The sequence below is a fragment of the Manacus vitellinus genome, unplaced genomic scaffold (assembly GCF_001715985.3).
Source record: "Manacus vitellinus isolate BGI_N305 unplaced genomic scaffold, ASM171598v3 scaffold_42_pilon, whole genome shotgun sequence".
Taxonomy (NCBI): domain Eukaryota; kingdom Metazoa; phylum Chordata; class Aves; order Passeriformes; family Pipridae; genus Manacus; species Manacus vitellinus.
The window spans coordinates 2,138,455-2,210,543 of record NW_021940553.1 but is presented as its reverse complement, the minus strand read 5'-3'; the positions used below and the strand labels follow the sequence as shown (position 1 = coordinate 2,210,543).

Below are 72,089 nucleotides of genomic sequence, written 5' to 3'. Positions count from 1 at the left end.
TAAACCTACCCCTTAACAGTAGAGATCATGAGACCATGAATGGCATAGGACCGTCCTTAAGGCTAGCTGGGTTTTAGAAAAAGATGGTTCAGAAGCATGTAGGGCTGGCAGGGTTTTTCAGCGTTGGCTGAAACAACAGAAAAAGTGATAAAAGAAAACAAAACAAAAAATTACATTAGCCTAGCTTTAATGAGGATCCAATTCTAGGCTGGAAAGTCTGTTAGGAATCTCACCTCTACATAACAAACCTCTGTCTCAAGGCAGACATTGAATTGTTACTGGTAGCAACAAGCAATATGACATTCATATTGCTTGGCAGCCTTGAGAGGTGGGCTTGTGTGAACCTCAGGAAGTTCAACAAGGCCAAGTGCAAGGTCCTACATCTGGGTTGGGGCAATCCAAAACACACAGGCAGCACAGGGAACAGACTGAGACATATCCTGAGGAGAAGGACTTGGGGGCATTGGTGGATAAGCAGCTCAGTATGACCCAGCCGTGTGCACTGGTAGAACCCGGGAGACAAACTGGAGAGGGAGTTTGGACAAGTGCATGGAGTGATGGGACAATAGAGTGATAGACTTCACTCCGACAGAGGACAGGATTATATTGGATACTAGGAAGATATTCTTGACTGTGAGCATAATGAGACCCTGGCACAGGCTGTCCAGAGAAGCTGTGACTGCCCCGTCCCTGGAAGTGTCCAAGGCCAGGTTGGACAGGGATTGGAGCAACCTGGGCTAGTGGAAGGTGTCCCTGCCCATGGCAGGGATGTTTGGATGATCTTTAAAGATCCCTTCCAACCCAAACCATTCTGTGATTCTGTGATTTTTATCATTCAGTTTTCTTTTACAGATTACCAATATTTTCTCAAGACAAAATTAATTATTTATTCTTGACAAGTAATGATGAGTTTAGAAAATAGTCAGCTCAAGGATCTATTCCACTGTCTCAGATGCCTTCAATCATATTCTCAGTGCTTGCCCCATTGCCACACAAGGAATACTTTTTCTCTCTTGATTGCTGCAAGTAGGTCCTTGTTCCACTCGGATGTACTACCTGTTCTCAAACTGATGCATGAACTCAATTTCAACTCCTACAAGAATAATTTCAAACTCAGAAATGTCAATGTCTAGCACAGGGCTTTGCTTTATAAACATTCCTTTGTTAATGAAATTGGAAAAGTTCAGAGCAGGAATTTTCCATGAGTAATTCCTCATGTAAGCACTACTTAAAAGTCCCTTCTCTCAAATTTGCTTTGACAGCTGCTTGGGAAATAATAATAATAATAATAATAATAACAATAAATCTTAGCCTTATTTTTATATCTACATAGTGGACATCTGCAGGTTCAAGCACTGGAATTGAAATTTCTGGGTCTTCATCCAACATGGTGCTCTCTGCTACTTTGTGGCTGGAGTTCATCTACCCAGATAGGGGACAAGTCTCATGCTGGTGGTTGACTTCTGATGGCCACGACTTTCAGAGGACACCAAGGGAACTCTGATGCCATTAGCCAAAGGGAAACACCCCTTTGTGGCATCTGTGTATTTCCCAGACCTTAAAAGTCTTTTCTTTCCCCACTCCTGTCCATAAGGTCTTTCCACCTACTTAGAGACAGATTTCGGGGGAAGGGGGCTGGATCTTCACGGTATGTTTCTACAGCACCCTGTGAAACAGTGATGGGTTCTCCAGAGACTTCTGAAGTACAGATAATTAATCTGACAGACTAGTCTACGGAGGGGCTGTCAATCAACAGCGAGCTATTCACATCCCCTCTGTCAGGCTCCCATCACTCCATCAAGCTGTTGCCAGGGTTTCAGCAGCAAGAGCAGAGGGGAGAGGAAACAGCCAAGGCCAGGTGGTGCAGCCTGGGCCAGCTCACAGCACAGGCAAAAGAGGCAGTCCCCTGGGGCAGATTGTTGCTGCAAGGGGGCTGGAGCAGAATGAGATTCAGGAACAAAAAATAGATATGACCCTGCAGACTTTGCACCTTGGAACATTTCAGTATAAGGTGACAACTCCAGGCTGTCTGTACCTCCCATACTTCCCAGAGCTTTTCCACCCCCAACTGTTTCCAAACTCTCCTGCCCTGCCTTTTTCACTCTCCTGATATTCTGACACTTACCCAGATTTAGAGGAGATTAAGGACTGATGGAGACAGTCCTCTAATTTTAGGCTCATAGCCTGAAGACAACTGAGGACATACAGTGAGGCACCAGAGCTGTGAGCACCTACAGATCTCCCTGCTGCCATGAACTGTCCCACTGGATTGTGTGTAAAATCCTCCATGAACTAAAAAACACAGGATGTGTGGGGAAAAAAAGTAAAAAGAAAAATAAATTAATGGAAGATTGTTGTACAGACAACATGAGAAACAGTGGGTGAAGAAGGCTGAGGAATAGCACTGTGCACCGCTGTCTCCATCAGAAAACCAGTGTGCTGATTGAAAACCAACAAAGTTCACTGGTATCAAAGTATCTCTTTGGATAGTGAAAAATGAGTCATGCAAAAAAAGCAATGGTTGTTTCACTACACTGCAGTGGTAGCACAAAGGCTTTCCAAGAGATAAATATTCCTATCGTGACGAGTGATCTTTAAGGCAGCAGCTACATCCTCCCTTGAAAAAAGAAAATGATGGAGTGCTGTTAGCACTGCCCTGCCCTGGCTCCTTTGATTTCAACACTATAAATATTTCCCTTGTCACTGGTACTGGTCACAACAAGAACTGGCTAAATAAAGGCCCTGTGAAAATCAAAAGAGTGGAAATAATAGGGAGTAGAGTTGGGTTTTGCAATGCACTTGGGACACATGGAGCTTTGAGGTCCAGCTCCTGTTTAAAATCACACACTGATGTTACCCATCACTCCCTAGTCTTGAACTAGCAAAGACAAGACAAGAAGGGAATAATAAATCTCACTAGGCTTTGACTGGACATTGTCTTGGGATGATCTATTCAAAGCTTTATTTAGAATCATTGAATGGTTTGTGTTGGAAGGGACCTTAAAGCTCAACTTTTTCCAATCCCACTGCCATGGGTAGGGACATCTTCCACTAGACCAGGTTGCTCCAAACTCCATCCAATCTGACCTTGAACGCTTCCAGGGATGGAGCATCCAAAGTCTTCCACCATTCCTCCAAGTAAGACAGAGGACATGTGAGTGGGAAAAAGAGCTTGCATCATTGATGTTTCTTTCTTGTATAAAGAAAGCTGGTGTGGTTTTTTTAAAGAACTTATTTTCTACTTTTATTATGTCTGGTCTAAAGAACTGTCTGATGACAGACAGTCTACTAAAATGTAGGAGAGCAAGATAAGAAAAAGTAGAGTAACTGAGAGAGGAACTTTTGTTAACTGTTTATATAACATCAGTGCTTAAACTTCAGTCTTCAGAAAATCTGTCTTAAAATTTAAATGCTGGCACTTGAATTGATTCACATGCTCTCTGTGAAACAGCTCAAAGATTGTTCACTAAAGTCTCAGCAAGAACAAACAGTGAAATACTAGAATTGAAAATGTAAAAGCCTTTTGCTGAGGTTTTGTTCATCAAAAGAATACACAATAAGAATCTAGAAAACTTTTAAAAGGAAGACAATTGCTGAAAAAAACTGGTAGGTTACCTTTAAGCACTTGTTCTTCTATAGGTCACAAATCATACAGAAGAGAGAAGCCAAGTTGCATCCCTTTCTATCACGTCCCTTCATAAGATAGAAAAGAGTGTAAAGATTTCCATAAATAGCCATTTTCTGCATTAAAAGCTGCCTGTGGAGAATGTTTCTATCCTGGATTCCAAAGAAAACAAGGACTTACATGATCCAAGCTATGTGTGTATCATCTCATCTCTTTGTGTCCCCCTGAGAACTTTTGAACCTGTTTCAACAAAATTTGTTAGAATTGTACATGTTTCATGAAAATTTACAGCCTGGGGGAAGACAGGGACTTGATTAGTTGCACTAGACAGAGTAAGGGAGGTTCCAGTTACCCTTTATCAGAGAGGGGAGAATGTGTCCTGGGCAGAGACATTATTCATATTACAACTATGGGAAAATCTTAAGCTGGCACCCTTGTTTAACTAGAAAGTTCAAGACTAAGATACACATCTACAATAAACATGGTTTCATTATTTGGCTGCTCATGGAACAGCTTGTTCTCACTAACATGTTTGGTTGAAGATATTAGCAAAGATGACACTTCTCCCATTAACACTGTAGTTTCCAGTAATCATTAGCTGTTGGCAGCAAAAAAACATTTTTGGGCTGATGGCTCTTCTAGACCACGTGTGCAGGCAAATTACTTACACAAGCATGTCTCTGTTTGATTGTGTTGAAATATGAGTGGTGAGCATGTGGGTCAGCAACAATTCAGAGCTCCTCTGAGTGCAGTCTGGGTGCCTTGTACACAAGGAGAGCCATCGAGGTCTCTGTCTTTGTGTTCACACTGGCAGATCTTTTAAAATCCCAGCAGAAAGGACCTACTTTCTGTTCACCACCTGGGGATGGACCTGCGGTACAATCACAGTGGTTCCAGCAACTGGGTCCTTGACACCATGGGCCCTTGGGGCTACTCCAAACTCTTTTACACACAGGCAAATTGTTGGTATGTCGCCCTGGATATACATTCACCTTTTATTTACTGATTTTCTGTAAAGCCTTTGACACTGTCCCCCATAACATCCTTCTCTCTAAATTGAGATGGATTCAATGGGTGAACTGTTAGATGGATAAGAAAGTGGCTGGATGGTCACATCCAGAGGGTTGTGGTCAGTGGCTCAGCCCTGATGGACATCAGCGACCAGTGGTGTCCCTCAGGGGTCCCTACTGGGACCAGTGTGATTTAATATCTTCATTAATGACATAGAAGTCAGTTTAAAGAAGACAGAGGTCCTCCATCAACCTGCACCTCAGGAAGTCCCCCATCATCCCCACATCACCATTGGCCAATCAGAGCTCAAATCAGTCCAGCAGTTTAATTACCTTGGTAGCCTCATCTCCTCGGATGGTGAGACTGACGGAGAGATAGACAACAGGTTAGAGAAGGCATATAGTGCTTTTGGAAAACTCCACAGGAGAGTGTGGTGTAATAAACACTTGAAGAAAAGCACAAAGATCAGTGTTTACAGAACCATAGTGTTGTTGACTCTCTTATATGGTTCCGAATCATGGGTCATCTACCGCCACCACCTGCGTCTCCTCGAACACTTCCATCAACGCTGCCTCTGTACAATCCTAAACATCCACTGGTCAGATTATGTGACCAACACATCTGTTCTAGAACAAGCAGCAGTCACAAGTATAGAGGCCATGCTGATGAGAACACAGCTGCAATGGGCAGGGCACATCTCCAGGATGAAGGACCAACCACCACCTCCCTAAGATCCTGCTCTATGGTGAACTTGCCACCGGCTGCTGCATGAGAGGAGCCCCAAAGAGAAGATACAAGGACTCCCTGGAACAACATCTCAGCCTTGGCCATATTGATCATCATAACTGGTCTACTCTGACCTCCAATTGAGAGGCCTGGAGACACACCATCTATAACGCAGCTGTCTCCTTCGAGAACACACGCAGGATCACTCTCGAGGAAAAAAGGCAACGCAGAAAGAACCGTGTCTTGCAGAATACACCACCTAAGGAGTCTTTCTGCTGTGCCTTTTGCAATCGGATATGTCTGTCTCGTATTGGCCTCATAAGCCACCAGTGTGCCTGTAACAAATGTGGATAGAGCCCTTCCCAAATCTTCGTTCGCGAAGCCCAGCCATGAGTGACATAGACAGTGGAATTGAGGGCACCTTCAGCAAATTTGCAGGTGACATCAAGCTGAGGGTGCAGGTGACACACCTGAAGGACAAGGCCATCCAGAGGGGTCTGGACAAGCTCAAGAAGTGGGCCATGGGAATCTCACACAGTTTAACAAGACCAAGTGCTGGTGCTGCACCTGGATCAGGGCAACCCCCTGGATCAATCCAGGTTGGGGATGAACAGATGGAGCAGCCCTGGGAAAAAGGACTTGAGGTGCTGAACATGACCCAGCCCAGAAACCCCCCCGTGTCCTGATCTGATCCCACATCATGGGCAGCAGGGGAGGGGGGGATTCTGTCCCTCTGCCCCCTCAGGTGAGACCCCCCTGCAGAGCTGCCTCCAGCCCGGGGGAACAACAGCACAGGAAGGACATGGAGCTGCTGGAGTGAACCCAGAGGAGGGACACCAGGTTAGTTATGGGGATGGAGCACCTCTCCTACAAGGAAAGACTGAGAAAAGTGAGGGTGTTCAGATCGGAAAAGAAAACACTTCAGGGTGACCTAATTGTGGCCTGCCAGTACCTGAAGGGAGCCTACAAGGAAGATGGAGAGAGACTATTTACAGGGGCCTGGAGAGAATGGCTTCCCAGTGATAGAGGGCAGGGTTAGATGGGATATTGGGAAGAAATTCTTTACTGTGTGGATGGTGAGGCCCTGGCACAGGTTGCCAGGAGAAGTTGTGGCTGCTCGATCTCTGGAAGTGTCCAAGGCCAGTTTGGAAAGGGCCTAGAGCAACCTGGTCTAGTGGAAGGGGTTCCTGCCCAAAACCAACAGAGGAGTTGGAACTGAATGATCTTTAAAGATCCCTTCCAATCCAAACCCTCCATGACTCTACGGTCACTCTTGCTTTATGTCTCTCCAGTCTGAAACAAGTTCTTGCATCTATCTCCTTGTATTAGGAAGACATCACCAGAAGCCATCCCCACTTCCCAACACACTGCAGGCTGGAGTAGACAGGCTCAACTCTGCAAGAGGAGAAAATCACTCAACATTCCCCTGGTGAGTTCAGGCTCCCTGACTGTGTGCGGGTGCTCCTTCCTACCAATTAAACTCTCTCATCTGAGTATGCTGTTCACCTCTTTACGAGGCCAGGCACTTTCAGTCAGGCCAGAAACTCCCCTAATATGCAGAGAAGGCAGTTTCTTCCCAGCTGCCTTTCAGAGTAGTTGCTCATCTGCACAGGGGAAGCACAACCAACCATGCAGTTGTATTGGAGGGCAGACAATATGCCAGGCAGAAGATCTTTGCAGCGCTGTGAACACATCCAGGAGATAGTAAGGCACTCAGTACACCCTGTAGTTCAGACACCCTCAAGAGTCGCTTTCAGGAGAAACTACTTCTCCAAATGAAAAACTATTTAGTTCACTGCAGGTTATATGTGAAGATGGGGTGGCACAAGAGCTATAATATGAGTAAAAAGGCACCACATCCTCATAAGATTGCTACTTGGAGAAGGGAGGGTTGTGTATGTCCAATGCCTGTGGTAACAGAGCTTCTGGTTAGGACTCTCTCTCCTCACAGAATATTTTGGATTGGAAGAGGACTTAAAGACCACCCAGTTCCACCCCCCTGCCATGGGCAGGGACACTTTCCACAATCCCAGGTTGCTCCAAGCCTTGTCCAGCATGGCCTTGAACACTTCCAGGGATGAGGCAGCCACAGCTTCCCTGGGCAACCTGTGCTAGGGCCTAACCACACTCACAGCCAAGAATTCCTTCCCAATATCTGATCCAATCCTGCCCTCTTGTCCTGTCTAAGCCATTCCCCCTTGTCCTGTCCTTCCAGGTCCACACCCAAAGTCCCTCTCCAGCTCTCTTGGAGCCCCTTGGAAGGGGCTCAAGTGCACATTAGTGGGTCATGCTGAGCTTCTCTACACGTGGTTTAATCTCTAAAAGGTTAAACAGGGCATGGGGATTGAGTCTATTCCCTTCAGGCAGATTCCATGAATGGTCTAATCCACAGCCTTTCAGAAGAAATGGTTTCACCTTGTACAGTCAGTCCCTAAGGGACTCCAAATGACCCCACTTAGTGAGCCCAGGCAGTGAGAGATCCCAGATGGATAGTAATGGTCACACCTGACTTGTGAGTTTTTTCAGGAAAAGCAATGCCTAATGAAGATACTCCAAGTGTTAATGTGAATACAAATAGCATAACACTGTAACCCATCCCCCTCCATTTCTGTCAAATAACAAATTATCAAGTCAATAAAAGTCAAGAATGTTCTACCTTAATTACGAACTGCAAATACTGGATTATTTTGAGCTAGTTGATATTAACTAAAAATCACATTAAAAAATTCTCATATTTTGGAAATACACATCATCTGCCTTTGCATGATGGTAGCCAAGGAAATTTTGTTCAGATTTTCCAAGGTGATTCACTCTCTGGCTTCTAACAAACATGGTTAATGCCAGGTGCAAAAAATTTCTTCAATAAGATTTTTGAGCTAGAATAAAAGTTCCAGTCCCAAGAGTAACTTTAATAATTGTTCATGCTACTGCATTTCTATTTTGGTTCTTCATAAGAACACCTCACAAGAAATAGATACTTTAGTTGATATCTTCAGCACATTTTCAAACTCTTAGGGGAAATGCCAGTCATGCGGTTTTGATTTTGAAGGTCATCTAGGGACATGAACTTTATAGTTGTCGAAGATGTGCTGCTTTTTCCTATTCACTCCTTCCAACACTGCAACACAGAGGCAACACTTCCAATGTTTTTAACATTCTTTTAACCATTCTTAAGTGCCCTTTCTGAAGGTAATTTGACCAAAGGTCCCAGTTTTTGGAATATGCTAGCTATCTTCCTCCTGAAACTGATTTGCAGATTGGAAGTCCAAACAGTGAGGTGCATAAAAACAACCAACGCCTTTCGTATCACTGATGGGCCTGAAAGGTAAAATCCTCTAACTGTGGTAGCAAAGTACAAACAACCAAAGCAGGTGAACTATGGTCAGCAGGTGAACACTGGTTACCTCACTCTAGAGAGAGGAGCAGCTTTGCCATTACACTTCCCAGTAAATACAGGAGCACTGCAGAGCTCTGTGGGCTTTCTTTACAGATTCCATGCCATGTGCAGTTGGCTTATTAATTAAAACATATTCTTTACTGTTTTCAATACATTACATTGAATGTGTCTAATGAATATCCAGCTGCACTCTTCTTTCTTTACACATAATAATTTAGAATCATAAATTGCACTCGTTCCAACCCAGGAACATTTTGCCCATTATATGGCTGCTGGTGATAATGTATCAGACAGCAATAATGATGCTTGATTTTCATAAGCTGCACTAAATGGGAAGTGCTCAGAGCTACATGTTTTGATTAGCAGACTAAGCAAACCATGACATGAGAATCCTTATTTACATAGAATACTAAGGATTCTTTCACAAAGTGATTTATTTAGCCAGAGGGAAAATTTAAGTGTACCTGACCTGCCTTAACTGAACTCTAGATCATCTCAAGGTGGACATCTCTGACGCACAAAGGACTAGATTGATTGTCCAATCTAAGATAGATATGCAAAATCATATGCTAGAATTCATTCTGTGGGATATTTACCAAGAAAAGCAAAGGCTTTTCTAGTGCTGTATGTGTGGAAGTTGAAGCAAATGCAGAATATACTCTGGAGAGGCAGATATATAGAGAGAAGGTATTTTGTTCCAGATGTACATTTCTATGCTCTTCATTCCTTTTCCATCACTCTTGCATCATTCTCCACAGCAGTCTGGTCTCCCTCATGCCTTCCCTTCACTGCACAGCTACATTTCTGTCATTTCACAAGTGCAATCCCTTCCTAGCACACCAAAAAAAAAGCAAACAAACCCATATATACGTTCACTCATGTGCTCTGCCTTGTTCCTTCAGCTCCACCTATTGACATCCCGAAAAATGAGTGGTTGGGGCAGCAAGTTCTTTCCATCTGTCCTAAAGACACTGCACAGCCTTGTACATGCACACAGGGGACCCCATGCCCCTCACAGGACTGTGGTTTAGCAGGCTGAGGGACATGACTGACCTCTGTGGGTTCAGGACAGCTGATCTGACAAGCTGCACTCTACGATGTTTAACTGGAAACTGTTCTTTGGGCTGTGACAGGAAACTGTTCCTTAGTTAAGAAAAGCTGAATACAAGCCAAGCAAAAGGAAGAACAATTATCATTACCATCATTAGCAGACCATTTGGTTTCAAGGCTGTCCCAAAGCCTATTAAGTAACTGGAGGCAATCAGGATAAACTACAGCAAAGTGAAGAAATGAAGATGAAAGAGCAAGTAGCCACATGAAATCTGAGCTATTATTTGGCTCAAACTCACTACTAGTGTTTGACCTTGATTACAAAGTAGTTTTTCACTTTACGTCTCTCCTGGCATCTTTCACCGGTAGCTTTACTATGCTCCTATTTAAAGGGGTGTGTCAGGTAATCCCCAATTTACCTGGAATGGCATGCCCACAAATAATTGATGGCAAATAAGGTCACAGCAGAGGGAGGTTGAACTTCCAGCAAAGTTACACCACTCCAGTTCCTGCTGGGGAAATCACCTACAGCTCTGTGGTCAGATGGAGGTACTGGTGGCAGTGTGGGTGTTCAGGGAGTTGCTTTGAAACCCTGAAATGGTTCATACTTCTAAATAACTTCTTGATTCCCCAACTGGAAGGAAATTGTCAAGTTTTAAATATCATTTTGAACCAAAGACCGGGAAACTTTTCTCCAGCAATATATTTGGTTTAAGGTTGGCTTGGTAAATGGCCAAAACTACTGGATGTGCCTCTAAAAGCATTACTGGACATGACTCTGAGTGCTGATTGTAATCAGAGACACACTCATAGCTCTGTAGGTCTCCATGTATTATCTGAACCTTCCCAGCCTAAAAATTGATGCTGGTAGTCACAGAAAAATGACCTTTTACATCATCTCTGGTAGAAATATCTTGACAACGTACTCTTCATATCTTGGCACTTCTAGTTCCAGCAACTAGAGATGGAAGGGGAGGGGGAGGTTAGAAGTATTTTATTTCCACGGCTGTGATGAAAGGTTTGGTCGGAGATATCCAGCATAGTCAGAGATTGAGCAACAAATCCATCATGTGGAATGAAGGGCAACATTACAGCTTTTATTTTCTCTCCTACATATCTGAAGTTTACAAAGTAACTTGGCAAACCTTTCTGGAGATAATCTGTCACCCTGAATGTTTACAACACTGCTTCTGCTCTGCTCTACCTAAAGGAGGAAAGGAGGTGGACAAATCCATCCCCACATAACCCAGCTGGGCTGAGAGGAGGTAGTGCAGTGAATGAACCTGGCTTGCAGCTTGCTGTTCTCTGATATGAGTTATGAGAACTGATAGGATGTGATCCAGCTCAAGGTTTTGCAACAGCACAGGCAAAAACTGCATATAGGCATCTCAGGAACAAGAGATAGAGCCGAGAAAGTCTTGTAGGGGAAACCCTGGAGAACTGTATTTGCAGCTCCTCCTGCTGCCACAAAAATTGTCTGCTGTTTCTATGAGGACCTGACATCTCCTGGGAGGAGATATAACCCCAAGCACCCCAGTCTCTCCCAGGCAGCAGTGCCAGTAGCCAGGGAGTCTGGCCAAAACCAAACAGACAGGTACCAATATCACACAGCAACCTGACCACTTGTTATCATACCCACAGAGCATGCTGTTTCCAGCTGTCTATTTTCTTTACATCTGGCCCTGTGGTGCCTGCAGCTTGGAACTGTTGTGTCTCTGATCACCACTTCCCTGCTTTGAATTGCTCCGTAGGCATGTAGCTGCAGGAGCCAGGCTTTATGTTGAGCTGCTGTAGTCAGCAGAGACAGGTCCCCACCCCGGGCCCTTGGACAAAGACTTTTTCCTCACTCTTGCACTATGTGTTTTTTTTGAACTAGCATAAAAGCAGTTCCAACCAAAAGGCTGGTGTGGGTGGGAGAAGAGGCAGGAGATGCCCATTCTAATGGATAGAGCATAGGTTGAGGTCACACAACGAATCCTGCCTAGGAGATATCTCAGGATAAAGCAGCACCCCTGTGCCTTGCACTCGGGCTAAAAGAACTATGGAATCATGGAAAGGTTAGGGATGAAAGTGACACCACCCATTTCCACCCTGCTGCCATGGGAAGGGGCACCTCCCACTGGACCAGGTTTCCCCAAGCCCCGTACAACATGGCTTTGAATCCTTCCAGGGATGAGGCATCTACAACTTCTCTGGACAATCTGTGCCAGGCCCTCACCACCCTCACAATAAAGAATTTCTTCTTTATCCTGCCCTTTGTCAGTATGAAGCCATTCCCCATTGTCCTGTCCCTCCAGGTCCTTGTCCAAAGTCCTTCCCAGGCCCTTCTTTAGCCCCTTTAAGCACTTGAAGGTCTCAATAAACTCACCCTGGAGCTGTCTCTTCTCCAGGTTGAACAAACAGATATGGCTGTGGCTGCATGGACAGCCTGCCAAGGCAATGTGCAGGTACCTGAAGTCAAAAACACCAGATAAAGCTTGTCATTTTAGATGGGTACAGGGACCCTGGGCACTCTGCAAGGCAAAAAGCACACAGCCCATGTGGCTGGTCGAAGTCCAAAACAAACTGCCTCTTTATACATCAGCCATGAGGCTCCTGACTTGTTCCACAGCACCATGTTATTTTTGCCTTATTTCACACACATTTAGGCAACCTGTGCATAATCCTTACAGCTGCATATTTGCACTGTAAATTTACTGGCTGGTTCATTACCCGCTCCTTACACACACGCACACGTACATATAATCAATCATGCACAGTCCATGCCAAGGCTGCAAAACCAATTCACAAGCTGCCTAAAATTAACATAGAAAATGTTGTCCTCAACCATCACGTTTCTGCAGTATGACAGACTTGGGTCAGGTATAACACAGGGTCAGAAATGGTTTAGATTCTCATGTAGAAATGAGCCATGAGGATCTGGGGGGTTTTGGAGGAGCAGGGAACACAGGCCTTATTCCAGGAAGCCACTTTGAGAAAGCTGTGCAAAACAACCCATCGTACTCCAATCCTTATTAGTCCCCTTCCCCTATCACCTCCAAGTTATTATCTGTTTACCACATTTTTAAACTATAACAAAGAAAACAGAATAAAATCAATAGCCGTCTTTACAGCTAGGAGGACAGAAATATTCAGCTCCCCAGTGGGAAAACTGGTTCTTTCTTTCTTCCTTTCTTTCTAATTTTAAACTTCACTTAAGGTTCAGTGATTGAACAAAAGCAGACACAAAATATTGCAGTTATCTGACGTACAGAAGTGTAACATGAAGTCTGCTCATTATGGATAATATTTATGGCAGATCATAACGTTAAATTACAACTCAGCCGCCTCAGCCAGAAATTTGTAACACCACACATGTGCTTCTAATTAAGGGCTTTTGAAGTTGCCCTGGATATTTATTTTCAAGGGATTTAGTGCACTGAACGATTAAAGTTTGCTCTTGTTAGGAGTTCAGCAATCAAAAAAAAAAAATTAAGAGAGATTGAAAATGGACCTCAAACTAATATATACATTCATTTTTGCATGAGTGTGTACGTGTACATCTGTTTATCTATATCCATAAAAAAATAAAAATGTGTGTGTTAACATAGACAAAATAATATATTAAAAAGAGGGAGACAAAGGGTCCTTTGTTTCAAATGTGGTCCGGGTCCAAAATTTGTGACCGTAATTTTGTTTATAGGAAATCCTTTATAATGCTAGTTTAGTGTTTCCATATGGAATTCTCATAGGACTCTTTTCTCCCTCCCCCTCTCCATCTCCCTTTTTTATTTGGATAAGGCAAGAGAAAAGTGAATGTACATTCCAAAGATGCATAGTCATTCCGGATCAAATTCAATGGATTCTGGCAAGAGTTGAAAAACACAGATGCAGTGTTTTAGGTCTCCTGCTGTGCAGCCTCCAGCCATGAGTGTCTGGTTGAGGCACTTTGTAAAATCATGAAAACCCTATTAAATTCATGAAATATGATATACTGCATTTTCTTGCTAACTTTCCATTGAACTGTCCATGAAGATGGAATTTGGCTGGCTTGCTCACAGTGTTCACACACACACACACACTCTCTCAGGGGTCCCTGTGTGCACACCAACAGACACAACCAGGAGCTGCCGCAGTCATTCAGCAGGCTCTTTTTCCTCTTCTCCTGCAACTGAATATTCCTCTCCAAACCAGCAGAGCCTGGATTAAAGCTCAGGAGTTCCCATCAAGCCTGCTCTACCTCTTGCACCACCTAGCTCACCCAGCGACCTCCAGCAATTAAAGAGGTCCTGATGTTTAGGAGGAGGAAAGTGAGCGTCCAACACAGCTGCCCCTCTTCCAACTTAAAACAAAATCCCTCACTAGGAAACTGCCCAACTGAAAGCAGCCTGATATTCTTACTTCATTTCCTATTGGGTTTCACATAATAAAATCATCATATGTTTAGGATTGGGTTTCTGTTCTCCTCTTTTAAATGAAAAAGTGAGAGCAGTCCCCTGAGGAGAAAGGTCTTGCTGTTAAAATTGTCCTGGAGACACAGGCGGTTGCGGCCCCTTGCATGCCTGTCAGAGTGAGAAAAATATGTATTTTGGTAAAGCTGGCCTGCCCTTGCTTATTTATGTCTAGGCACCCACTTGGCTGAAAGTTGTAATAAGTTTAATAAAATGTGCATGTACCTGAGCTCGCTGTGCAACTGTGTGAGGTTTTCTTTACCTCCACACAAGGCAGATGGAGCTCTCCCATAAAATATGTTGTACTTCCAATTGTGTCTTTTATTCAAGGATCTGTAGGTACTTTAGAAACACTGAAATTCATAAATGCTCAGGCCAGACGGGACATTTCAGCAATTCAGCCCATGTAGTACTGACTGTAAATTCCAATCTGTAGCTGCTGTATTGAGAGCAGCAATATTGGCTTCCAGTTTGGAGGTGAAGACTTCAAGAGGAAAGGGATCCACTGCCTTCCCTGGTAGTTTGCTCCAACAGCTAATCAGTCCTTCTGTTAAAAACATTACCAACAATAAATAACCCACTGCTAGATAATACTGCTAATAGGAGGATTTAAGTTGTATGTCTGTGGTTAAGACTGTCTACGGGAGTCTTAACTCCAACGGTTTTGAGCAAAAATTATGATAATGATCCTCCTTTTCTGTCCATGGTCTCTATCAAGTTCTGCTCCACCACATCAACAGATAATTTTTAAGATTTTGTGCAGAAATGCATGGTGGTAATATTTGAATATCTCTTCATACTTTTTGCGCAGTATTTCCCACTTCTGTTGTGTACATTTTCAATCAGTGGAGGTTTGATGCCTATTAATTACGTTCATACCTTTTGATGAACAGTGCTATTGCAAGTAATAAATCAATTCAAGACTAGAAGTTTCTTTGCAAGACAAATATCCAGAAATTTTTCCATTCACTTTAAAATTCCAGATACCTTTGGAATGGAAATAAAGGCTTGAATTTCAGGACCACAGTGCGTGTTTGACACATTCACTGGCCTCATAAATGCCAAAAGACAGACAATAGGCTGTCTGCGATTTCCCATTCAAAATAAGAAGTCCAAAGAAATACCTGAAGTCCCTTAAGTACACACTTTTTTGATATAAATAGTTTTGAACTTGAGCTTGTTTCAAAGTTGCTGTTTCCATAATGGTTAGACGTGAATTCTCTTTGGTTATGACTAGATGATTTACCTTCTGGAGCTGCCTGTGTATCTCCACGAGCTAAAAAGGAGGTCTACAGTCTCTTATTTGGACCTCCTTGTCTTTTTAGGCATTTATTTTGGGTAAGAATCCCTTTTCTATTCCTTAGGAAAACACATTGAAATAAAGACATTTGCCAAAGTCTTGCCACAGCCGTAATTGTCTAAGAATATAAACAAAAATGGATGTAGCAGAGATAAGACTTTTTTGCTGATGTGGTTACAGAGTAGTATAATTCCGTATCATGTACCAGCTAAATTATGTTACATGTCTTTAAATGTCATTGATATTATGATTCATAATACAATACTCCTTGGTCTTCCAATTTCCTTTAAAAATCTGAATCATACATCTGCAGATGCTAAAGGAACATTAATTAGCAAGGTTTATGTTAACAGACATCTTGAGAGGATTAATGTGCAAAAATTAGATAACGAAGTGCATGCCATTTAGGCTTAAAGTGCTACTCCTGCTGTGTCATGTGAACATTTTATGTGGAAAAGCACCTGTATTCTCTGCTGTGCAACAAAATAATGGGGGACTTAACAAGCTTTATTAATTCGATATATATAAAGTGGCACCTACAGGAAGCATGTATTTACTGCTCTCTGCATCATAGCAAGAAAGACTGTTCAAAAGGAACAAGTAAAAATGACCTGGGAATATTTTACTGGATATCCAATGAGCAAGCTGAGGGACAAGAAAATTTGGAATACCCATGGCATTGTCCTTTCCTCCCCGCTCCAACCACAGCCCTTGTTGTTTATAGCACAGGGCGCACAACCCTTTTGACAGGGACTCACCTAACCCTATTGCTCTTTATTTAAACAGTAAAACATACAAAAGGAAATGGAGCTGCTGGATCGAGTCCACAGGAGGCCATAAAGGTGTTCCAAGGGCTGGAGCCCCTCTGCTCTGGAGACTGGGAGAGCTGGAGGTGTTCAGCCTGGACAAGAGAGGGCTCCAGGGAGACCTGAGAGATTCTTAGAGTGCCTAAAGGGGCTCCAGGAGAGCTGGAGAGGGACTTTGGAGAAGGGCCTGGAGGCACAGAACAGAGAGTTTGCAAACTCTCTGTTCCCTGGAGATGTTCAAGGCCAGGCTGGGTTGGGTTCTGAGTACCCTGGGATAGTTACCCTGGCAGTTTCCCTGTCCATGGCAGGGAGGTGGAACAAGAAGATCTTTAAGATCCTTTCTGACCCAAACCATTCTATGATTCTATGGCAAGGGAGAACAATTCCAGATTGAAACACGACATATTTACATTAGAGATTAGGAAGAAATTGTTAACTGTGAGGGTGGTGAGGCTCTGGCACAGGTTGCCCAGAGAAGCTGTGGCTGCCTCATCCCTGGAAGTGCTCAAGGCCAGGTTGGACAGGGCTAGGAGCAACCTGGGATAATGGAAGGTGTCCCTGCTCATGGCAGGGGGTTGGACTGGATGGCCTTTAAAGTCCCTTCCACACAAACCATTCTAAAATAAACAGAAAGCCCAGAAAAAGAATGACATCACACACTTCTCTAACTAAACTCTCTCCTCATTTCTGTATGGTTTGAACTTGGATCAAAGTCTCTTTTTGAATCCACAGTCCTACTTACCTCTGAAAAGAGGATCTCTTGATTCTGCATTCATGCAGTGTATTACAGTGCATCCAGCTCCATGGTCAACACAGAAGTTTCTACCACTCTGTAAATAACACTACCTGGTGGAACACTTATCATTAGGATTGGCAGCAATAGCCAAGGGCTCCATAAATTCTCACTTCCGATAACCACAGCTATCTGTCACTTCAAATCTCATTTGGGGGGGGTTGGATCACAATCTCTCTTCTCCCTACACAACAGCAATAGGACTGTTAAAAAGAAGCATCGTGCTCCTTGCTTAAATGTAATGAAACTATGTTGTCCAGCACACAAGGCATCAGATCCCAAAGCCTTCCCTTCTGCCCCAGGCAAAATTCCAACACGACAATTCAAAACGACCACATCATTACTGGTATCCTGCTTAACATGCATGGGGGTTTGTTATGAAGTAGCAGAGATGGGCACAGATCAACAGTTATTTCCTAAAAATCCTGTTTAGAAAATTTATAAGGGAAAATGCTAATTTGTTCAAATACAGCTCCCTATCCACTTGCAAATCCCAGTGACAAAAAAAAAAAAAAATCACTTCAAATTAATTTGAACTTCTCTCTTGCTTGTGGTGTTCTATTTATGTTACATGTTCTATGGCAAGCTTATATTCTCTAGTGTTATTCGCATTATTCTTATTATTCATATTGTGCTCCCTATGGAAGCCTTAATCATAAATCCCACTGGGCTACATGTTGTGCATGGTCCATTCAAAAAGATGGTCCTGGTCCAAGATAGTTTTGGATTGAAACACGAAACAAGAGAAAAGATTGATACAGACAAACATGGAAAAGCACAAGCACAACACAAGGCAAACCTGGTCAGCTGAGTAGGCAACACACCAGAAGCCTGATCACTGCCATTCTTGTGTTCACACCTTTAGGCTAATTTCATTCAGTTTACTTATTTCTAACTGATTCAATCAGTCTCTCTACCACCACCTCCCCATTTTCCCAGTGAGCCTGGAGAAGACTGATCGAACAAAAGAAAATAGGAAGGAACTGATTAACATCAAATTTGACAAAGCTCTTGAACAGCTTTTCCATGGAAACACCCAGGGAGAAATTTGTCTGATTCTCAGATGCACAAAGATGGATCTGCTTATGGGGTTATAAAATGGGTTGGGTAGTGGCAACCAGGAGGAGGAATTGATAATCCAGGACGAGTTGTGTATATATAGTGGGTTTTTTTAGTTTTAGACTCTACAGAAAAATACATAGAGATATGTTTCAGAACATCAAAAAATATGAATAAAGGCTGTTAAAAACAGAATCTGTACATACGAAAAAAATCTTTTTACAGAGAACAGAGGCCACATATAACTGAAAAGTGATGTTTAATTTCATCGCAATATCACAGAACCATCGAGGTTGGAAGACATCTTCAAGATCACCTAGTCCCACCATCAACCCAGCACCACCATAATCACCCCTAAAATACAGATATCTCCTGAACACTTCAGAGACAGTGACTCCACCACCTCCCTGGGTAACTTATCCCAGTGCCTGACCACTGTTGCGGTGAAAAAAAATTTTTCTAATATCTAATCAGAACCTCCCCTGGCACAATGTAAGGCCATTTCCTCTTGTCATTTGAGACATGGCAAAAGAAACTGACCAGCACCTCACCACAAGCTCCTGTCAGGTACTCACAGAAAGCAACGAGGTCCCCCCCCAGGTCTCCTTTTCTCCAGACTTAAAACCTCCAGCTGCCTCAGCCACTCTTCGTAAGACATTTTTTCTAGACCCTTCTCCAGTAACATTATGAAGTATAATCAAACTTGTACTGCAGATATCCAAGTCAAACTCCTATTTTCTGTGGTCCATGCCTGGAAGTGTTCAAGGCCATGTTGGATAGATCTTAGAGCAATCTGGTCTAGCAGAAGGTGTCCCTGCCCATGGCAGGGGGATGGAATGAGATGATCTTTAATGTTGCTTCCAACACAAACATTCTGTGATATTATGATTTTGAAATAGACACACTTTTTGTTTGGTTCTTTGAAAGATTCCCAACAAGAATACACTATCATCTCTTTTCCCATCCCTCAGAAAAGTAATTTAATCTGTCCAGAACTCTGTACTGTTGCAGACAGGCTACTTCTGCCCCAGATATTTCTTACCATACTAGCTAAAGAGATTGTTTCTGTTCTTAAAGAGAGCACTTCAGGTAAGGTGGCATTTGCTGAACATGTCCTGAGGTTACACTGATTACACTTGTTGTTCAGAATTCACTCATTTACACTACTTACAAAGTACAAGAGATTGTTGTTGTTCTATGTTCAAGATGGAGCCTGCTCTAGAACCAAGACCAGGACAGAGAGAAGCAAGACCACCACACTTCCCTGTCAGGCATCATTTCACAGGGAACTCAGGCTTAGTCTCTTCAGCACACCAGAAAAGTCAAGTCACCTGTTCCTGGTGAGACATCTCAAACCTCCTGAAGCATTTAGAACACTCCGGAAATAAATAAAAGTAACAGAATTTGTACCCACAATCCCAGTCAACACTGGCATTCGTGTGTATAGTCACATGGCCCAAACTCCCCTCGTGCGTGAAGAAGGAATCTGACTATCTTATTTTTTCCAGTGGCTCAAAGTAGTAGAAATTTCAGGCCAATAAGTAGTTGGGCAAAACCTACAGGTCCTCAAGAGCAAAGAGAATCATCCAGGTTTGGAGAGACTGGAGACAGATGTAAGAACAGTTGGTGGCTGTCACTCATAGCTGACTCCTTCCCATCTTCATCGTGGGCTGAGCTCTCACAGGGCTTGTACTCTGTCCCTCTCTTGCCACAATCCAGCCCTCTCTGAATGTAGTAGATATCCAGGATAAGTGGACTCTGAATCCCCACAAATCCTCATGTTCAGATCAGTCATCTGCATAGGTGTGATGCTACAGCTTAGAGAAAAATGCGTGGCTTTTCCTACTCTAATAGCTCAAGCCCACTTCAGCTAGACATTGACAGGAGTTTCTCTGGCAATTAAAAAAATATAAATCCCTCCTTTAATGATGGTACAACAGCTCCCAAATCACAGAGTTGTCCATGAGCACATTTTCCTCACTCCATTTGTCTTTCTAGCCAGTGAATCTTGTGATGGAGGCAATAATAAGTATCCACAGCTTCACTAGGCATGAAATTTCCCTAATGCTGCCATGGGTGACTGCCAACTAAGGCAGGGTTTTCTTCCCCAAAGGTTGTCACACTCAGGTCACTTGATGACTTTGTTTTGTCCCTTTATTTTGTCATCTCACCAGTTCAGCTTGCTGGGCTTTGTAAACAGATTTCTCTTGCCCCATGACAGCATTTTCCACCTACAGGTTTCACACATTTGGGAATATACATAAGTTGAGATCCACAGTGACAATCACTGGCTAAAGTTTGTTTAGCTCCTGAAGAGGCTGTAAGTGTAGGGTGACAAAGACCCTCACCAGGAACCCACTGAAGTCAAGAGAAAGACTTAAAAATTACTTCAGCGGGGTCTGCCCGTAGCCCACGAGGCTTTGATTTCTCAGGCTGTTGATCAGTTGCCTTCCATGAGCACTAATTTTACTGATGTATTTTTCAAAGCAGTTCAGCTATCGCTTGGATAATTTCAAATCTGCCAAGTCAGATGGATGCACTGCATGCCGTGGTCCATAAAAATGAAAGGTCAGCTATTAATTAGCTTCACTTTCAGCTTAGTGACTTTGGAAAAGTCCCTCTTGCAGCCACAACATTTAATTTATCGAGAGATATATTTGGATCTATTTATTTCAAGAGCAAAATTGTCTGGTTTGCTGCCATTTATTTTATAAAAGAGATAATAAAAATGTAATGAGTATGGAGATTCAAAAGTGGAAATGACATGAAGAAAGTAATAACCATTAAAGTAAAAATATAAACAAGTCTATAAACCAAACCCTCAAGACATTTGCCATGTATAATGCAACTTTTATACCTCTTACTTCATAATGCATAACTTTACAAGAAAATTAATTTAATGCTTTTGCTAACCTTACTCAACCCCAATCAAGTAATAGGTAGCAGGAAAAACAATTATATGAACACACAGTAAGCTTTCATTTAGTTCAAGTGGTGATTCAAGTATTTCAATAGCATAATAAAGGCCTGAAATCCATTTAACCAATAGCACTGAAATCCCTAAAACTCTATTTTTCACATGAGACTGCTTGGATACTTAAACCCGCTTAAACTTCTAAAACAGGGCTTTTGTAGGATACTTATCTGTACTGGCCTCTATAAATCTATCAGGTACTTTAGCCATGATGCAGAAATAAGCTCTATATACAGTAGCAGTCTTGCAGGAAGGACAGGGCTTATGGTTAAAGAATGCTGCCAGAAAAACAGCCAGTAATGATGGAGAGGAGCTCTGGCTCCCAGTTTGAGTGGGCAGAGAGGAAAGGACCAACACTCATCAGCCTACCTGTGGTAGGATCACCCATGGCAGAGGGTGTAGCTGTGGCAGCTCACACCACAACCCCAACCCCATCCCTGGAAGTGTCCAAGGCCAGGTTGGACAGGGTTTGGAGCAACCTGGTCTAGTGGAAGGTGCCCCTGTCCATGGCAGGAGTGTAGGACAGGATAGTTTTTAAGGTCCCTTCCAGCCGAAACCATTCTGTGATCCTGTAACAGAGCCCCTGTTGGGATGCCCAGTGGTCACTGTGCCACCCATGTGATGTCAGGCAGAAGACAGCTCACAGGGTTCCATGAAGGGGTTTTCAGAACAGAGGAAAAGGGTTGAAAACTTCTTTAAATCCTCACCTCACTCCCTGAGGTCCTGTCCTAAGCTCCCAGCAGTGTGATTCCCACTTCACTGCAGAGTGAAAGACTGAATCATAGAGATATTGAAGTGGGTAGGTTAAAATTGGGGCATTAGTCCTTACATCCACTCAGAGATACGTGGCTTAATTTTCCCTGTTGTGAGGCCTTTCTGCCTCCTGCTGCCTTTAAAAGACCTCAGACTGCACACACACAGATTAGAAAATAGCACTGACTGTTAAGATGTGTGATTACAGATGTTTCCATAATCACAAGCAAACATGTCTACCTTAAATAGTCCTACTCTTAGGCTCCCCACCTGTAAAATAAGAAATAAGGCACTTCATACACCTTTCCAAAGCTAGGAAAGGATTATTTCTAGAGCTGACTGAGGCCTTAGGCAATGAAGAACCATGTTCAGGAAGTCTAGAGATAAGAGAAAGTATATGGTGCATAAAATATTATTAAAAGGCTTTCAGAAGCAGGGAAAGTTGCTCTGTACTAAAAAATCCCTGAAGGTTTTTCTGCTTTTGGGTTCAGTGATACAGCTGAGATATCTATAATCATACAGAGATTGCAACAGTCTAAGCAGCTTTGTTGGTAGCCAAAGGCAAGATCTATAAATGAATCATTATCATGATTCATATCAATTAGTTTTAAACCTTATGAAAAGCCAAAAGCTCCAGCTCAGTAGGTGGCCTTGTTCCAGGGCCTGATCCCGAGAGGAGCACAGGGCAATCCATGTGTCCTCTAACTTGAACGGGGCTTGAACAGGGACTGCATGCCTTTGAGTCACAATGCTGGGGCTTTGGAGAGATCCTGATCTGCAACCAACCCCGTGGGGACCAGAGTATTCAGGCACTCACATTTCTGCAGGACAGCATGAGCTTAATCCGGGTCTGATAACATCATTCTTCCGTTCGTCTCCCTCATTTTCAGCTCAGTTAAGAAACTAGGCATTCTTCCATCTTTGGCAGGAAAACCACAGAGAGGAAGTATTTTCTGAGCAGATCTCATCCCAGGACAAGAGCAACCAGGAGCCAGCTGCCAGCAGAGGTGGAGCAGCTCATCCAGCTGCAGCTCATTGTGCCTTGGGACAGGAGTAAGGGAGAGGCAGCTGCCAGGTTGGATGAATATTTTTGGTAGGTTGAATGCAACCCGCAGGTCACCTGCCCTCTGCCTTGTGCATGTCCATTCTCCAATGAGTCAAAAGTCCCTTGCACCAAGCCACAACCTGGGTTCCTGTCTCAGGAGCAGAAAGCTCCATCATGAGTCAAGGTACAAGGCAGCAACAGCAGTGCCCAAGGTCCCCTTCAAACCATTCCACGTGTCTGGCTACAAATGACTGCTGAACTTCAAAACTAATTCCCTTTTCCAGATTCTCAGCTCCTTTTACTGCTTAAAATACTTATCTGTCCCATTACCTCAACTAACATGTTGATATGTCAGTTGAGGAACACGTTGGTAAATCGGCTGCAAATGTTTCCTCTCCTTTCCCTGCCATGCCCAAAACATACAGTTACGCCATCCTGAACTCACATAAACTCCCAACTGTGTTTATTTCCGAGCTGTAAAGCTGATTTGACTGTTTAAATTGATACAAGGAAATAGAAACAAATCACTTTACAGCCTCCAAGTTGGCGTCTGCTGCCCAAACATCGTTTTTTGTGCCTCAGGCCTCAACAGTTCTCCACAAAATGGGTCTGAGCCCAAGCCATTTAGATGAGTTAGTCCTCACACATGTATTTTAGGGATTTTCACACTCACATCTTGGGTTATTGGGGGTTTTTTTGTTTTCCTTTCATTTAAGTTCCAAATATCTGGTTTTCTTTAATCGTTCACATACTTACTAAGGACCTTGCCAATGTCCATTTAAACCAAATAATGGTGTCTTGAGTGGTACTGCATCAGGCCATCCAGAAAGCTACAATGTTTTCCTCTAGTAAAATCTATAATGAGAACTGTGTGAATAACTGATTTTTTTTGTCTTGTTTTAATGCTTGAGCTGAAAAACTAAGAAAAAAAATATAGTATTGGATGAGTCTTAAAACCGTTTCATTTTTCTCAAAGGAATGAAAACAAGCACAAAAACACAATAAATGTTTTATTGTGGTACTTTTCTCCTTTGAAAAATTATCACTGAATTTAGCTAAACTAGGCTTTAAAACATGCAGACAGTAACTCTTTGATTTTCCCTTTCTGCATTTGATCTTTTTTTATTTTCTTCTGACAAAGTGCTCTGCTAAATACAGCTGTTACTCCTAGATGTGGAGTGACCTGAAACTGGTTTTTTTAGCAATAAAATGCATCTTTCTCTCTAAAATTATTCTTTTATATCCAGAAAGGGAAATAGATCTAACCTTTCCATCTCTTATAGCACAAAACTAAATGATACATTATTCTTAATTTTGTTCCGGGGTTTGGTTTTTTTTTTTTTGGCTAAGGTGCTTGGAAATATTGAATAAAATCTCTCTGGTAGCTTCTGAGGCAGCTTCTGCTTTATCACCCATAATCCTGCCTAGAAAGCAGTATTTGCTCATGCATGGGGATCAGCCATGGGACTTGGCTTATACCATAGCCACGGAAAACATAACCATGGCACAGAGGTGACATATCTAATGTCAAGGGCAACATCATTTAAAGTGTGTTTCTTTCACTGACTGTCACCTTAGCATTTCAGCTCTTGCTAGAAGAAACACAGGAGATCCATAACAAGGACCCCTGAGTCCCTGACCCCAAATCTAACTCCACCTTTGGCTCCAGATGAGGTTCAGACTGAGGGATTCAAAGGAAGTGGAAGCAGCCCTTGGCTCTCCTCTTTGCAGCTGGCAAACTTCAGCCAGACCCGTGGCTTTCCAAATCAACTTTTCATGACCCTCCAGACTAATCCCAACGTTTGCCCTGGACTCAGTACAACTGGCAAATTTGTATCGTAAGCCTCGTTAAGCATCCTCTGGTCTCATAAATCCTATATTGCCCAAACACTGGCCATGGAGGAAGCACTGAGGGTGACACAAGCCTAGGAGTACGGCATTTAAATAAACTCACACGAGTTAGATGTTTCCTGCACATAACTGGAAGCCTTCATTGAAACAAAATGTTGAATTTTGAGCATCACAACAGAATCTAGTGCTAGGCCTAACCTTGGCTATAGATAAGGCATATTCCTCCACGTGAAAATTTACTGTGAGTAAAACAAGCTGAGGCAAACTCTGTATTTTCCTTCACCAGCATGCCAAAGTTCAGCTGTAAGGGTCTGCAATGCATCTTTCAAGTGCTGTAAAAATAACTTGAACAACGATATAGGGAATGAGAAAGGCATAAAGTACATCAAGAGACTTGAGCTTAAAGTGTTCAAATAAAGGGACGTCAATATTCTCCATCACAGGACTCGCAAATTTGAAAATAACTGTAGCTCTGTAGTCACCATTTTCATGGAGATTATCCCTGATCTCAGGCCAGCCTGTGCCAGAAACACGTATCAAGGAAAAATTCAGAATAAGGCTACCAAATCAACTGAGAGCAACACAGCTTTCCTCCATGGGATCAACAAAATTCAACTCTAACCCTCATTCTGCAGCAATTCATTTAATGTTCATAATTCCACCTGATCACCATCCTCTGAATGTGCTCATACTGCTAAAAAAAAAAAAATTAGTAATAAAACATTTTTTTTAAAACCCCTAAAATTATACAAATCATTAACATATCTGGCCTGAACAAATTCTAAAATCCTGATTTTTTTTTTATTTTAAAAAATTCTTCAACAAACAAGTTTGAATTTTAAAGTTTGAATTTTAAATTTTAAATTCACCAATACCTGCCTCCACATTTTTCCAAATCACTTCTGCCCCTGCAACTAACCCTCAGTCTCAGGCAATGCACTCTCCTCAGTCTAAAAGTGACCCCCAAACTGGTTCACCTAGCCAGCTGTGAGAGTGAACCCAGTGTTACTCACACACACAGGGTGAAAGTGAGGGTACCTTACACAGAGACACCAATACCACATTTTCGCCTCTTTCCACCTGAAGAACTAAGTGTTCATTGCAGAAACTGGCTGTGACTTTGTCTCTGCTTCCCTGTTTCAGAGACCCTAGCTCTAATCTGCTGCCTATATCCCACTCCTTCCTTTCCTTTCCTCTGGAGGAGTCCAACATTGACCTAATCCTGGATGTCCATATGTTTTTTTCTGGAAGCCCAACCTGAACGCCTCTCCAAGCTCTGGCTGGGTTATTCTCACTACTCACACTTGCAGATGACACACATAAGGAGGTCTGGCAAAATGCTCTTTCTTTTTTCTCCCCCTTCCTTTTCCTCACAAATATCGATGTTTCAGCTAAAATATATGCTACATAGACTGCAGTCTCACTTATCCCCTGTGCAATGGGTACTAACCTCATCCCCAGCGTTAGGTATGGACTATACACCCACTGACCCCAACTCCCACAGCCAGGAGAAACTGGTAAAAAATGCCCTCTGAATGAAAGAAAATAAATCGATAAACTGGGATGTGCTATGCTGAATTTCACAAATCTTAATCCTGACACTGCTTTTAATCTGTAACTCAGTCAGTCTCCAGAAAACAAAAGGCAGGTTCTGGTGCTAGCTGAAGTCCTCAACACAGGAGCATCTTTGGAACAAGGAGATAAGACCTTCTGCATCCGTGGGAGAGGGCTGAATCTCAGACAAGACTTGAAATGACTCAAGGCAGCCTCAGCATGATCCAGCAATGTCCCCATTGACCCCACAGCACACTGGGTACACTTAAATATGTGATATTGCAGATATACAGGATTGTATTTTTTTAAAAAGATTAAAGCCAAATTAAACATTTTGAAATATCTAAATTTTTAAAAAAACAGTAATTTTTTTTTCTTGTTAGAGATGTTTTTAAAGGAACGGGGTTGTTCTGCACACACCTACAAAAGGAAGAGCAAGAAAAACCTTGCTCCATCCTGCAGTAAACAAGTCCCCACTTGTAAGCAGAACCAGAAACATTTTTCATGTACAACAATACAAATCCTGAGCAGCTCCCACGAGATTGATGGATATCACCCTTCTCTTGCTTTTATAAGTGATATTCTATTAACTAGAGAGGAATAAAACCTGAGATGACAGCCAGACTCCATCACATCCTCTGGGCTAGAGCTGCTGCAAGAAAGGGAAGCAGAGGCTGTGGAGCAATGCCAGGGGCTGCCAGGAGTCCCAGCAGCCACAAAGTTGTTATCTGCAGCCCTCACTCCTCTCCATCTCTTCCATCTTAGGTCTGATGAACAGACCATTAGCATTAGAGGAATCCCTCCATCGCATTTCCAAAACTCATAAGTCCATTTCTCCAGCGCACAAATGCCAATCATCTGCCACATGAACAGCTGAACTGGGGTGTGAACACAAACCCCCCCAAACCACATAATCCTAGAATAGTTCAAGTTGGAAAGGACCTCAAAGGTTTTTGAGTTCCAGCTCCCCTGAACAAGGGGACACCTTTCACTAGACCAGTTTGCTCAGAGCCCTGTCCTGCCTGGCTTTGAGTACCCTGCAATATGCCCCACTTTTCCATTTTATCCCAGCTGGTAATTCCCAACGCTGTTACCAGCTCGGGAAACTTGTCCTGTAGTCTATAATCTTTGAAGTGCAAACTTCAGACTCGTGCAGAGCAGAGAGCAGAAGTGATGTCTGTGTTTTCAGGTGAGCAAAGCTTCAGACTTCAAAGGTTCTGCATTAAGTCTGAGAAGCTTCTTAAAGATTGTCACCTGGGTTTCTCACAAGCTGGCTGAAAACGCATCCATACATGCAGATAAACGTATTCTTTGATCTGAGTGATAAAAACAACTGTTTTTCTTCGTGTAAACTCCTTTTTTTTGTAAATGTTTATGAACTGTGGGAAATTATGTCTCTGCCAGAATTTAAAATAAAGTGATTCAATGGGTTTGCCTTTCGCTTACCATTCATTATTGCTCACAAACATTGCAGGAATCCCCGAGGAGTTTTCAAGGAAGGTTCATGGTGTTGTAGTTACCAGGGAAACACATGATAAATTGTTGCTATCTAAAAAAGAAAATCCCCATTAACTTTCTATTAAAGAGCAAGCAATGCAAACTATATGGAGAAATGCCTTTATGGTTACCATAATAAAATGCTGTATGTTTTGTTTCAAGATTTAACCAAATACTGGCCAAACTCTGACATTTTTATTCATTGTGAACAGCACCCAGCATTTTACAGTCTGTGGTTTACCATGCATTGTTAAAGACAGTCCAGTATTCAGCTGGGTCAGCCCAGGAACAGCAGACACCATGTGATTGCGCCTGCAGTTAAAAAATGTACAGGGAAAGCTTTGCTAAGCTAGGCTAGAAAAACCAGCAGTGCATTTCACACCAAAATTGAGTCTTTTTGTCAGCTCCCCATGGCTTGTTCAGGTTATCCAATCCCAGATGAAGAGTTTGCTGTTTTAGCAACCAAATAATTTTGCATAGTGTAGGCAAGGTTTCTCAGTGCATGTTGGCATTAGTTCTTTGGACATGGAGCACAAGTGTTGCAAATCACCAGTCACCTGGCCCTACAGATTACTGATGGAGACAGGGATGCTCCAACCCTGCCTTGCCCTTGATGCTCCAGGGAGCAAGAACACCACATGGCATCACCTAAGCAGCCACACAGAAAAACAACAAAGCTTCAGGACTCAAAGCCCTCTTTGAGCACTTGCAGACCATATGGGCAGTTTGAGAAGGAATCATCACTTTCAAACAGCACCTCTCAGAGGGAGTTAATGTCCCTACTGTCTTTTGGTCAGTCTCCAGCCTCGGAGACTGACCACAAGAGCTGCTTTGACCTTACTGCAACAGGAACTGCCTAAAACCACCTTCAGCAGAAGTTAAATTAAATCTGCCTTCTCCCACACTAAAATGTCCTAAAGGCACGTTTCCCTCCCTGTCCTCTCTTTCACACCCATCAGTTACGGTATCTCAGCCCAGCAGAAGGCAGCTTTCAACAAAGAACAGTAATTTCACTGGCAGCTCCAAACTTATTCACATTTGACTGCCCGTGTCTGTCACACTCAAGCCTTACAGAGTAAGACCCTGAATCTCTATAGTGAATTAAAAGGATTTATTCTCATTTAAGAGGTCACCTCTGAATTGATGAGATACATTCCGTAGCTGACTTATCCAAGTTTCCACTCTGAATTAACAAGAAAGCAGAGATATTGTCCACTTCCTTGCTGTATTATTCCCATCTTGCTACTCTCTGGATTAAAGAAGGCATTCATTTCATCGGAGCTCGTGTTAGGACATCTAAGCTTTGTTCCACAGGAGAGGATCTTTAGAAGATTTCTGGCAAGTAGAGGCGGTGTTACGGGACATAGAAGTTAATTTTTCCCTCTTGGTGTGATGGAGCAGTGACTGGTTTCGAAAATGAAGACATGCAGCTCATGATCAATGTGAAGGAGAAAGACACAGGGTAACATCAAAGTGATGTGTTTAGCAGTGGCTAAACATGAGCCCAGGGGGGCAGTGGCCCCGGGGCTGTCCCAGCCGTGCTGTGGCAGCAGGGCCAGGGCAGTGCCCTCCCTGTGCTGGCACTGCTGAGGCACCTCCAGTGCTGGGGCAGTTCTGGGCCCTCAGACAAGAGAGACACTGAGGGGCTGGAACATGGGCAGGGAAGGGAACAGAGCTGGGGAAGGGTCTGGGCAGCAGGAGGGGCTGAGGGAGCTGGGGGGGGCTCATCCTGGAGAAAAGGAGGCTCAGGGGGGACCTTCTGGCTCTGCAACTCCCTGACAGGAGGGGGGAGCCAGGGGGGATCGGGCTCTGCTGCCAGGGAACAAGGGACAGGACAAGAAGACAAAGCAATTCTTCGCTATAAAGGTGTTCAGGCATTGGAAGAGGATGCCCAGGGAGGTGGTGGAGTCCCCATCCCTGGAGGTGTCCAAGGAACAACTGGATGTGACACTCAGTGCTCTGGGATGGGTGACAAGGTGGGGATAGGTCATAGTTTGAACCTGATGATCTCTGAGGTCTTTTCCAGCCTTTACTATCCTATGAAAAAATCTTCAAGATTTAGACATAGTATGGACATGAGGCTCTAGGTCAAACTGAAAGAGCAGCGAGAGCTGCATGTAGGTAGGAATGAAGGCAGAGAGAAACAGGAAAAAAGGTGGGAAAGGGAAGGCACAGTGAACCCAGGAGCTCTACTGGCAGGACTTTTTCCTTGACGTATCTGTGGAGCCTTTCCTGCTCCAGGTCAGACAGGATAGCCATCTGAAAACGTCTCACACCTTCCCTGTCCCTTCCCTTGTAAGAAAAGGCTGGTCCTGGTGATGGTCACACCTCTAAGGCCATAATACTCTAGAGAAAGGAGGGAGATTGGGTTCTCTTTGAAGGTGGGAGGCACGTGTGACCTCCTTTACCTGCCTGGTTTTTCTAAATACCCTGAGGCACTACTTTAGTTAGAAATTTGACATCACACCTGGGTTTAGCCCTAGCTTTAAGTCAGTGTCACCAAGATGCAAAATGATGGAACAAAAGTCTCATTTTAGTCAGTTGACCTGTTTTCTTTTTCCTCATCTTATTTTTACTTTTACTGCTCTGCTTCTTAAATCCGTTCCTAAAACAAGCAAACCCTTTCTGTTTCCATTTGCAAAAAAAAAAAAAAAAAAAAAAAAGAGTGAGAGAGACACACATACACAAAAAGCCAAAAAGAAACAGAGAATCCAAGTGGAGAGGTATGTGTTATTGGACAAGTGTTTAATTTATGGAACTTGGCTGGCAGAACAAGAGTTTGAGTTGTACTTCAATAAGTGGAGCTCTTAGAATAAATGTGGCTTGTAAAATTGTTTTACAGTCTGCTTTGCCGAGCAGCCAACACCTCATGGAAACCTTTGAAAAACATTCTGTTTAGAAGCAACGGTTTTTATATTTCATATTTTCTCTATTTGTTTTCCCCTCTGGTTTTATAACTGAAACCATATGCAGGAAAACAGGATTTTTGTGTCTTAAAATATCTACCTGATCTGACTACTTCTATTATTAAAAAAAAAAACAAACCAAAAACGGTTAGCATTTTGAAAATTCTTCATGGATTAGGCACTTGGTTCAAACATGAACGTGTCCTTGTTTGATACTCAAGTCAGCTACAGGTTTCCCAAATAACTTTGGGATAGTCACTTTGTTGAGATTCATCACCTCTCTCCCCAAGTACACGTGGTGCAGATGTGTGCATCTAAGCTGTCTGTCTTTCCCATTATAAACAGAAAATGTAACAGAATTTGAGACATGATTCATCTGTGTAGGATGGGAAGGGATGAATCATGCTCTAGATCCATATATTGTCCAGTTCTTCACTGGAAGTCAAATCAAGACGCTCAGGTACAGACATTCACACTGCAGATACCCACAGTTACCCTCCTAAGCCCCATCTTAGTCTCTCTGTGACACTAAAACGATGAGATAGACCCTTCTGGAAGGAAATCAATCCCATCCAATGGTGATGTCCGACACGCCTGGGTGATCTGCCCAGAGATTATATCGATCAGTTTGTGTCAGCCCTAGAGAGACCACGTAACTGTAAGCCTCTAAATGGTTATAGAGAGTCAAGGGGAATAGATCTGGATTCAGATAACGTATTAGGAAGAAATGCTTCCCTCTGAGGGTGGTGAGGCACTGGAACAGATTCTGCCCCATCCCCGGTAGTCTTCAAGGCCAGGTTGGATGGTGCTTGGAGCAAGCTGGGATAGTGGAAGGTGTCCCTGCCCATGGTAGGGGAGTGAAACAGGATGATCTTTAATGTCCCTTTCAACCCAAACCACTTTATGATTCTAAAAATCCTTCTCTACAAACACCATTCAGGAGCAGCAAGGAAGTCAAACCCTGCTTCACAGTTACATACACACGTGCCACACATACAGAGGATATCAGCACAGCTTCTACCCCAGACACCAGTACAATCCATCAAATAAACTCTGTGCCCTCATTGGCATACTGGGAGATACTGCTGCAACAGAGGGGAAAGAAGAAGTAGTAAAGTTTTGCCTTGGAGCAAAGAAAAGTATTGCATTACATAGTGCAGAGACCGGGAAAGGAAGACACAGAAAGACTCCAAGACCACAATGTAAAAGCCAATTATCTAAATAAGGATGTAAGAGTCATATTTAGCCCCCTAAGTTAAACTATCCTGATTGTTAACTGTCTTGTGGTAGTTGTACTTGTACAGAAATGACAGAGCTGCTCTGGAATGTGGCTTCATTTAATGCCTGTGATAGGAAACTAGGTCACTTGAGCATTTTTTTTCCTCTTTGGGTAGGTTTGTTTCTTTCTTTGTTTGTTTGTTTGCTTGCTTGGTTTTGTTTTGTTTGTTTTTACTTTAAAGGTCCGTGGCTAAGGGTTTCATACCTGTTCTCAGAAACTGTGCTGCGTTCACCCTCAGCGAAATGCCCTGCTTTATTCATTTGCTTTCAGCATCACTGGTTGATCCCTGGTAGAGCCTCACTTGGTAAAGTCATTACAACTCAGCCAAGTATTCTGTCACCATCCCAGAGCTTTTCCCTCTATCCATACATGGTATTTCTTTTCTATTCCTTTATGGTTCCTTAGGAGAGAAATGTGCTTTTGCTAAGGGCTTCTTTTCGAGGCCCTTGTGTGGCCACATCCCTTGAAGCCAATGCGTTTCTGATCACTCTGCTTTCAGCACAGAGGTGGAAAGATAAATTACCCAGGCTTGGCTTCAGGTACCTTAGCACCAGGCTAAGCTCCCAACACAAACAGCAGCCCTGTAAAAAAGTTGGGTCGTGTTACTCATCACCCACCACCCTAGTCATGCACCAGCTCACTATTCTGAAAAAAAAAAAAAATGGTGTTTTTTTCTTTTCATGAGACGACCAGATCACTGCGGGCTGTGTGATGGTGCTACACTGGGAACATTATCTCTAGCAACACAAAGAGAAACACAGAGCATACTCTGGGAGGCTTGAAAAATACACATCTCTCTGCTGCCAGCACCCTGTGCCTCAAAAGCGGGCTACAGCAGGTGTCTGTTTGGGGATAAGCAGGCACAGGTAGGTCTGGAGGTGACTCCTAATCACCCTGTATTACCCTGCAGTCTGATAAATGTCCTTAACGAGCAGGACTGCTCATTACCACACTGATGAATCAGTGTTTGCTGACAAAAAGACCCTTTTCTCGGGGAATTCCTCATCAGCCCTAGGTGTGCCGTAAGTGATTCAGGCTCTCATTAGCCCTAATTAGATAATTGTTCAAATGATTTCTCTATTTTTCGTGGAATCTGTACCACTGAGCACCAGCCTATCCACAGGCTGACAGGCACTTGCTGCAAAGAAATGGTGTTTTTCCAGGGTGATATTCCTGCAGGGATCACTGTGCCCATCACAGCCCTCCAGTATCTTACCCAGCTGTTGCAGTCTCTTGGGCTTATCTGATGTAAAGGCCCATGATTCAGCTGTGTAGAGGCTTTCAGCATCCCCAAATCTCTTTTTTTTGCATTACTTCTTTCCCCCAAAATTTGGTAATTCTTCAGCCATCTCCTCCAGTCATGTCCCAAGCTGCCTTCCCATCTGAGGAGGGTGAGTGTGCTCCCTTCAAGGCGAGTTTCAGTTCCTTCCAATTCATAGGAAGAAAGCAAACAGGAATCATAAAGAGGCAATATTTTTTTTTATTAGCCCCAGGACTTTGATGCCCTTCTTGATGTGGATTACAGGCCTGTTACAGATGGCTCAGTTATTCAAAAGCACTAGCCTGGGACTATAGATCCCACTTCCAGAAACTTCAAGGTTGACCTTGGCAAAATCTCTTAGGCTGGCGTTTTTCTTGCCTGAAAACAGCCCTCTAAAAGCTCAGCCACCAGGCTCCCTCTGCAGCCAGTGGAAAAAGAGAGGCAGACAGCTTTTTTTGTCCCATCTCAAATAGTATGTAAGAAAAATGGGATATGAATCACTCTGGGGATGTAGTTTTTCTCTACAGAGAGGAATTGACTGCAAAGGAGTCTAACATGACAACTTTGCCCTTAACCCCTAATAGTTCAATGATGTGAGCAAAGACAAGAACTTTAAAAATTCACAGGTCCCACATCTCAGTTTCAGAGGGAATTGAGCTGTGCAGTCTTGTAAATACAGGGTTGAGGAGCTCTGCAGTCATGCTTCTGTTTGTAAAACCCACAAGTGTTTTTTTCTGGTGAGGTTTCAAACAACCATAAGTTTTTCAGATTCTATGATGAATAGACACAACTACTCAGTCTTTATCCTCCCTGCTGGTTAGAGCTGTACTGCACTGCTCGTGGTGGTTACTGCTCGCAGCAAAAGGACCACTGACTTTTCTTTATTAATGGATCCTGAAGAATTCCAGGCCATAAGAGACGTTCCAGTCTCCTTTGTGTGGATCCACTGCAGCTATTTGAGCCCACCTCAACCCTTGGAATTATTTTGAGAGGACTTCTAGAAGAACACGAGCAAACGAACAAAACAGGTAACATGGAATAGAGTCATGGAATTATTAAGGTTGGAAAAGTCCTCTAGGATCATCGAGTCAAACCATTAACCTAGCACTGCAATCCCACCCCCAACCCGTATCCCCAAGTGCAACACCCACAAGCCCTTTGATCACTCCTAGGGATGGTAATTCTACCACAGCCCTGGGAAGACTGTTTCAATGTTGACCAAAGAACCATCTCTGATACCAGACACATTTGCTAAATATGACTATTAAGTTCTGGAGGGAAAGCAACCTTAAGGACAGCCTGATATTGCTCTGGAGTCTCTACTCTGCTTCTGCTGTTGACTTCAGGCCTTGTGTCCCTCACAAAAATTACTGGTTGCCTGTCTAGAGCACCCAGGTTGAACTGTCCACGGGAACAGCAGTGAGCTGAAGTGGGCCCAGAGCTACACTGACTATCAGGAAACCCAGAGCCATGATGCATCTTACAGAGGCCCAGCCTCCGTGGGATGTATCTACACAAAAATATCTGTTTTTCCAGCAGGACCTGGCCTCTTCCTATCTCGGAGGGATGCATATTCCCAATATCTGACCATTGCATATTCCCTCAACCTAGAAGACACAGTGGAGGAGAAGGGTAACTCCTGCTCAGTGTTCCCTACACCAGTGTCCTCCTGTCCAGCCACAAGGAAGCAGCCAAAACTGACAGTCACCAAGGCTGCCTTAAACTGAAATAAGAGATTGGACTCAGTTTATGGGCAGAATCAGATCACAGACAGGAGAAAACCAAGAGGGGCAATAAAACCACTGCACCCCTCTTCTTCTGCTCCTTGCTTGTTCCTGCATTGATTGCAGCTGTGCAGAACCTGGGAACCCTGCTGTTTACAACCCCCTGAGACACAAGCAAGGACTGGATCAATTCTCCTGTGAAGGCAGTCTGGGAGAGTTGGTGTTATTCAGCCTGGAGCAGATTCTGAGGAGATCTTAGAGCCCCTTCCAGTGCCTAAAAGGGTTCCAAGAGAGCTGGAGAGGGACTTTGAGCAAGGGCCTGGAGTGACAGAACAAGGAGGATTGATTTTAAACTAAAAGAGAAGAGATTTACGTTTGATATAAGGAAAAATACTTGGCTGTGAAGATGGTGAGGACCTGGCACAGAGAAGCTGTGGCTGCCCCAGCCCTGGAAGTGTCCAAGGCCAGGTTGGACAGAGCTTGGAGCAACCTGGTCTATTGGAAGGTGTCCCTGCCCATTGCAGAGGGGTTGAAATGTTATGTTCTTTCACATCCCCTCCAATCCAAACCATTCTCTGATTCTCTGATTCAAGGTTTGGAGTCTCCTTGCACAACCGCACTTCTTGCTTTAGACCACTCAAAACCTTCTGTGATTCTCCTCCGACAGGATCACGCAAACTGAGTGATGCTTAGGCTTAGTTTACACACCTCCACATAGCAACAACACCTCTTGCCGGCACATCCCTCCCCAGGCTGGTGCTGAGGTCATCCCGAAGGCTCTCGCTGCCGTGGGGACGAGCTGCCGGCAGGGAGAGCCAGAGCACCGGGGAACAGGCGCTGCGCGACGCGCTGCCAGGGGTGAAGGGAAAGCAGCTTCTGATGCTCAAGGACCTTCTTAGGAGGGCATTCTGAGCCACAGATCTTCTTACCATCCGCCTGTCGGTGTTCGTCTCTGCAGAACAGCCTTCCCAGCAGCCGAGCATCCCTTCCCAGCCCGTCCTGCTGCTGCCGCAGGCGCTAACGCTGACAACCTGTCTGAGCTACCCAAAAACAGCCTCCCACCAGAAGATGGTGCCCATATTCCACGGAACTGGGGGCAAGCCCTTCACGATGCAGTCCGCTTTGGGGCTAGAAGAAACTCGGTCGCAGTTTTCCAAAACCATTAGAGCAAAACCCACAGCTGATGCCAGACTCCCTCAGGCAGCAGGGAGGCAGTTTTGCAGGTGTGACCTGCAGTGTAGCAGTATTTTATGAACAAACAAAATAGGCAACATGGAATAGAACCATAGAATTGTTAAGGTTCTGCAGTGTAGTGTATTTTCTCTTTAGAGTTTATATTGTAATGGACTTTTAATGAACGAAGCCCTGCAACTGTAACTGTGAGATTAATAAACCCCTACCCCTGATGAATATTCACCTGCTAACTAAAATTCAAACAGCCCTGAGCCAGGGTGCTTATCTTTGTCTAAAGCCACATGTGGATACTGATTTCTGTGCAATACTTTGATGCTACCCCGGGTTGCTCTCAATAGTCCATCAAAGGCAGATGTGGAATGAGGGGTGATATATGAAGGCACCAGCTCAAAATATCAAAAGGGATACACAGTTCAACCTCTCCTCTAGTATTTTCTTGTCCCCTGCTCTCTGCTTCTGTACTGGCAATTTGCATTGCTTCCCTCCAGCTCTCTGCTGGCCAAACATCAGCAGTCTCCCTCCTCAGTAGCTGTCAGAGCAGCTATACTCAGCCAAGCATGGTGAGCACACAGGTACCACTCAGTTGCTTGGCAAATGTCATGTCCCCTGTCAAAGCAGCAGCTTGTCATGGGCTGCAAAAGGAGCCGGAGTGATGGTGGGATGCTGCAGGGCACCAGGGCCACATCCCTCTTTTCCCCTGCAGCTCTGTGCCGCAGCTCCATGACAGCAGCAGGTCACTGCCTGGCCCACATCCCCAAGAGCAGACACCACTGCTCTGGGCAGCAGCAGCACACACCACTCTGAGCAGTGGATCAGGCAGACCCCTTCTCCATAGACATCCCATCTTTGGAAGAAAGATATCACCACGGGGTTCTGAAGGTTGTCAGGGCGCAACCCAAAAGGTTTTTCTAACACATCATCTCTGTGATTTCCAGCTGTCCTTCACCCAAAAGAGATGGAGCTCGGCGAGATTGTTGTGACTGAATGTTCCAGTGAGAGGCAGATGTACAAGAGGCGGGTGCCAAGAGCCCAGGACCTGCTGTGGAGAAGCAGAAATTGGATCCACCAAGTTTTTGGGTATCTCACAGGAGAAATGAAAGAATATGGAGAGTGGATGAAAAGTAAGGACAGAGATGTGTTTGGGGCTCTCTGGCTGGGGACATCTCTGTTGCCAACAGTACTTTCAGTGCTGGGGCACGACGTGAGAGTCTGTTTCACTCCCCGAGGCAGAGCAGAAGCAGCATGGTCCAAGCTCATTGCAAACTTCTGGCTTCTTCCTTATTCTCAGGAAGGAAATCCCACTGCATCCTCTTTCCACCACCATGGCTGCATGCAAAATTCAGCACAGGCCAAAGACATCTTTTACACTTAATGAGTTATGTGTCATTAGCATCACGTTCCTTATAGCAGTGCCCAGAATCACACGTCAGGGCCAGGGATCGAGTCTCATTTGTAACTGCTCTGGACCAGCCACTGTTCCTCATCCACATGGGAATCGTGTGGGCAAAGGCTCTTGTGTTACCATCTGTGGGGCAGCAATAGGCACTGTGGGTGTTATGATGCTATAAAACGCAAACTGAGACTGATCTCAAAGGTTCGATGTCCAGACAGGAACAATGCATGAGCAGATGGCCCCTGTTACCCAGAATCACCAGGAATGTGGGTTTTTGAGAGGCTGTATAAGACTGTGGGTCCCCTATCAGGGCTAGGTTTGTTAGCAGAGCAACTGCAGCAGTGGGAGAGAAATAAGTGCACAGACAAGCTGCGCAGCAGCTATCACTGGTGGAGAAGTTGGGATGAAATGCTCCAGACAGGCTCATCAGGCTGCAGTGTGTGTGATTCCCAGACACGGGGAAACATCTCCTTCTGTTTCTCTTTGCTGCAGCAGTCCATGCGTTTTAGACAGCTTTTCTTACTCAATATTTTGAAAACATTTGGCCACTGTCCTCTGGTTACATTTGAATTTTTATGGTTAATACTTGTGTCTGAATCTGAGCACATTGCTGGTAAGTGTTTCACAGCTCAATACCAAATAGGAATTAAAATTAATTCAGACAAGTCTGGTCATTTTTCTCTTAGGAACTCATTCCTACTCCTCCTCATTCCTACTCCTTAACCCTGTCTGGAAAGAGCATTTTAGGAATAAGTCATTGCCTATAATCAAAAAGTAGCCTGACACTTAATCCTGCGTCTAATTAACAATCTAAGCTAACAGAATTAATTTCAAATCTTTAGGAAGATGAGAGCTGCATACACACATTGCATGAACATTTTGTACATGCAAGCTCCTCTTTCTCACCTGTTCTCCTTGCACCTATTCTCCCGCTGTGTGTTTAATAACACACAGCAGTTCAGAAGTGGTTACAGTTTTCCCAGAAGAGAGAAAGAAAAAAAAAATTCTAGCCAAGTACCAGCAGCAGCATTTATTGCACGCTACAAGTCCCTCCTCTGCCCCAGGAGATCATTAGAAGCACTGTATGTAGATGCCCTCAGATAGGCTGCCCTGGTCCCACCTTCCCCTTGCACTCACCTGGGGCACCTGAGCTTGGTGCCCTTGTTTGCTCTGTTCAGGTTCAATAGCCTTCCCTAAAGAACAATAACTCTTTGTTCTTTGAAAGTGCCTCTTTGCCATAAATACAGTCCAAGTTATAATAACTATTTTCTTAATTTAGGTTCTTTAGCTCTCAAAATACTTTTTAGACACCTTTGACTCCCTCTCCTATACCACCATGTTCTCAGTTGCTGATTTTCTTCTTAAAACAGTTAAATTGTTTCCTTTTCATATTTCCCTGTCTACATATAAACCAGTTTCAGAGTCCCTCTCTGCATCTGAATTATACACCAAAAAAGCCCTGTTTCGTCATTAAACTTATAGCAGAATATAATGTGATCTACCATGCAAGCAGTTGTTTGACTATTTTTGATCGCCATAAATAAATCACTTTTTTATCAATCCCTCCACGAATCTTATAGCAGTACCCAGTCCATCCCTATTAGTTTTCAAGCGCCAGATGCAAAATACACTGAGATAACAATGAATCAGAGAGTGGCTTTGCAGTTTCCCCCGTTAATACCTCACCTCTGTTCCGTGGCCAGAAGGCAGCTGCAGGGATGAGTGTGCTTTGCTAAAATGATGCCTTACCAACAGCATTCTCCTTTGATCTCCTCCAGACAAGCCCTTAATGGTTCAGCTGGTGGACTGGATCTTGCGAGGGACCTCTCAGGTGATGTTTGTCAACAACCCCCTCAGCGGGCTGATCATTTTGGTGGGGCTTTTCCTCCAGAGTCCCTGGTGGATGCTCACGGGCTGCACTGGAACTGCTGTGTCCACGTTGACTGCACTGGCTCTCAGTCAGGACAGGTAGGTGGTACCTCACATCCTCATACCCTTAGTAAAAATTGGTTCGTTGTAACATCTGGAGCCCACTGATGGCTCGCAGCCACTCATTCGGGACAGCAGACCAGCTTTCCTTACAGGTGGTTTGGAAGCAGCTGGGTGAGGACAGAGCTGTGCTCCAGGAAGAACCAGCCTGTCCCCACAGCTGTCTGTCTTCATGAAAACAGATGGTTAACTCTCTCTGATAGCAACTGTCACAACCACACAGCTCCTACAGGTCACTAAGGAGACCCCTAGACCCCCCCCCCATCCTCCAAAAATTCCCAAACTCTCCCCTTCCACACGCCAGTGAGAGACAGTACATCAACAATCTCACTGCTTTTTTTATCCCTCCCTTCACTGGGAGCAGGGTACTCATAAACTGCATCTCCAGCATGTCTTGCTACCTTGCAGACATTTATCTCCATCACAGGTCAGCCATCACAGCTGGGCTGCACGGCTACAACGGGATGCTGGTGGGATTGCTCATGGCTGTCTACTCCAGCAAAGGGGATTACTACTGGTGGCTTCTCCCTCCTGTGGCGGTTATATCAATGGCCTGGTAAGTACCCCTGCTCCTAAGGACAATTCTCAAGGAGAGAGTCCGGCTATAAACAGCTTGAACACGCTGAAGTCCCCTCTGCCCTACACCAGTAACTCCTGCAGTGGGTGGCAGTGGAATGATGTGCTCATCCACACGTGGAGCTCCTGAGGGATGTGGCAGGAGCTGAGGGCACAGACAACACTGATTACAGCACGTTGATAAAGCAGCCCCACCCTAATTCTCCAAAAATATCCCTCAGGAACCGGACACATTCGGGGTGGAGGTCATGGTGCCCAACACCACAATGGTTCTTCCACACCCAGGTGCTGAACCGACCCTGTGCTCTCCCTCGGGCTGAATTCAATATTCCCCTTCACAGACATGCAACCAGTCACGAGCAAAATTAATTCCTCCAAGCAACTCCAGACGCCAGACTATGTCCTTCCAGGATTAAATTTTCCATTTTTAAACATGGACCCTAACAGCACTGCAGAATCTATTTAACAGCCTTAGCTGAAATTAATTTGTCACATTTTAATCACTGTAAGCAATAAGATGCAAGTCATTATTGGATTTCACTGCTTTTAAGATCAGATTATTTTTTTTAATATATTTCATTTCTTTAGTCTCTCTCAGCAAAGGTCATTTTATAACAATCTCTCAAAACCCAGTGCATGCTGCGAGAATGTTTAGCTTGTCTTATCTGCCAGAATTCCTTGAGGCTTTTTGTTCAAACTTTTCTTCATTCTTTTAGTTCACAAGACTCGAGGGTAGAGCTGAAAGATTTTAAAATTAGACAGTTCAGTGATGTTTTAACTGATATTTTGAATTTCAGCTTTAGAAGTCAGCATTTCTTTAATTGTTTCCTTTTTTCCTGACAAGATGTATAAGTGGCAGAAGCTTTGTGTTTCAGCACAGAAATTAGGACACCATTTTCACTGAAGTACTGATTTTTTTTTTCCTACAGCTAGAAGCAATAAATCTGTAAAGTCCTTTGGGAACCAAATTTGTCAAAAAGAAAAAAAATAGTCTTCATCTGAGATTATACAAGGAGAACAAAGCATTTTTCCCACTGATAGCATCTACACAGCAGGACACAAGATGTTGCTTTCGAAATGCCAAATAGTTTGGGTGGGGTGGGGTTTTTTTATTATAACCAGCTTAATGACCTTCTAGGACTCAAATGCAGCTTCTTGAAAAAATTAAGTCTTTAAATTGATTTTTTGCAAACTATGCAATGTCCACTTCTGCTTGGAGTGGACCATAAAAGCTATTCAGTTCACTTGTATCAGAGGAGCTCAGCTGAAAGCAGCAGAACAGAGGCCATTTCCATCAAGGACAGGACCTGGCCATTTACTCTCTTCCACAAGATTTCTGGGCCCCATAAAAATGATATATTACCCTGCCAATATGATCCCATAAAGTCCATCACGTAGGACACACACTTCAAGCGGAAATCCAGCAGTCCTGAAAATGATCCTGAGATCTGGCAAAGTTTGTGTTCCAGGTTCTACAGACAAGAACTTTGGAAAAGGTCATGGCACTTCAGGGTTTGAATGCTTTTTAGCGTCCTGTCAATAACAGGTTGAGGGTCACCCCAAACACTTCAATGTTGAATACATTCAATCAACCTCTTTTTAAAGACAAATCTCAGCTTTCAGAAAATGCCATGTGATTTTGGATAGCACCTGGGCAGCACGCAGTAACATCACTGTCTTTGACATCACTCGAACATCAGTCAAGGTCTGGGTGATGTCTGGCACCAACATCTTTCACAGCTCTGTTACACTGGTGACTTCATCTTACACTCTCTGTAAGACTCTGAGGAGCCCTAAGGACTCCTCGCTCCCCAAAAACAGTGTCTAACATGATAAATATTTCTGTGTTCCTTAGTGGAAGATTTTCCATCCTCCCTGGTCACCTCTTCTGCTTTATTTCTCTTCCAGAGCCATCTTCTGATATCCTGCACACCATTTAAACAAAAACAAAACAAACAAACAAACAAAAGGCAAATTAGGTAATTTCCAGCTCCCTCTTGCCTCCTCAAGACAGCAGCTTTTTTAGACCACCTAAAGTTCCCCACAGTTTTTCACGTGGCATTCCCAAAATCGGCTCTTCTGTTTCCTGCTGAAATTTTCTCCTGAATAAGAAGTCAGATTACCTGTCTCCACCCACATCTAAATGCTGTATTAGATGTATTTCTTTGCTGATTCCCTGAGCTCAGCACAGTTACCAGAGGAGCTGTCCTGAGAGAAGGGTGTGCAGTTTGCACCATCCATGAATGGATTAGACAGTTTTTTCAGAAAGATGAACAGCATTCTGCAACTCTTTGTCTGGTGCAGACTAACATATTAGGGTATTCACTACCTGATATTTCTAAATGTTCCACCACTATAATTGTTCCACCTGTTCAACCCTATAATTGTTATGCAAAATTTATATTCATGTCTCTTCTCCTCTTCTCAGCCCCGTCCTGTCCAGTGCTTTGGGATCCATCTTCAGTAAATGGGACCTTCCTGTTTTCACTCTGCCCTTCAACATTGCAGTGACTCTCTACTTGGCAGCCACAGGACACTACAACCCCTTCTTCCCCACCACCCTCATCAAGCCTATAGCTGCAGTGCCCAACATCACCTGGTCTGCAATCAGTGTGCCACTGGTAAGCTTCCCGCCAACAGATCCATGATATTTCACAGAAAGGTGAGCATGAAGGCATTCACTTCTGGACAACGCTTTCACGTGGGTCAGAATGACTATGGTATGTACAGCCAGGATAATTCACAGAAACATCATTCAGTGCAAAGAGACCAGTGCCATAAGATTCCCAGGGACAGCCCTGGCTGATCCAGAAGAAAGGCCGGTGGAGCCTGAGGGAACAGAGATCCTGAGCTTTTCACTCCACCTAAACTCGGACTGCCCCAAAACAAGTCTCTCACATGCTGTCAATGCAGAAGCACATGTGGACAGGCCCTCCTGCTGTCCAGTTCGGGTTAAAAACGCATCAGCAAGACAGTAAGTGGCAACACGAAAATTCAGAGGAAACATTGGGATTCCAAAGCGACAGAAACTCATTTACACCCAGGTCTAGATCTGGAGGGTCACCTTCCCACAACAGCACAAGGGTAACTGACCCAAAGGGTAGTGATCAACAGCTCAGAGAACTTGTGGACATTAGAGACAAGTGGTAACCAGTGCTTTCAATATCTTCATTAGTAACACAGACAGAGGGATCGAGTGCACCCTCAGCACACTTGCTGACAACACCAAGCTGAGGGTGTAAGTGACACATCTGAAGGGCAGGACCATCCAGAGGGACCTGGAGAAGCTTGAGAAGCGGCCCATGAGGTTTAACAAAACCAAGTACTGGCATTGCACCAGGTCAGGGCAACTCCTGGGATCAGTCCAGGCCATGGATGAAACAGATGGAGCAGCCCTGGGGAGAAAGACTTGGGGATTCTGGTGGGGGAGAGGGTGGACATGACCTAGTCCAGAAACCCCCCATGCCCTGGGCTGATCCCACAGTGTGGGTAGCAGGGAAGGGGGGGATTCTGCCCCTCTACCCCCTCAGGTGAGACTCCCTTGCAGAGCTGCCTCCAGCTCTGGGGGCCCAGCACAGGAAGGACATAGACATTGGAGCAAGTTCAGAGGAGGCATCAAGTTAATTAGAAGGATGGAGCACCTCTTGTACAAGAAAAGGCTGAGAGAACTGAGATTGTTCAGCCTGGAGAAGAGAAGGCTTTGGGCCAACCTAATTGTGACCTTCCAGTACCTAAAGGGAGCCTACAAGGAAGAAGGAGAGGGACTTTGAACAAGAACAGGTGGCGACAGGAAAAGGGGCAATGGCTTCACACTGAAAGAGAGTAGGTTTAGATCAGGTATTAGAAAAAAATTCTTGACTGGTGAGACTGGTGAGACTGGTGAAGCACTGGAATAGATTGCCAGTTGTCCCACCCTGGAAGTGTTCAAGGTCAGGTGGAACAGGCTTGGAGCAACCTGGGATAGAGGAAGGTGTCCCCACCCATGGCAAGGGATTGGAATGAGATGATCTTTGAGGTCCCTTCCAACCCAAACTGTTCTATGACTCCATGATTTACTCACAGTCCAACTCAGAGCCGGGGTTCCTTCCTTTCTGTTTCAGCCAATAGCTTGGAAAAAATAACATCTGTGTCATTCAGGGTACAGAGAGACAATTACATGCCCTTTTCTACCATCTGCTGCAGCTCCTACAGTCCATCCCAGTTGGAGTTGGTCAAGTGTATGGTTGTGGAAACCCTTGGACTGGAGGCATTTTCCTTGTGGCTTTGCTTATCTCCTCCCCACTGATTTGTTTACATGCTGCAATTGGATCGACAGTGGGGATGATTGCAGGTAAGAAATATTCAACAAAGTCATTTTTACAACCAAGATATCTTGATCCAAGCCATCACGCGACTCTGTCTAGGCTTTGCAGTTGTGTGTGCTCGTAGGTAATTGGGGAAACATTCCTTTTTCAACTGCCTCTAAATTTGGAAGCTCTTACTGAAGGTCACACGACACACTGAAGGCAAGAACAGAACAAGGTTTTCTTTGAGCTTTGAATTTGTTAATAGATTTGTAATTCAGGCAGGGGGTTTGTTCCACCTTGCTTAACCCTCTAGCCACTGGGTGTGATGAATCCCATGGAGATGATCTTAAAGAAACCTAGAAAAAGAGTTTCAGAGCTGATCTCTTGCCTCCACAATTGTTTTAAATTACCACCATAAGCAGATGTCTGCCACAGAGCCGATCAGCCAAGGCAAAGAAAAAGACTTTTCTAGATGCAATTTGCTCTATCCTGCTGTGGATTTGTAAAAATAGCTAAATGAATGCTACTAAAAATGGCCTCTGTCTCCACTAACCAGAGAAACAACATTAAGTCAGGAAACATGAACGTGACCTTTGAAGTTAGACAACATTAATACCACTCAAATGATCAATGGTAATAAAAACAGAGGATGGAATAAGTGTAGTCTGAGACAACAACTTCAGAAAAGGCACAGTTGTCCAACAAGTTCTCTGTGCTTTGAAGCACTTTGTACAAGACTGGAGCTGCCTTATATCAGTGTTTTTAAACAAAACTGTCCAAATTTTGTATGCCTAGGAGCATATGGCAGCTCTTGTACAGGTCTGACATTTAACCTGGAAGAGAAAGGTCAGGGGAAAGTATCTGGGGATAAACATGGTGATGAAACAGAGGACAGATCAGGACAAAACAGCAGGAAATGCATTAATCTTACGAGTGGCATGAAGGTGGCCTGTGCACTACATATTGTGCTCTCCTTTTGGCTGGGACTGCTGAAGCCTGTGAGGAATCCTGCAAAAGTTTCTATGAGGTCAGATTTGGAGCAGACCATCAGCTCCCATCCCTGTGGAGAATTTCCACAGCACTGATGAAGTGACCACCTCTAGCAACTAGACCGCATCTAGCAAAGGTCACTAGGAAGAGATGGAAAAACCCTGCTTACTCCCACAAAAGACATGCAGTTGTGCCTCTGATATCCAGGATCAAGGTATGCATGAGGTTTAAACAGTATGTGTGAGCACAGCTTTCTGAAAGGAGGACACCCAGGGGAGAAGGTTCTCATGGCTGGACCCCTCAGGTCATCTAGGGGAACAACTACAACACGCTCAGTGCATGCACAGAAAGTTTTGCCTAAATTAAGCCTTTGAGACTGGGCCAAATTCCAACCCTAGGTACACTATCAGAGCTCCAAAATAACGACCTTCCTTTTTCTGCATGTGCACACTGCAAACGCCAGCACAGATAAATTCACCTAGACATCAAGAGGGAAGAGACGACAGATCCCCAGAAAGGGACGGGTCCTCCTGCAGACACCTCTCGTACCTGACCCCCCAGCCTTGCTTTTTGTCTTGCAGCACTGAGCATTGCATCCCCATTTGACAGCATCTACCTGGGCTTACACAATTACAACTGTGCCCTGGCCTGCATCGCGGTCGGGGGGATGTTCTACGCCCTGACCTGGCAGACGCATCTGCTGTCACTTGCCTGTGGTGAGTACCTCTTACATAAAGGGAAGCCAAAAATTTGTGCAGCCGAGGCAGCCTATGAGTAGTGCAGGTTTAGGGTCAGCTACCAAACACAGGCACTGTGCAAGAGCTGTTTCTCTGGTGGCAGCAGCGTTGAGCCTGAATGTGCAAGTGAGAGTACAGAGAGAACAGCATTAGACCCTGATAACGTAGAAACACCTGGAAAGGGTGGAAATACCATTCGTGAAAGGGACATAAGCTATTCCACAACAGATTCACAAAAGCAGCCTTTTCATAACTATAGGTATCATTAGAGAAAGCGTGCCATAAGAAGAGAGCTGTTGCAGAAGGTCAGTTTAAAATCCATCTACACAAGCACCCCGTCTCCAACAGCAGCCAAAACCAGGCACTATGGGAAGAACTTAATAAAAGAAATTTCCCATTTAAGGAATTCCTTAGATTCACCCAGCCTCCAGTTATCTTCATTTCAGTAGTTTTCTGGCCTGAGCACAGTTTCTAGATTGGTCAGTAGCTTTTCATTCCTTGACTTATTCCTTGGTTGCCCGACCTTTGCTCCTGTTTTCCCACCTCTGGCATCCGGGGACAAGGAGACCCACTGCTGACTGCCTGTGGTGTGAAGGCACAGGAGAGAAAATTTCAGCAGTCCCACACTTCTGAAGAATTTCTGCAATTCCCTCTCCATATGGGTCAAGTCATGCCAAGTAAAAAGTAATTAAAGATAAAAGAAATGCCACCGTCGCTTGCAAAGTGATGACAAAACAGAGTTCTTCATTCACCATCCATCTCTACAGGGCACAGAGAATGAAATGTAGTCACAGAATTGTTTGGGTTGAAACCTATCTTTAAGACCATTGAGTACAACTATTTCCCCCAGCACTGCCAAGGCCACCACTCACCCATGTCCCCAAGTGCCACATCCACAGGGTTTTTAAATCTCTCCAGGCATGGGGACTCCACCACTGCCCTGGGCAGCTGTGCCAGGGCTGGATGACCCTTTCTGTGAAGAAAGTTTCCCTAATATCTAATCTAAACCTCCCCCTGGTGCATCTTGAGGCCGTTTCCTCTTGTCCTGTCACTTGTTACCTGGGAGAAGAGATCACAACTTTGGGACATTTCAACTAATTGTTGAATTGTAGAATTAATCCTCACACCAGGTAGCTGGCAGGCTATTTTACCGTGCATTTGGGCAGTGCTACTGTGTGTGATAATTTTTTTGGAGGATTGAACAATAATTTCTTCATCCTGAGCTCTCTTTGGTCTTCTTTTCTCAGCATTATTTTGTGCCTACTCCGGAGCAGCTCTTGCTAATGCCCTCTCTGTGGTAAGTTTGGGCCCTTGTTTTATAATTGGGGTTTTTTTTTATTTGTTTGTTTGAGCCATGTTTTGTTTTTTTTTCTGATATAATGTTGAGGAAATCCCTCAGAATTCTCTATGTCACCTTTGACAGCATTGAAATGAGAATGCTGCAGCCGGTGACAGGTCTTGTACAAACTCTGTGTCAGCTGAATTGTGCCCTTGGAGACTCCATAGCTGATAATAAGATTTCAAAGACCTTTGTATCATGTTATCCACAGCAGGGTTGTGCATGTGTATGTGAGTTCCAGCAACAGCATATGGTTTGAGATTAAATGTTTAGTTGAGCAATATCTTTTAGCAATTCCCAATGGTCTAAATTTTCACTTTCTTCTTCCAAGGTCTTTCTACAACTACCCCTACAGACATTATTAAAGTTTGAACTGGATGTAAGAACTAAAATGAGGGAGAGACTGTTCTCTTAAGTACAAAGTTATTATATTTGGACAAATCAAGAAAGGGGTGAAGCCAGAAATGCCAGGCTTTGTTTCTTCTTTAAGATCTGAGAGATTAAAGCAAAACCATACTTTAATAAAATTGATTTACTAACTTAAAAGAAAATAAAGAATAAAACTAGCAGCTTCGTGCAATAAATGTACTCATCTGGCACCCACTCAGTACCATGTAGGTCCCTGCAGATGGGCTGCTTTAAGCACACCTTCTTTTGGGATGCATCAGGGAAAAAAAAAGGACATCCACTTTTTCTCCCTGTGATCTTGCTTTTGGCAGACATCAGGTCAGGTCAAGAGGTGGGGAAACAGAGAAGGATTCGGGGTTGGATGTAATGCCAGTGACACACAGTTGTTGAGGAGAGTGAGTGAATAACACTCTCAATACATGACATTTTATAGAGCGGAGAGGGTAGAATTTGGCTCTTTTATTAGAGAATTTAAATGTCCACCAGTGAGATGGGTGTCTTGACTTTCATTGCAGTCATCAGAGCTCTGGAGCCTGATTCAGTTGCTTCAATATTGGTGTCAGGTGCCATCCAGCACCAAGAGCTGCACCTCCAAAAGGACTGAGGTCTTCAGTGTCGGCTGCTTTGTGTAGCCCCACACACTCCAGACAAATTAGATACCTCCGTGTGAGCAGCTGAGTTGACATTTGGTAGCAAAGGAGCTTCCCAGAATTCCACTGACCAGAAGGAACCTTGCTCACACGTAGCCTCCACCGCCTGCATCTCTGGATTCAGACAGGAGAATTCTGTATTGGGGGTGGGTCAGGAATACACATCCTATTACACCCTGCCCTCAGGGAAAGCTCTCCCAACTCCTCAGATGCAAGAATTTAGCCACAGGCAGACATAAGAGGGAAAAAGCAAAAAGCAGTACCAAAATCACCTCTGTGTCTGTTTTCTCTCCCCCCAGCTCGGGCTGCCAGTCTGCACCTGGCCTTTCTGCCTGTCCGCGCTCCTCTTCCTGCTGATGAACTCGGAAAACCCAGCCATCTACAAAATCCCCCTCTCCAAAGTCACCTACCCAGAAGCCAACCGGATCTACTACCTGAGGATGAGGAGAAGGGCCTCGGAGAGCAGGAGAGAGGAGCAGAAAGGGAAGGAGCAGAAGCCCCCCCGACGACTCAAAAATAAGCAGGGGAGGCACCCCCCTGTGCACCCCCAAGAGCCGCCACGCCCACTAATTCCAAGTATCCACAACCGCACAGTTCTGGGGCAGCTTTCCAGACGTCATCCAAGCACACAACACAGCCACAAACACCACCTTTGCCAGCGGTCTGCAGGCTGGGGATTCAGCATTCCACAGTCCAGAGGGAACACGGTTTTGCCCTTGAGCTAAGCTTTACAAAAAGCACTCAGGTAACATAATAACAGCTGCCTTATCAATCCACATGCTGTTAACTTGAAAGTGACCCCTTATCAATAATAATTATAAGAATAGGCAGAAGAACATTAAAGATGACAGGAGGCTGTATTTAATTTCAGAGGTGTAATTTAACAAAATAAGTATGCTGAGAAGGCATTGGTGTCTAATAATAATAAATAATGTAAGAACTACGTCAAGAGCTGCACTTCAAATTAAGAACATGTGTATTTGAAAGTGGAATAAACAGACTGATCTCTTCCTCTCTTGTGTCCCATCAATGTCTAACCCTTTTAGTACCTCTAGAGATGCAACACACACAAGTAAATATTCTTACGGCTTGCATAGCATTTTTGGTGCCATCTCCTGGCTCCTTGTTAAGTGAAGGTCTGAATATATATGCTTTAATCAGACTGGAAAAGAGAGTAGCTAGAAATGATCAAACATTCTTCTTTTCCTTGAATAATTTCCTATCTTACAAATAGATCTCTTTCCTGCTGACTGCAGGATAGCAAGACGGAATCCCTACGTGCATCCAGTGGGAAATAGGAAAACTCCATGTAAAAAGTGAGATGAACATTTACTGCTGGTGGCAGTTACTGAAGTTCATTCTCTCCCTTTCCTGTGGGAGCAGATCCTTTCCATTAATCCATGAGAAATTAATAAATCAAAGGTTCCCCTTGATGTCTTTTGGGTGTCAGATTGGGGTCTTCACATGTTTCAACACTGCCAGTTTATGCTTCCTCTAAGTCCTCAAAACAGGGGAGCACCAGTTGCCCTAGGGAGGGCTTTTCTTGGGAACCTTTTCCAAAACCTCTGCAGAGAAAGCCTGCCAGAAAAGGCTTCCTCATTCTAAAGTTGTTTTAAATGATCAGTTTAAAATCGCGCGCCCAGAGGACATGAAAATTTAAAATCCAAAAAGACTGTGCGACCAGAAACACTCAGACTGTGCCTTTATCACCAGAAAGCAGCAGCAGCAGCAGCATCTGCCAGCCCCTCTAACTGTCCCCTAGAAGCAGCATCCAAGATGGAATTCAACCTGGTGAACAAAACCATACTCTCACTTATGTTCAGGTGCTTTTTGAACAGGTGAGACCATTCCAGGGATGCCTGGTAAACTTTAGGATTCCTCCCCTCTCTGCCAAGATACCCTTTGAGCCAGGATGCCAGCAAAACAATGGGGCAGTCTGGTATGGTAACTACAAACTGCAAGATCATGGGTGTCCCCATGTTTCTGCTGCTGTAGAGAAACAAAGAAAGGCAGAATAAGACATGAGGTGATACACAACTGCCTGAACACCTTCCCCTTATAGCAGTCAATGAAACATGAAGCACATAGAAAGTAGTGGAACCTGTTCATATAATGACAGAATTGTGGAATGGTTTGGGGTTGAAGGGACCTTTCAAGGTTATCTGGCTCCAACCCCCCGGCCATGGGCAGGGAAACCCTCCACTAGACCAGGTTGGTCCAAGCCCCATTCAATCTGATCTTGAATGTTTCCAGGGAGGGGGCATCCACAGCTTCTCTGGGCAACCTGTGCCAGGGCCTGATCACTCTCATCAAAAACAGCTCTTTCCTATATCCAGGCATCTGCTCTGCACAGTTTAATTTAGCTCATACACAGTGAAGCATCAGAGAAAGATTTGAATAGTAGCAACACAAAGTTAGCAAAAATACTGCAAAATACTTCTAGAACAATATTTTTGAAGAAGAACCTCAACTGTGGTTAGTTATGCCCAGCATATTATTTGTTTTCTTAAAAAATAAGAGTGAGGTCCAAGCACAGTATTGGCTATTGGAAAGAATTTGTCATGTAAGTGCCACTGCAGGCATTAATTCCTCAGCCACAAGCAAATCCATCCTGAAATCAATTAGTAAAGCAATTTCTAGGGTTGAAGTCTTCCATAAAAAATAGGGTATAAACAGCTTTATTAAGTCTCTAGCTAATCAAAAGATTTGAGTAACTATAGGCAGTACTAATAATTCTTGAAAACAGGAAAGACAAATCAAGTGTCTCCTGTAAGGGAGCAGCTGACAATAAATGCACTGACTGATGTTATTCAGTGGTAGCCCAGCAGTCTGCTACCTATTGAGTTCTATAACATTTTTCATTAAGAGAAATAAAATGTACAGTCTTCAGGGAGACTAATAATTTTGAGACAGTTCCCAGAGATCTAACATAAAAGAAGTAGGCCCATTAAAGAAAAAATAAAAGCCTTTTCTATAGCTGGAGTGGTCACTCCATCCAGCTCACCTCCCACAGAAAATTAAATAAATGCTCCTGTACAAACTAACACCTGGACTGGCAGTGGCATACATAAAAGCAACCCCCTGAAAATTTGCCTTCAAAAATCAAAAAGCAGAGGCAAGTGGGAGCAGACTAAGTAACGTGAAGGAATTGCAGGAGAGCTCCCCAGGGAACAAAGAAGACAATTATGTTATAACTGGAGTCCAATGTAAATGCAGTACATATGCTATGTGGTTCTGAGAAAAATGCTTACTTTATTGCTACAAATACAATGTTTCTTACTCTTGTATTCACTCTATACCCCCTAAAAGTAAAAAAATAATAATTGGGTTTTTTCTCTTTGAGAGGAGGTTCACAGCCCTTCTCCTGTGGACATAGGGGCTTCTGTTGACAAGATCAGTCAGAACTCACACAGAAAAACGTGGGTCAAGGCCTTTAGATGTCCTGGCTTGGGTATTGGTGGCTCCAGAATTACTTATCTGTTAATCACTCCTCATGACTAATCAGCAAAGCTGCGCTGAGAGAATGTGGAGGTAACGAATTTCTCAGTGGGCATTATTTGTAGCAGAGGCCAGAGCCATGCTGTCATACTCACTGGAGCACCCTATTTGCTGGAGCATGATGTTTCCCTCCTGATTCATAGAATCATTTAAGTTGGAAAAGCCCTCTAAGATCATCACCATTCTCCCAGCACTGCCAAGGCCACCACTAACCCACATGCCCAAGTGCCACATCTACATGGGTTTTAAATCCCTCCAGAGATGGGGACTCCACCACTGCCCTGGGCAGGCTGTGCCAGGGCTGGACAACCCTTTCCATAATGAAATTTTTCCTAGTGTACAATCTGAAATGTCTCCAGAGTGGCACTCCAGCAACACGGGGCCTCGCTACAAGCTGGAAAAAACAACACTCTAAAATTTGTCTGAATAAGACAAATCCCTAAAATTTCCAGCTGCTCGGAAGTTGCTCTGTGCTCCATCTGTGCCAGATATCTCCAATCTGCAACAACAGGCACATTGACCAACACCACAGACTGACTCAGGTTTCCTGTAGATCACTTTTACCAGGGTTACAGAAATACCACCACTCGGAGGGTGAGATCTATTTGCTGAACACTATCCCCTCACTTCCCCTACAACAGTTTTAATTTGGAAGATGGAAGGAGTTCAAACAGGAAACAAGCTCTTGGTTGCAGTTGATTTTACAGTTCTCAGGGGGTCTTTTACAGACTCCTGCAGCTGTTGCCACAGCTGGAATTCACACACCCCAGGGGTGGGATAAGAAGACCTGGCGAAGCAAAGACCTCTGTGGGAAGCAAAGGTTTCTTCCGCCACTTTTTGCCTGGGAATGAGTTTGGGAATCTTTTGCTGCTCACTCAGCAGCTCCTGAGCACACCCAATTACCTCGATGAATTTAAGTAGCTTAAGCTCTCATGGAACTGCATCCTCACATCCTTCTCCAGGGACAGCCCTCTGCATAGAGAGTTGAGGCAGACCCAAATCCCTGCTCCCAAAATGTGCAGCTTCACACGGCACAACAGGGTTGAAGCACCAAACATGTGTGGAAGCCCTTCCAAAAGCGTCCAACTACATCACCCACCCAAAAATGTACAGGTTTTCGGGCTGCTTAGCACGTCTCAGCATCTGCAGATTAAACTGTGCTGTGCACAGAATTGCAAAAGGCAAAGACAGAGAGACAAAGACATCCTTGACCTGTGCAATTTAGGATGATCTGGAGCCTTTTTTCCCCTGCACATCCCAGCCTGCGCCTGACCTTGCTTCTCCACACTTCCCTCACTTCAGCTTAGTGCTGACAGCTCTGTTGCTCTATCATCCACAAATCTCTGCTCTGCAAAACCACTCAGCCAGAAATCAGGCAAAGACATCCTGGTTGTGGAGGAAACCAAAAAGGCAAAGGTGATGACAAACTGTCAGCCAACAATGGTTTCTTACTGTAGTCAAGTGAGTTTATTTCACTTGTGCAAATTAAATCATGTTTAGGCCATTTTCCCTCCCCAGAAATTGAGTTATTCTACACATATGGCTTTTTTTTTTCTTTTGTCTACTGCAAAATGTGCATCTTTACTGCAAATGGGTTTATGCCTGGGTGTGCATGTGCATGAAAATGTTGCTCTGTAGTACTGCTTTCAAGATCCCATAATCATCCACAGCCAGTGAAACTTTTCCTCTATCCTATTATTTTCAATAAGTAGTTTCAACTATTTATTTTCAGTTTTTTCCACTGTTTGATGGTTCATTTCTGGATGCCAGCAGTCCTCTTTCTCTCGTTGATCAGATCTGCAACCCATGCTTATGTACAGCATCTGCCACTTCTGTTAAGAACTACTCGGCAAGAAAATAGTAGGGATTTATAGGCTGAAAGAGCTTCTTGTTGGAAGTATTATAATATTCTGCTCTCTGCTAAGGCCTAACACATTCATCTCCTAAAATGTATAGGCTTGTGAGAATGCATTATTCCCTCAAGAGAAGGCACGCCCCGGGTGAGAGTCACAACCCTATCATCAGGCCAAAAGATGCAGAAAGGGCAGGAAACCTTATTAAGCTGAGAATAGATGCAGGGAAGTTGAGGGAATTGACTCTGAAAATGCAAAAGTGAATGCAGAAGCAGAAAAACACCTTGCCTTGTGCCATAGAAATGAGGCAAGTCATCCCCTTTGTCATTCTTGTGGGGATCCTGCTGCCTTGAGGTGGGTTTGGACAAAGAGCCCCTTTGGATTTGTGTATTTCCCTGGAGCCAGGACAACAGGAGAGGGGGTTGAAGCTGAAATTTAGAATTGTTTCAGTTTCCACTCTGTACTGAAATACAGTAGGTTGAAATACAACCTCAGGCTTCCAAACCCCTCTAAGTATATCAGGTTGTTTCAGTGTAGTGGTTGGACTCAATTGTCTCAAAGGTCTTCTCTGTGTGATTCTAATATGCTGTGATTCTAATATGGGTGATCCAATCTGCAAGGGCCAGAAAAACAAGACACCTTAAGGTTCATGCATGAGTCAGAGAGCTTTTCTCCCCATCAGCTCCTGGGTCCCAGGGCAAAGAAGCAAAAAGGATCATGCCAAGTGCCAGGCATCCTGCAGAACAGATGCACAGGGCAGGGAGAGAAGAGAGGACCAGAAGGTGACCAAACAAGAGGCCAGTGTCTTCCAACCCAAGTGAATATTATCTTCTCTTGGGAGCTAGTGTGCCACAGTAAACAATTGGAGTTAGGATCATGATAAGGGGGAAGAATGATTTCCAGTGGAGGTTCAATAGATGCTTCCGACTCAGTCTCCTTTCCACAGGTATTCAGGCCAGCCTGGAGAAATGCCCATTGCTACAAGAAAAGTGATAGTGCTGCCTGGAAAGAGGACTGGGAACACAGAACCAGACAAGAGGGGCCAGCCAGATGAATGCACTTGGCTTTTCTTTGACCTGTGTTTCATTGGGTTTCCTGAGAGAGATGACTACCTGGTCTCTCTTGGGGTCTCAGAGACTTTTCTTAAGCTGGACACCGTGGGCACCTCTCCACTGGTGAATGGAGTGGTGCAAGGGGGCAGGTCCTCATCTCCTAGATGGTGAACCTCCACATGTTGGCCTTGGCTAACTAGCTTCTTTCCAAATAATTCTCCACTCCCACTGGCAATAGCGTTTTGAACAAACATCTTGAAAAATCTGCAGCTGAAATAGATGTGTTGTTTGCTACCCCAGCACTCCTGTGTTCAGAGCATCAGCCTGCAGGAATGGAGCCTGAACCTCTGCCTAAAGTTGGCACCTATTTGCCATTAGAGTAGAGAGTTTTTTTACACCCTACTCTGGCCATAAAACATCTCCAACCTGCTCTACCAATTCCTGCCCCACTCCTATCCCAGGAAACAGAGACTGTTGCTCTTAATCAATAAGCTGGTTTCACTTGTGCACCCTTGGAGCTGCATGGACTGAGTCAGTGAGTCATGAGTGCATACCAGGATGGACAGAAAGGTCAATGGGTCTCCAGAGCAGGCAGGCAGAGGAGGGAAGTGATGTGTGTTCATTAGTAAAACTGTTCATTTTGGGAGCATGCATCAGCAGCAGTTTACAGAGCAGCACACAAGCCCAGAGCATGGGGAGTTTGAACTGTGCCAGGGCCAGGGAGCCCTCTGAAAATGGAGACATAAGTATTTGCTATGATTTCCATAGCTGCACACGTGGCTGTGCTGGAGACACACCACGAGAGGGAGACGGACACCGGAGCAGAGAGTGCTCTGCTCCAGCCATCCCCACAGCCACTTGCTAAACCCCATCCCACTGTCACACAGAGGAATGTCAAATAGCAGCTTTCTCTAGAGACTTTTTGCAGGCCAAAATGCAGGGGTAGAAGCTGCCCACACCTTATAAACCCAAAAATATTTCCCTCAGCAAACAAGGACAAGGTTATGACAGACCCCATGGTGCTCTGTGCTGAAACAGATTTTTCCACTCTGCATTTGCTCATAAAAACAAAATGATGAAAAGCAATGTGGCCACAGATTTTGATGGGGACAGACTTGCTCTTCCAGGCACCCTGCTTGTGGGACAGGTCAGTTCTTTCCCGGCCAGAGGAGCTGTTTCCTTAGCCAGCACATGGGCTGAGCATCACTCTCCCTCAATACACCCCGTGGTTATCTCCCACTCCTGCCATACCTCCATTACCACTGCCACCTCTCCACACACCTCCAGAGGAACCACAGACTGCGAAAAATTCTGGAAGTGAAATGGTGGGTTGGGTCCTAGTCAGTCTTACAGCAAGAGACTACACTAGATGGGCTTCAAAGGTTTCTTATTTTACCAGAGCAATTTTAGAGCATCATCTGGTTCTGACACTCTCTCCCATAACAGTTTCCTCATGGACAAGTTAATGGAGTATGAGCTGGATAAGTGGATAGAGAGTTGGACTGAAAACTGGCTGAATGGTTGGGCTCAAAGGGTTATAATCAGTAGCACAAATTACAGGTGGAGGCCAGTCATTAGTGCTGTAATCCAGGGCTAATAAGTTTAACACCTTAATTACCAGGGTGTTGGAGCAGAGTGCACCCTTGTCAAATTTGGGGAAGGTGTAACACTGGGAGTAGTGTTGGGTACACCAGAGGGTTGTGTTGCCATCCAGAGGGTCCTCAGTAAGTTGGAAATATGGGCTGACAAGGAGCTCATGAAGTTCGGGAAAGAGAAGTGTGAAGTTCTAAATCTGAGGAGGAACAATTCCATGCACCGGTACATGACTGAGGATATCCAGTTGGAAGTGATCATGGCAGAAAAGGCCCTGGGGGTCCAGGTGGTCACCAAGGTAGCCACAATCCAGCAATGTGTCTTTGCAGCAAGGGAGCCAACAGCTTCCTGGGCTGCACTAGGAGAAACATCAGCATACCAAGGGAGGTGATCCTGCCCTTTTACTCAGCACTGGTGACACACATCTAGTGTGTAGTGTCCACTTTGGAGCTCTTCAGCACAGGGCAGGGTCATACCAAGCACATCCAGCAAAGGTCCACCAAGATGGGACGATAAGGGGCCCACAAATATTGTCCACATATCACATTTCCACAGCCTAACCCAGAAAAGGTAGACAAGGGCTTGAGTTTTAGCAATCTGCAGAGCTCCATGCAAGGATTTGCTAAAGCACTTGTTGGAGTCCAAGAGCTGATTTAGCTCCCAGCACAGACCTAATCCCTGCAGTACAACCTGAGCTGAGGAGCACAGCCAAGACCAGCAGGAAAAGGCAATCTGCTACCAAGTGGCTTTCAATGCACCTCCTGAAGGCCACTGAGCCTTGAGAGAGGCCTGAAGCCAGAGTGTGTGAAGCTGGTTTAGGGCCCTTAGAGTCTTTCCTGGCACAGCTGCCCTGTTCAGGCACTGTACCCAGCTAATGCAACCAGACAGCTCCTGCCTGGCGAGCTAAACCAGTCAGGGATCATTCAGGCATTTTTCAGGTGCTCTGTCTGGTTGAGATCCAACCACCAACCCCTGTTCTGACCGTGTCAAGTGTTGGGCTTGGTCCAAGGTGTGTTCTCGGAGCCACCTTCCCACAGAGCACAGAGTGCAGAAGAAACACATCAACCAGCTTTGCCAGCAGAGAGCTGGTAAGGTAAGTCACAGGTTCAGATGTCCTAAACCACACAGAACTTTGCTGTCAGACACCAACACCAGCTGCCTTGTCCTCAGCACCAAGTGGTCTTCACAATGATGCCTAAAATCAAGAGGCAACTCACTACTCACCTGTAAGTGTTACCTGAAAGATCAGCTTGCACACCATTCATTAATTACATGGTCACCCAGAGCTGGTGACCCACTCCCAGGCAGGTGACACCTGACAGCTACATAACAGGCACTTGGCACATCTTGATCCTTTGGGCAAAGAATTGCCACTGCTGGTTTGGCCTTTCATCTTTGAATCACAAAGTCCAAATGGCAGTAGATACCTACATCCTTGAGTGCCCAGCACTGTAGGTTAGTGATGAGCACCTGAATTGGCATGGATTGAGTTATAAATGGGAGGTTTTATGTCAATGCCACCTTTCTACATTCATCATATAGGGGATCAGTCCTCAGGCAGCCAGGAGTGCTTTTCCTGCCTAAGGCACACAGCCTCAGGCAGGCATTCCTGCACCTGACTCCAGCACACAAGATGGTATCTCACCTGGACCTTTCCAGAAGGTAAATTTCTGGAAATTTAGGGATTCCCTGAGGCAGTTAGTACATTAATAAAACCCTCCAACAGCCGGCTGAACCTGGGATCCAGTGAGCCCATCACATGGCAGTGGAGATCTCCACTGCTCTGCCTCTATCTCACAGGGCAGGTTGATGCCAGGGACCTCATTCCCACGCAGGAATCAGCAGACTGTGATCCTGTTACTTATTAACCAGCTCTGATAATCTGAACAATGCATCACTCCAAGATATCCATCACTGACCTGCCAGCCAGTGGCTTTTCTGTGTGTCACTGCAGCCTGTCAAATACCTCATTAAGGTTCCAGAATCAGACAGAGCAGTCCTAAATCTGGTTCCTTTGTACAAGGACACGTGGTGACAGGACAAGGCCCTGGCACAGGTTGCCCAGAGAAGCTGTGGCTGCCCCATCCCTGGAAGTGTCCAGGCCCAGGCTGGACAGGGCTTGGAGCAACCTGATCTGGTGAAAAGTTGTTTGGAGCAACCTGGTCTAGTGGAAGGTTGTACACCCCCGCCATGGTAGGGAAGTTGTAACAGGATGAGCTTTAAGGCCCCTTCCAATCCAAATCATTCTATGATTCTGTGACTCCCTGGAGGAAAGTACCACAGCATAGCTCTGCAGATGGAGGCAGCACAGCAACAGGTTCTGCCAGTCCCCTGTGCTGCACTCATAGACAAAGAGCAGAAAAGAAGTTGTTTCAAATAACTTGAAGCCAGGCCTGAGCATCCCTGAAACAGGAGATATGTGAAGCCTAAAACTCAATCCGAACAGTCTCCCTATGAGGGTCTCCCATCCAAATCACCCAGTGAATTTCCCTTCTTTTGAGATGCTAGGATTCATTTTACCAGCAAGAGAGCAAAGGCAGCCCAAGGAAAACTTAATAGTAAAGGGGAAAAATTTTACTGCACTGGAGTGATGCAGCTTCCCCTGCAAAATTTCACATAATATGTACTGCTGGGTGCACAGTCAGGGGATGACAGTGTCTGGCTCATTCACAAGGGTTAGTGCTTGTCTGATCAGAGGAAGCCTTGCTCATGCAGCAACGCTGACCACTTATGTCACATGCCCCCCTCTTAGGGGAGAAAAAAGTCCATTTGGCTGTTAAAAACACCTCCATCAAAAGAGATGGACTCTGGGAATGGTCATGGTGAGAATAATATCATGCAGATGCTGAGGCTTTTTCCATGGAGCTGGAGGAAACAAAGTCACAAAGCTAGATGGGTTCTGGTTCAACAATAAACCATTCTCTCTTGCACCCCGGTGAATTTGCAGGGTTGCCTCTCTAACTCATCACTGTAAAAGAGTCCTAAAGTGAATTATGCCATGGCTTAAATTAGCCTAATAGGTTTCTTAAGTTCAGTAGCTTCTTCTCTGCCCTTTCTCTTATAACTCACTCTCTCAATACTTCCCTCTCCAGCCTCTTCTCTGCCTTTCACAACACTTTCACAGCCTTATAAACCTCTTCAATATGCCACACTTCTGATATTCCAGATTCCTCCAGTGAGCAAGGGAGGGCAGGTTAAAAAAAAAAATTGATTTTCTCATCTAGTTAATTAAAAAAAATTAAACAATGGAAGGTCACCAGGTCTTTCACTGCACTGTGTTAACAGAATTGTGCTTCTGAAAACTACCCAGAATTAGGAAAACTTTGACAGGTTGCTGAACACAAAATGTGCTGTGAGGCACATTCCCAGGTCGGAGTTTTGAGAGGGAAGGATGTTGAGTTGTGTTGGATAAGGAGAATAATGCTGGGGAGGTTGAGCTCAGGTTCACTGATAGTCCAGTTTAAAGCCTTCAGTCCTTCAGGTAGAGAGGAGAAAGAACTGAGTTAAAGGAGAATTAACAACAACAAAAAAATACAAAGCAAAAAAAAAAAAAAGCAATGAGGAAGAAGCTGTTGGCAAGAGACCCAGGACAGAGCAAGAGGAAAGGTGGAGAATTCAAAGGAGAACCTTCTTAACATTTGCTTGGAGCTCACCAAGTGGGAGGAGAAACAAACTAATTAGTAATGTCAGGACAGGAGCCATGCTAGCCTATATAAGCTGGTGAGACATTTTCTTTTTCCCTACTTTCCTTCTTTCCTATTCAGCAAAGCAACAGCTACCCCTGAGCTCATCAGAGAGGTAAGAGCACTCTGTTCATTCCTTTTAATGCACAGCAGTAAACATGCACCCTGTTACTGACTTACCTGGGTCCTTCCTCTCCCTCAAAACACCTGACAAACAGCATTTGATCAGTCCTGCTGAAGGAGAACTGCTAAGGCTCAGGAGGAGCAGAGACGTTAGGGAATGTCACAAGAATATCAATTATTGAGAAGCTTCTAGCAGGGTGAGGATTTATTAGTACTGCTTAGCCCAGCTGGATGAACCTTTTAGGAAAAAGAGAAAAGGAAAGAAAAATAAAATAACTGGAACTCTTTAACATCTTTTACTGCCTTTCTGTTCTGCAAAATGAAAAATGCCCAGATAGTAATTATACACAGTTAATGTGATGGTGTCTCTGTATTCCTCTGTCCCCGAGAGACAGATCCCTGAAAACTGAATTGCAGATGGGCTTAATGAATATTTGAATCTCAAGGATAAGCTTTCTTTTGAACTAACACTTTGAAATATACCTTCTACGGGAAAACCTGAAGGTATTTTTTTTCCCAGTGAGGGTCAAGTGCATTACAGTCTCTCTGGAGGAGTGTGCTTGTGCATGCTTGTGCTCCTATGCATAACACAACACCAATCCAGCTTTACTGGAAACAGTACACAGCCTGTGCTGGAACTAGAGTTGCTGAGAATATGGCCATTTCCTCCTATTGTACTTGGATGCAGGAATTCCTCTAAAAACAGGCTGCACACAGAGCTGGCTGCCCGCAGACTTCACAGCAACAATTCAGAGAATGCGAGAGATACAATGGCCGCAATTGTGCGGTAGCAGGTCCTTGGACAAACAAATACCACACAGCAACTTAAACCCTCAGAGAAACACGAATTTTGGCAGGGAGAGGGGGAAAATTCCAGAAAGAAGAGAAAGTACTAGGTAACCTTTGCCGCATTTGCAGAGGGGAAAAAAAAAAAAAAAAAGCCCAGCACCAGCTTGGAAGTGCTTGGGAGTGTTAATCAGCCAAATTAAAGACTCTGTTCCTCTCCCAGCTGCAAGCACCACACCGCTCTTACCATGCATAACACATGACGGGTGTGTGACCGGGTTTGTCTCCACTTCAGCAGGTGAATGAAGGAGTGTTTGCGGGCCCTGATGCTGCAGGAGTGCAGCTCCAGCGCGGAGCCTGCTCGGCGGCAGCTTTAACGAGGCATTACTGGGATGCCGTGGGTATGGCATGGCATGGAGGAAGTGTGCGCAAGTGGAAGGAAAATTGATTTAGGGAGACACAAAGTTGCGTAACATCAGTACTTTGGCTGCAGGACATTTATTAACTCTGAAAAGACGGTTAAAAAAACCCCGATAGATTAGAGACTCGGCCCTGTGATGATTTCATCTGCATAAAAGGGGAACATCTTTCTTTTTGTCTTCTGTTTTGTTTCACGGGAAGCTCTCTCTTCCCATGGAAAAAAATTAGTTTTAAATAGTTCCTCTGCACTCACAGCAGAGCACAAATCAGTCCTTGCACCACTGGGATGAAAATTACATTCAGACTGGCTCTGCCCGGGTCCTGCTGCTGCTCCTGTATCTCACCAGTTACACACCAGTACTGGGAGCCCCCACTGCACGCCTGCAGCACCTTTCCAGAGCTTATGTAAGATGAGGCAGTGTGCTTTGACCTGTCTGAGGACAGGACTTGGTCCTCAGTTAAGAATCTGACATTAAAAAAAAAACCAAAAAAACCCCAAAAAAACACTTTCCCAAACTAATAGAAATCAGGAATAATTAAAAAAAAATTTAGCAAACTCACCACCCTGCAGAAGCCAAGCAGTTTGTTCCCAGCTTCTCTGGGATCCTTTTATAATTATTTCTATTTCCTTCCTTTGTGCACTAAGAAAAATAAAAGGCACTTTGAGTGAAAACCACATGTTATCATAACTTCAATGGCAGGTCTTCAAAAGACCTGCTGCAGACTGGCCTTCATGCAATCCCCATCAGAACATGCACACTTGAGTTTGAACTAATATTCAGGCATTACTGTCTTAAAATTCTCTGGGCATCTCCATAATTCTGAGAGAAGATACCTTTTGTAGTCTCTCCTTTCTCAAATACCTGCTATCACCTACTCCCTAGAACAAGGTAAAGTGTCAACAAATCATTAATCTGAGCTTACACGGCAGGTACTGCTTTGTAAAGTGCCAAAAATTATTAAAAATGCATGAAAAATTCTATGCTGGTTCCAGTTTCAAGGTGATTCACCACATCTTTATATTTTCTTTGGACAACTAAGTAGAAATAGTGCAAGTCCTCCATGGTCTGTGTTTCTGAACAGATGGGACAAGCCTCAAGGTGGTGGTGACAGCCAAACACCCTCACACAGGAGGCAGCCCCCAGGCAGCACCTGGAATGTGATTCAGGAAGGCCACAAAGCCAGTGGGGCTGGATCTGGGTCTTTACAGTTCCATGAAGACCCTGTCAGAAAACAGAGGTCCTCCTGGCCTACCCATTACCCACCAGGCTGCTCTGCAGCTGAGGAAATTGTTCCATAGTGATTTTATTCTCCCTTAGCATATATATAATCATAGAATCAGACAATGTTGAGGGGTTGAAATGGACCCTAAAGATCATGTAATCTCAACCCACCTTGCCATGGGCAGGGACACCTTCTATAATCAGGGAATGGTTTGGGCTGGTAGGGGCCTTAAAGATCATCTCATTCCACCTCCTGCCATGGGCAGGGACACCTTCCACTATCCCAGGTTGCTCCAAGACCTGTCCAACCTGGCTTTAGACACTTCCAGGGCTGGGGCAGCCACAGCTTCTCTGGGCAACCTGTGCCAGGGCCTCACCACCCTCACAGGGAAGAATTTCTTCCCTATATCTCATCTAACCCTGCCCTCTGGCAGTGGGAAGCCATTCACACTTGTCCTGTCACTACATGCACTAGTGAACAGATAGGAAAGATGAAACCTGATCCCTCTCCATAGACAATCAACCCATGATAGACTGGGACTGTCCAGGGGCTGGACTAGATAACCATTAAAGGTCCCTTTCAACTCAAAGTACTCTATGATTCTATGATTCTGTGACATAATGAATATGAGTTTGACCAGCACTGCTAGCCAGAAGGTAGCTGTGATCACCCCACAGTCCCTGAGACTTTGGATATTCCAGCAGGACAGATGTGCAGAGTACTGACACAGCCTCCATCAGGGCTGAAGTTTGAAACAGCTTAGTGGAAGTGACTCACCGGGTCACCTGGTGTTTTTGCCATGCCAAGTGCGTTGAGCTGACTTCATTCCTGCCCATGGGAACCCAGAGCAAAGGAGTTCTGCTGGCTCAGTCTTGCAGTATGCACTTAACTGCCTTTATATGGCAAAGCAATACATCAGTTTTTGACAAATTAGGGCCCTCAACTTGATCCTTTTTTTTTTTCTCCACTGTGCAAGTGGGTCAGTGACTCCACTGCTTCTTCACATGTACATTGCACCCCCACACTGCAGCACCCTGATCCAGGTCCTCACTCAGCATGCAGGGAAACACCTTGGGCGTGGGTCACACAGCATCACTCTGCATTGCAACAGGACTTGGCTTTGCAGGTTAGCAACTGGGAAAGCCTAACTAAAGAGGAAGATTCTTTAAATGGAAAATGTAAATGCACTTTCACCAAATGAGGGGCATTTATCTTGGCTGGAAATTTTGATTTAACTGAAAGTGCATCCAATTCACTTATTCCATTATTTCAGAATAAAAAATGAGAAAAGTGAAGGTTAATGAATCAAGGTAATGAATTATAAGTGAGCCAGGAAAAAGCCTTCCAGCACCAAGACACCATCCCTAGAAACACTTTTTTTCTCCTTTTCTTCCTTAACCTTTTTATTTAAGGTCCTTGCCTTTGTGTCCTCCACAGAGTCAAATTCAACATTCTTCTGCATACCAGTCCTGTAATCAGCCTCTCATATGGAACCTGTCCTTATATTAGTTGGGCTCTTCTGGAAAGCACTAAATGTCTGTTTCCTATTTGTGCAGATATTTACTACATCCTGAAAGGTGACCACCAGTCCTCCTGTAGCACACAGTAAGAAACTGGCAAGGACGTGCATTAACAACCCATTCCCCTACACAGACTCGGAGCTGCTTAACCACAAGTTTGGGTCTGGAAGTGTAATGCCCAGGGGTGAGGCTGCTTAAGCTTAGTTGCCCAGCACCTGTGTTTCTGAAGTTTGGATTCTCTGCCTGGGCTACTAGGAAGGCTTTTACTGAAGTTTCAAGTGAGTCAAGGACTAACTCAATATTTATGTGTTTCTATCATCCTATTTAGACTATCAATCCCCTCCCTAAATTCATTACTTTTTGCACAAACCAGTACTCACCAGTGAGACCTGAAGCAGGTCTAGTTCTGTATTCACTCAACAACACACCTTGTCTTATGTTTTCTTTGCCTTGGTAATTACTAAGAATTAGTCCTACTCTTCAGGAAACAGAGTATGCTCCAGGGAAAGGTTTGGCTGCTCTTAGTTTGCTGGCTTCATATTGAGAATTGGCCCTTAGACAAATAACAATTTGGCTATAGGACACTGTTCTTAAAATCCAGTGTTTACAGTTAGGTATAAATCTCTGATCCAGAGACTTACAGCCTGAATAAGCCTGTCTGAAACTGTATGAGGTGCCAAAGGGTTTACCAACAGCTCCTTATCCAAAAGGACTGTGTCCCATAGGGGACCCCATCTCTGCCAGCCCTGCGTGGATACCCAAAACACCTTATTTAGGCCTAAACATCTTTTTTTTGACCTATAACAGTCCCCTACCTTATTTAAATCTTTTTATAGTACCTGCTAAATTTAATAGGTGTCTTTTCATTAGTCCCTTAGGGCTTCTTACTGCAGCTTCCAACATGTGGTCCCCTATCTTGTCTTGGCAGAAAACAAAGCAACATGACTGAGGTAGAGTGGAAATCAAGCACTGTGAATTTGGCCTTTAGGCTCTTGAATCAGTGCTGGGTATTTCTAAAGATGGGTAGCTGAAAGTGTAGTTCTTTTGAGAAAAGAAATGTATGAATGTGTGTGAGTAATGAAATAAGGCACCATGAACATCCCTCAGGCTAAGCCTGTGCTTGTGAGCAAGGCTGAACTGATCCCAGAGACCTATAAACCCAGCTTTAGATGCCTGTTATTGATGGCTGATGGACAAATTGAAACTGGAAATACAAATTACGCAGCAGAGGAAACTTAATAATTAAAACACCTTCTTATATGGGATGGATAGCTCTATCAAGCTGAATCTTGAGGCAGACTTCAACCTCTGTTAAGCCAGTGTCCTCTAATGCTGTCTTGCTCTTTTTGAAATGACCCTTTAAATCAAGAGCTGCTTGATTTCTAGAACACCTGATATAGCTGAGAAGGATTTCAAAATCGGGTAAAACACCATGACAAAAGGGTCGGTCATTCCTTGTGGTGTTCAAATCTATGACTGCGTGGAATTCTGGAAGGACAGAGCATAAGTTCATGGAGACACGAGAATCAGGTATCTTCAGAATAAGGATTTTCCTCTTTCTGGCCCCTAAATAGCAGAAAGTGAGCAATAATATGTGGTAGAGAGAATAAACAGGAACTAGTGAGAGGCATTACAACAAACTGTTTTGTTTTCTTTTTGTCTTAGATTTTACCAAAGGGCCAGAACAATAACATGGAAAACATTGTTGATGTCAAGATAGACACCACGGGGGAGAGAAAGCCAATGAAGCAGAATCCACTGAGCAAAGGTGGAAAGAGAGTCTGCAAAGCTGTTGGGTACATCACTGGAGACATGAAGGAATTTGGAGCCTGGCTAAAAGGTAAAGCTCCTTCATCATGAGTAATTAGGGGATTCCAAATAAAAAGTACATCAAAGGAGTAATAAGTAACTTCTCAGCTATGTGACTCAGGTCAGAGTAGTACAGAAACTACATTTAGCCTGATTTATATCTGTTTTGTAGGTGGAAAAAAATCAGCTTTGTGCAGAGATTCACATACTGCTTAAATCTTGAGGATGTCTGAGATGACATTTACCTCCCAACAAACCATGTACAAACGGAATTTAGTCCCACAGAACATAGCCCCAGATGGTTATTCTGTGCTCTGCCATTCTTCATAACACTCCATGTCCTTTCAGCTGAGCAGTTTCTGTCAAGCCTATTGCCACTGTGAAGTTAAATTACACATAGGTAGGTGCGTTTGGTCCCCACAATAAATCAGCAGTGGGATATTCATACGATTTGCCATCTGAGCCACAGACATCATAAATTAGCTGGTTCATATGAATCCGGTGCAGGGTAGTTTATAACACGGGGTTCTGGCAACCATGCTGTTCATCTCAGTTTTCCAGCTGTAAGGCTGCAGTATAGACCATAATAAATCCCAGTCAGGTTTTGCAGTCTTGTTGATTCATTGCTTCAGTTGTGCTGCCAAGTCCCACTGCCAGAACTCTTCCTGAGTTTCAAAAATACATCCCGGAATCAGCACCATCTGTGTACCTTAGGGGGCTTGTTTTATTATTTAATTTGCTGTCTTCCAGATAAACCTCTCATGATCCAGTTTATTGACTGGGTGCTGCGTGGGATATCCCAGGTGATGTTTGTCAACAATCCCCTCAGTGGGCTGATTGTCCTTGCTGCCTTTGTGCTGCAGAACCCTTGGTGGGCACTCACAGCGTGTTTGGGAACAGTTGTCTCAACCTTAACAGCACTTATTCTGGGTCAGGACAGGTAAGTCCATCCTTTTCCCCCTCAAAAGCAAGTGGTCACTTCAGTGCTGACTTACGTCACATGATATGGATGAGAAGCCTGAACTTAGTGGAAGGTGTCCCTGTCCCTGGCAGGGGCCTGGAACTAGATGATCTTTAAGGTTCCTTCCGACCCAAACCTGCTATGATTGCATGATCCAGCCTTCACTGGCCATGTGTCTGGTCAAGCAGGACCAGACAGATCTTCCCACCTGTTACAAAGGGACAGTGGACATACCTACTGAAGTGGCTGAGGGCACCTGGGATTGAAATGTGTGAAACTGAATGTCGGTGGATGAGTCTGGGCAGGTCTTCACCACACAGAGTCACAATTGCTTGGGGAGGGAGGGGGTGATGCAAGCAAAGCCTTCTCAGGTGAGAAGATTTCAAGGTTAGCTTTCCCCTTCCCACAGGTCAGCCATAGCAGCCGGCCTGTATGGATACAATGGGATCCTGGTGGGATCACTTGTGGCCGTCTTCTCTGCTAAGGGAGACTACTACTGGTGGCTCCTGCTGCCCGTTACACTGCTGTCCATGACCTGGTAAGTCAGATGGCCCCTACCCTTCTTTTTCCAACCCATGAGTCTCCACACTGAGACTGAGCTGTTGTATTTCTATGCAGAGCCCAATGAAAGGAAATACGACTAACATACTGCTAAATCCGTGCTATTATTTGCACTTTTGAACTCAAATGTAATCCAGAAACAAATAAAAATACCCACATAATCACAAATAAGCCCAGTGGGGAGAAGGAAATCAATGGCTGATCACACGTAATTCAATACCCTAAATGGGAGTCATATCGCTGTGATGAATCAATTCATTTTTGTTTCAAGAGCAACATTATTTTCGCCATTCCCCATTGTCATCAACCACAAGTGTCCCATCTATTTAAGCCACCAAATAAAAATGTCATGAAAATTTACTTCTCCAGGCACAGAAGCTGTTCAGTGGTCCCAAGGCATGATGGTTGACGCTAATCAAAACAAACAACTAATAATACTTCACTCATATATATGACAAAATAATCCTCTAGGTAATGCAGCAGCAAAAAATTTTGAAAGCTGGCCTTTGACCCCAAAATGTCTAGTTGCAGATTGCTAAAACCACGCATATAATTTGTCTGCCTGAAGTTCATGTAGTCTTATAGTCACTTCGATGTCACCTTTTACTTCTGATCCACAAGCTTGAGCAAGGGCACACAGCCACGTTCACAGTTCACTCAGACCTGGCAAAGGTGTCCTGTATTGGGTCCAGTTCAAGTGCTGGAAGGAAAAAAGGTGAACACTGAGACTGAGCTGGGGAATACCTCTATTAAATCACTGGATCCTGTCTCCTTCATGCTCACCGAATTCACCATATATATTGTATAACATGACAGGAATCTAGGCATTTATAACTGCCTTGGAAAGGGCAGGATATTTATGCAGCGACCCTGTCATGTGTCTGATTTGATCAGAAAGATTGAGGAATTAAATAGCTTAAAAAAAATAGACTGCAGTGGGGTTTATGGTTGGTTTTGGCTCTGGTAGTTTTTTTGCCTAGCTGACCAGCTTCTAGTGAGACCATTTTATTCTTCTTTCAGCCCCATTTTCACCAGTGCTTTAGCTTCAGTCTTCTGTAAGTGGGACCTGCCTGTTCTCACCTTGCCTTTCAACTTGGCCTTGACCCTCTATCTGGCTGCATCAGGACCACACAACCTCTTCTTCCCTACAACTGTCATTCAGCCTGCAACAGCAACACCAAACATCACCTGGACAGATGCTGAAATCACAGTGGTAGGTTGTCTTAAAGATAACAGTCTTCTTCACTTACAAATAAAAACACCACAGAAATATATTACGTTCCTTTGTAGGATCCCAGAATGGTTTGGGTTGGAAGGGACCTTAAACACCATCTCGTTCCACCCTCCTGCCACGGGCAGACACACCTTCCACTAGCCCAGCTTGCTCCAAGTCCCGTCCAACCTGGCCTTGGACACTTCCAGGGCTGAGGCAGCCACAGCTTCCATGGGTAACCTGGGCCAGGGCCTCACCACCCTTAAAACCAAGGGCTCTTTCCCAATATCCCATCTAACTCTACCCTCTGGCAGTGGGAAGCCATTCCCCCCTGTCCTGTCCCTGCATCCCTTGTCCCCAGTCCCTCTCCAGCTCTCCTGGAGCCCCTTTAGGCACTGGCAGAGGCTCTCAGGTCTCCCTGGATCCTTCTCTTCTCCAGGTGAACACTCCCAGCTCTCCCAGCCTGGCTCCAGAGCAGAGGGGCTCCAGCCCTCAGAGCATCTTTGTCACTCTGGACTCATCCCAAAGGTCCACCTCCCTTGTTACTGCAGTATGGCCTGGCAATACAAAATTTGGTTCATAGAATGGCTTGTTATCCAAGATGTAAATGTTTACTCTAGGAATGAACATTTTGATAGCTGAAAAACACAAATCCTGTTGGTATCTTCCATTTGCAGTTGGATCTGAATCTTCAAAGAGTCTCTAGAATCTAATTCCCCTTTTCTGTGGTAGCTGATCACCTCCCCATAGCTAAGGGTGTGCTGAGACTTCCAGTTAACTCACAGGGTAATTTGGGTTTTTCACACAGAGTGCTTATAAAATTGCATTTTCCTAATTAGACATGAGCAAGCAGATATTACTATGGTAGAATAGTTACAAATGGGTGCAGGCACACATTCATACATTTTTAATTTATATTCAAGTCAGAACTTCCCAAAGAAACATTTTATAGTATGACACTATAAACCATATAGATATGAGAGTAACTGCTTTTCCCCAAGGCTCAGCAGACTATTTTGAGGGATTCCCAGGGAGTGATTAAGAAAAGGGAAGTTAATTGACACTAAATATCAACCCGAAAGTGACATTTCAGAACACTTACCATGGTGCATAATTTTATGGGGGTCATAAATGGAAAAGTGCCTCAAAACCATCTTTAAGCTGTGACCAAGCTTGTGGGTCCCTGTCCCACCAACTCAGCAACTCCATTCACATTCCTCGTGAATCCCAAGAGAGTTTCAGGTATATAACTAAACTGAGAATAAAGCCTTTCCTGAGTTAAAATCTCATTATTCTGACCAAGCCATTATTGGCCATATCACCCTTGGATCTGCCCAGTCAGAGGGGAATGTCCTCTCAAAGGCATCATCTACCTGAGCACTTCCGTGCCCTGGGCTCCCTGTCATGGTTCATATGGGTATGTAAACATGGCCAAGTCAGCAGCAGGTGCAGATACAATGAGTAAACCTTTTCACAAAATATTTATGTTTGATATTAGACCAAAAACCTGGCAGAGGAGCTCATGGCTAGGGAACAAGTCATGACTCATTTCCGTTGAAGGGGCAACCCTGTGGAAATGCCCTGCTGTCTCCCAAGAGGCATCCAAATGCTCCACTTAGAAAGACAGAGTGCGTCCAGCAAATGCCAAACACGAAGCTGGCCAAGAAAAATAGGTTAAAAACCAAAAAGTTACAATGCTGATAATAAATAACAAATTGTCTTGTGGTTTTGTTGTTGTTGTTGTTGTTGTTGTTGTTGATTTTGTGAGTTTTTTTCAATTCTTACAGCTCCTGCAATCCATTCCAGTCGGTGTGGGTCAGGTTTATGGTTGTGACAATCCCTGGACTGGGGGAATCTTCCTGGTGGCTTTATTTATCTCTTCCCCACTCATTTGTCTGCATGCAGTGATTGGCTCAGCAGTGGGGATGCTGGCAGGTAAGGACTTGAATTGTGTCACAGATTTGTACAAAAGCATAGAGAACAAAAGAGGAACTGCAATAAGCAGAGCACTTACAGTCACAAGTTTTTCTTCCATTGAAGAACAACTGCTTGAAAACAAAACACACATAGACTTCTGCTTTCAGAATTCTTTTGATTGACTTCCCCATTCTCTTACCTTGTTTTATGATGGTGAAAATCTTCAGAAGTGTGTGTTGGGCTGAGATGAACTTTTACCATGAAATACTTAATTTCTGGATATATTCTGGTGGGTTTAGGAGCAGACTAATAAAAGTCATAGCCATCAGTGTGGATGTGTGGGCACCAGGGATGCATTTAAGGCTCACACACGGGCTCATATGTCCGCTGTTGAAATCAGATCACCAAATTCAGCTCAGGGAAATTCTGCCATGAATTCATCAGATTAAAGTGGCTTTGGCGTTAGACTGGAACAACACGACCACAAATAGGAACTCCACGCACATATGCTGGCTAGAACCCTTGAAGAGCTGGATTCCTGCCATTCCTCCGCTGCTTTCACCTCTTTGGCCAAGGAATGACAACATCTTCGGCTTATTTTTTTCCAGGGCTGAGCTTGGCAACACCGTTTAGCCAGATCTACTCCGGGCTGTGGGGCTACAACAGCTCCCTCTCCTGCATTGCCATTGGGGGCATGTTCTACGCCCTCACCTGGCAGACACATCTGCTGGCAATTGCCTGCGGTAAGTACCCGATGTGTTCTCACCTCAGCCACTCTTCCTTTTGAAGTGACTCGAGAGGCATTTGTAGCAGAGGTGGATGGAGCCGGATGGGCACCTCCAGGCAGGCAGATGGACTTAGGTGAGACTGACAAATGATGGAGCCAGGTGTTGGAGACGTGGCTTTAAATGTACCCTGACAGAATAAAAGCTGTCCTTTTATTTTCAGCCAAGAGCTGTGTTTAAAAACAAGAGAGGTGATCAGTGGACACTGATTAACCAAGGCCTTTGAAACTGGGCGATTCGTTTTGAGACGTTAATTGTGTTTGTTCTTCCGTTGCTGGATGAATCATGGTGGGTTTTCCAATCACAGATGCCAGCTCAGATTCCTTCTTTGAAGAAGGACATACCTAAACTTTGAGAAAAGTGGAGCTCAAGATCAGTCCACAGCTGTAGTTAGACAGTACACATTCCCCATTCTATTGAAATGGATACCAAGGGCTTGAGCTAGGTAACACAGCATGACTGAAGAATTATTTATAAGGCAGTTCCAT

The 72,089-nt window shown here is 44.4% G+C and overlaps 2 protein-coding genes across 2 annotated transcripts in view; both read left to right on the top strand.

Annotated features, from left to right (window-relative positions):
* The first annotated feature begins 22,916 nt into the window (after window positions 1-22,916).
* Window positions 22,917-49,270, top strand: LOC103762009 (urea transporter 2). Its single transcript, XM_029962162.1, is given in 10 exon segments — window positions 22,917-23,017; window positions 37,171-37,356; window positions 39,407-39,596; window positions 40,045-40,173; window positions 42,622-42,814; window positions 44,376-44,523; window positions 46,051-46,185; window positions 47,454-47,503; window positions 48,903-49,100; window positions 49,102-49,270. Coding segments are annotated over 10 exon segments (1,314 nt in total). The 5' UTR covers window positions 22,917-23,004; the 3' UTR covers window positions 49,174-49,270.
* A 16,762-nt stretch (window positions 49,271-66,032) lies between these two features.
* SLC14A1 (solute carrier family 14 member 1 (Kidd blood group)) overlaps window positions 66,033-72,089 on the top strand; it is an 8,578-nt gene continuing 2,521 nt past the window's right edge. Inside the window, exons 1-6 of the mRNA XM_029962163.1 lie at window positions 66,033-66,195; window positions 66,915-67,104; window positions 67,535-67,663; window positions 68,707-68,899; window positions 70,687-70,834; window positions 71,425-71,559. Of these exons, the coding sequence (XP_029818023.1) occupies window positions 66,048-66,195; window positions 66,915-67,104; window positions 67,535-67,663; window positions 68,707-68,899; window positions 70,687-70,834; window positions 71,425-71,559 (943 nt within the window). The 5' untranslated portion in view covers window positions 66,033-66,047. The remainder of the gene's footprint in view (window positions 66,196-66,914; window positions 67,105-67,534; window positions 67,664-68,706; window positions 68,900-70,686; window positions 70,835-71,424; window positions 71,560-72,089) is intronic.